General features: G+C 33.5%; 3 protein-coding genes across 4 annotated transcripts; all 3 read right to left on the bottom strand.

Annotated features, from left to right (window-relative positions):
- Positions 1-8,000: 8,000 nt before the first annotated feature.
- On the bottom strand, positions 8,001-11,617 carry LOC132041073 (trihelix transcription factor DF1-like). The gene is made up of 2 exons (XM_059431837.1): positions 10,964-11,617; positions 8,001-10,224 (listed from the first exon to the last, which is right to left on the bottom strand). Exons 1-2 carry the CDS (start codon positions 11,275-11,277, stop codon positions 8,514-8,516), a joined length of 2,025 nt encoding a protein of 674 aa, XP_059287820.1. The 5' UTR covers positions 11,278-11,617; the 3' UTR covers positions 8,001-8,513.
- A 26,138-nt stretch (positions 11,618-37,755) lies between these two features.
- On the bottom strand, positions 37,756-54,340 carry LOC132040462 (exocyst complex component SEC5A-like). 2 transcript variants are annotated; one of them, XM_059431102.1, is made up of 23 exons: positions 54,037-54,340; positions 53,385-53,635; positions 51,766-51,920; positions 51,587-51,681; positions 49,338-49,532; positions 49,116-49,243; positions 48,832-48,990; positions 47,925-48,029; positions 47,050-47,124; positions 45,895-46,032; positions 45,612-45,803; positions 44,668-44,811; positions 42,685-42,811; positions 42,399-42,609; positions 41,616-41,731; positions 41,307-41,535; positions 40,640-40,733; positions 39,910-39,987; positions 39,769-39,825; positions 39,420-39,569; positions 38,882-39,097; positions 38,486-38,705; positions 37,756-38,288 (listed from the first exon to the last, which is right to left on the bottom strand). In XM_059431102.1, the coding sequence occupies exons 1-22, from the start codon at positions 54,149-54,151 to the stop codon at positions 38,493-38,495; spliced, it is 3,243 nt and encodes a 1,080-aa protein (XP_059287085.1). In that variant the 5' UTR covers positions 54,152-54,340; the 3' UTR covers positions 37,756-38,288; positions 38,486-38,492. The 2 variants fall into 2 exon arrangements, with proteins under 2 accessions (XP_059287085.1, XP_059287084.1); XM_059431101.1 differs by having other exon boundaries at positions 37,756-38,705.
- A 5,794-nt stretch (positions 54,341-60,134) lies between these two features.
- On the bottom strand, positions 60,135-65,583 carry LOC132039396 (exocyst complex component SEC5A-like). Its single transcript, XM_059429882.1, has 4 exons — positions 65,258-65,583; positions 64,603-64,859; positions 60,286-60,351; positions 60,135-60,173 (listed from the first exon to the last, which is right to left on the bottom strand). The coding sequence occupies exons 1-4, from the start codon at positions 65,370-65,372 to the stop codon at positions 60,135-60,137; spliced, it is 477 nt and encodes a 158-aa protein (XP_059285865.1). The 5' UTR covers positions 65,373-65,583.
- Positions 65,584-72,089: the final 6,506 nt, after the last annotated feature.

Raw genomic sequence — 72,089 nt, 5'->3', positions numbered from 1 at the left:
AACCAATACGATATAGTACCGTAATATACATATATATTTAGCTAGAATCTATAATATCAACATATTTGTCCAAGTTATTAACACATATATTCATATATATAAGTCACTGTACACGAATCCACATATATATTCCCTCAAAAACCAAAATAGATTAAAGTTTGTCCACATATCCTATACCTCACTTACAAATTCAACTTATTATCCAATTTCGGGGTAAACAGTAGATATGAATATGTAGACAAAATTATACAAATAAAATAAAGGGTCAAAGTATGACTTCTCATATATAAATAATAATGCATTATCAAGTCCTTATCCTTGTTGCACTATTACCAACGGATACATGTAACTATCAGAATATAAAATTAGAGGAAAAACCGTTACGTAAGAGTTGATGGAGAATGTTAAATTGTTGTAGTTCATAAATTCAGTGAATTATTTAAAGGACACTGTCACACATAAATAATTGCATGAAAGTTGGTTGCAAGTCTGAAATACTATTATTAGTTGCTACCACTATTATGGTTCATGTTATCAATGTGGAGTGTGGACCAACAGCATATAATTTCCGTAATGTACATGATGTGTTTGTTAAACAAATCATGTTTTTCTCCCTTTCAAATGATTTGCGTATTTAAGATATAAGAGTGTTTGAGTAAGTTTATAAATTGCTTATAAGTATGTTTAATCGGACTTATTTATGCGTAAAATTAATCAGAAGTATTTAAAATTGAAATTAGCCAAAAGTTATAAATTGGTCACTCCATTTGGTAATTCCCAAAATAAAATGTCTACCTCCCTCTCCTTTTCCTTTCCTCAATTTTATCCTTTTTGACATAATGAAATTTACATATATTTTTGTATATAGAGTAAAGTTATTTTAACATATTATCACTTTTTCACTAAACACACTATTTGTTGGGAATAAAATAGACCCGCAAAAATAATATTCACAGTATTAGTGATAAACGCGGAACACTAAGTTATGAAAAATCAAAGAAGAATAATAAACGAAGCAATAATGACGCCAAGATTTTACGTTGGAACTCTTCTGAATAAGGAAAAAACCACGGCAAAGAGGAGCAATTGATATCACTATACCAAGGAATTTTACACTGTGTAGTCACGAGTATAAATACTCCAAAAGACCACTACACACTCAAAAGAAATAACACTCTTTTGGTTTTTCCACCTCACTACAATATCCGTCACACTCTATTTTTCTTCGTCGTACTATCATGTTACACAAATTTTATGATAACTCACTCCGCTCTCTAAATACTCAGATGTATTTGTCTGAGATCGGTGTGTCTTTAAACTGAAAGAGGGCTCCCTATTTATAGGGATGGAGTGTGCCATATTTATCTTAGCATTAATTGGCCTGTGCCAATTCAAAGATTATATCTCCTAAAGGAAATTGTTGCAGATCACATTCACACACTTTGTCAAAGGAAATAAACGTTTTCCTTAAATCATGGGTATGGGGCTGGACAACCCCACACTATTATCTTTCAACTTCAAAAATTAACTCATGAAGTGAGGATTAATATAAAAAATCATGTAAGAAAAACATTCATTTTTAATTTTTTTTACCAATGTAGGATTGTCTAAGGTTCATCTAATACGACCTGGTGCCATTTTCTATGATTTTAACATATTATCACTTTTTCACTAAACACGCTATTTGTTGGGAATAAAATAGACCCACAAAAATAATATTCACAGTATTAGTGATAAACGCGGAACACTAAGTTATGGTTAAATCAAAGAAGAATAAAAATGAAGCAATAATGACGCCAAGATTTTACGTTGGAACTCTTCTGAATAAGGAAAAAACCACGGCCAAGAGGAGCAATTGATATCACTATAGCAAGGAATTTCACACTATGTAGTCACGAGTATAAATACTCCAAAAGACCACTACACACTCAAAAGAAATAACACTCTTTTGGTTTTTCCACCTCACTACAATATCCCTCACACTCTATTTTTCTTCACAGACTATTTTCTTACACAGTCTATGATATAACTCACTCCGCTCTCTAAATACTCAGATGTATTTGTCTGAGATCGGTGTGTCTTTAAACTGAAAGAGGGCTCCCTATTTATAGGGATGGAGTGTGCCATATTTATCTTAGCATTAACTGGCCTGTGCCAATTCAAAGATTATATCTCCTAAAGGAAATTGTTGCAGATCACATTCACACACTTTGTCAAAGGAAATAAACATTTTCCATAAATCATGGGTATGGGGCTGGACAACCCCACACTATTATCTTTCAACTTCAAGAATTAACTCATGAAGTGAGGATTAATATAAAAAAATCATGTAAGAAAAACATTCATTTTTAATTTTTTTTACCAATGTAGGATTGTCTAAGGTTCATCTAATACGACCTGGTGCCATCTTCTATGCTGTCATGAAAACGTACAAAAGAACCTTGATTTTACTAGTTACTGAAAATTGAGTAAATCACTATTGTTTGTGGTGATAGATTGGATTTTGTCCTTCCTTATTTAGACGTTTGGAATTCGAGCTCGGAGAATGAAGAATTTGGTAGAATTCATTTTTTTCTAAATTTAATGGACCGAATTTGAATTAACAACTTTGTTGGTTTCTGAATATGCATGATTATGAAAAGGAAAAAAAGGAATTGAGTAAGGGTCTGTTTGATAAGGAGGAAAACATTTTTCATTCTAATTTTCTTATGTTAGGTTAGTCAAAAAGTTTTGAAAAATATTTTTTTAGAAAAATAAGTTCTTTAAAAATAAGGAAAATGACTTCCCTAATAAAAGTAGGAAAAACAAGTTTCGTAAGTAAAATTCCAAGTTCATTATCTCATCCAGCTTTACCCACCCGACACTCCCAATCCCCATCCTTCGCCACACCCGAACACCCACTACCTACCCCATTCCATCCCCATAATGTTTTACTAATTTACCTATCAATGTTCTTAGGATATTTAATAATTTTTACTTACTTACCAAACACTAGAAAATAAGTAAGAAATGCAACTTTTTTCCAAAAAAAAACATTTTGCTTCTTATCAAACACGCCCCATATTAAGTTAAGTTAAAAAGGAGAAGATAAGTTTAGAGTGGTGCAATTATGAGAGCAAACAGGAACTGGTGCACGCATGTGTGTCCACTGCCAGACACTCGTTCTATTCTTACTTCATTACCGTTACTGCTCAAAAGTATTACTAACTCACTAACTCATTATTAATTTTGTCCATGTGTATCCCTTATTTATCTTGAACACTCATTTTCTGGACCCCTATCTATACAATTAAATCCTCTTCACTTTCTGCCAAAAATAAGGTTCTCAGAGGGGAACGTGGGGTATTGAGAGACAGTCATGGTTAATTTTCATTTGTAATTTAAAGTTTATGAGTTGATTCAAATTAAAAAAGAAAACTTTAATATAAGTGTTTATTCAAACCCTCAATGAGGAGGGAAACAAAAGCTTAAGTAGGTTCCATTTCGGCCGCTTGACCAAGAGCTTACTTTGTCATAGGGTGCCCAACAAATATTATTTTATATATTTAATGGGTTTCTCAATATAAATATTGAACTTACGCAAAAGTAACTGGGTTTTTAGAAATCCGCTACCGATATCCTAGATCCGCCCACGATATATTGGAAGTCAACAAGTTGAGGTAAACAAATGCGTTCTTTTAGAATGAAAGCTACAAACATGAAGTGAAGTTTATTCTCCGGACATACTTAAATCATGTAATTTATAGAAGATTTTATGAAATTTATTTAGTCTTTTTTAGTGTAGCAAAAGACAGTTTCACTTTATAAGTTTGTTCGGAGTTATCTTTTTGTTCATTGTTTATTTTCACCCTTTAATCCCTAGAAGCCAAACTATTTGAAATAATGTATAGAACTTTGCATGTGGCAAGTAAATTTACAAACCAAGAGGGTGATCAAGAGAATTCCTTTGAATATGAAAATTTGTGTGTGTGTGTTTTTTTTTTTTTTTTTTTTTTTAAGAAAATTTGGATTGTTAATTAAATTCCAAGGAAAATTTTGAGTGACCCTTATTTTCTTCTCTTCCCTTTCATTTGAGGTAGCTTTACACTCTTTTTTTACACTACATGGTGCGTTTAACCATGGAAATAATACTAGTGGAATTGGTGGAGTCACTAGAGACTCCAACGGCAACTGGAAAGAAGGTTTTGTGGACTGTATAACCCCAATTTCCTCCCTTTTCGCTGAAACCTTGGCTCTATTAAAGGGACTAGAGCTAGCTTTGACCAAAAATCTAGTTCCTTTGATTTTTATAAACAGACACACAAGTACTAATCAGTATGCTCCAGAGAATAGCAATACCCCTCACTCGAGCTTAATTTATGACTGCAGGTTTCTCATGAAAGCGATGGGCCAACCAGAGATCAAGTATGTGTGCCGTGAAGGCAACCAGGTTGCACACCAAATGGCACAGCACATGGCAACAAGAAGGAACTCAAGAAATAGGCGTCTGGCTCAACTTACTTTTAGAATGCACCACCACTCGTTATTTCTTTTCATCTCTGCAAAGACTATTTAGGGAATGAGTCTTTTCGATCAATCCCATACTGTAATAACTTTTAAAATTCCTGTCTTTAATTTTAATGCACCTTTTAAAAAAAAAAAAAAAAAAAAAAAAAAAAAAAGATTATATACATTGATGTCTCAAATATTATTTGCATTAAAATACGTGAAGTTCTTTCTCTTTTTTAAATTTGATTATTCTACTGTGACATGTTAATGATTGTATACGTGCTATAAAAGTTTAGTTTCTTATTATAGCTAGTTCTGTTTTGTGAAAAAGTTATTGTTAAGTTGAAGTAACTTATCAATGTAGTCTACGAATAATTGAAGACGGAAAGAATCTTATGACGTGGTAATACTTGATTTATACGATATATATACACACAGATATATATGATTGAATAATTGATCCATATAAAATAGGCCTTCTTTTCTTCTTATGTTAGTAATAAGTTGAATACACGCCGTATAAGATCAATAAAGTGTGTCCAGTTATTTTTCGAACATTTGGTAAGGTACAAATGTCAGAAAAATATAAGCAAGAAGTAGGCCTCGCGGCATTAAAATGAAACGAAAAGTACAAATCACATAATAACAAATTAAAGAGAGGCCGTCTTTCCACTAATTTTACACCCTAAATCATACGAAGAAGAAAAAACAGCTAATTTCTTTGCCTCCCTTTGCTAAAATTTGTGTTGTGGTTGTTGAGGAATGATAAAAGTATCACATCGATGGTTAATGAGATGAGTAGTCTCTTTATATGGATTTGGGTAATCCTCCCCTCACGAGCTAGCTTTTGGGGGTTGAGTTAGAGCCTGGGCGTGAGGTGGGTCCATTCCTTTAGTAAAGAATAATAGAGAGTGAGGATTTGATTTTTAACATTTATTAGAATAAAATTTGATTCCACTAACTCACTCTCTAGAAAATTGAAAATTTCAGAAGAATTTTTGTATATTTAGTGTTTTGTCCGAGATTTTTTTTGCTACCTCTTGAAGACAAAAATGAAAGCTACAATTCTCTATCTATGTCAAACAAATCAAAGTTATCGAACTGAATGAACCGAAACCAAAAGGAGAAAACCGTATCATACATGTTGCATTTTTACTAGATTGAATATCGAAATTACAATGACCTCTAAATTGATGTAGGTATTTTCCTTTGGACTGGTTCAATCCATTTTTGGATTAACTACAAATCTATAGGAGATATACGATTTAGGAATGAGGATGTGCTCTCTAACAATTCACATACTTGTTTTCTTTCCTACTTCTTCGATGAATTTCGTATGAGCCACTACAAGAAAGTATAGAAATGACAACAAAAAATTTAATATTTGGCAACAACTTAGTTTTATTGTTGGCAAATGAACTTTTTTTTGTCAAACAATTCAATTTTGTTGCCATAGTATTGATTATTATTAAAAAAAGATCTTTTTTTAGCAACCAAAAAAAAAAAAAAAAAAAAGTTGTTGTACGCGGTTAATAACGGTAGTGAAAAAGTTTATGTAACAATTTTTTTTTGTGGCCAAAAGTACTTTTTGCAACAATAATCAATCTATGTCAACAAAAAAAAAATTTGTTGCCAAATATCTTTTTTCTTGTAGTGGAGCTAAAATAACATCATGAAAAAAGAAAATTATCCAAAATTAAGGTGCTATGATAAGAAACTATCTCACTTTTATCTGTTACAGCAAATAATTTATCTTATTTTTAAGAGGCGTTGATAGTAATTTTTGGTCCATCAGTTATTGATAAATTGTGATCTTAATTCCTATGATATCAGGCTAAGCACATTAAACCTTCAGTTAATTGAATTGTATATTTGTGATCATTTGCTTGCCAATATTCATAAATTTACTATAATTATTAATTGCTCTACCACTTAATTACTTATGTGTTATGTTAAGTTTGTATTGTTACTCTATACGTAATATAGTTATATATCTAGTCAAATAACTAGAACATATTTCCTATATGAAGGGATCAAAAATACACATTTCACTTAATTGATCAAACATACTTAAGAACCAAAAGTGCTTACACTTTTTTTTTTTTTAAACCCCAACATCTCATGTGGGAAGAGGAAGAAAAAGCATCACCATAAACTCGACAACTTATCAATAATTCTCTTCTTTTTCTCACCATCCATTATCATCATCATTATTCTATCTTTTTTCCCTTCTGTCTTTCTTCTAACAACATTTGTGGGCTACGTGAAAGTCAACAATTCAATGAAATTATGCTCATTTCACTACATTTAAAGTTTTTCGAATCCTTTATTGAGCTTGTATACGACCCCACCTTGCAAATAGCTATATACAATGTCTTATTGTTCTATTACCAACACCCCCCCACCCCCCCACCAATATTTTAATTTCAGAATAATGGAGTAGTCATATTATGCAATTTTTAAAACATAATTGTTGTTATCTCTTGTAAAATTAATGTTAAGTGGTCGTTAAAAGAAAGACAAACACAATATTCCCTAAAGATTATTGCTGATCATGCATGATCAAGGTTGATTCTAATAATTTTGGCTTGGCAATTTTTTTTTTTTTTTTGTATACTGGAAAATGATTCTTTTTCTTTTTTCTTTTTTTTTTTTTCTTTTCTTTTGGTGGATGGAGAAAGCTGGGTATATCTTTAAAACGGAGAGAAGGAAAGGATTGTAACATGTACGTACAACCACCAAGGTAAAGACTCTATTTATAAGTTACTCTATTCAAATCTCAATGATATATTATATATAAGATGATAAGAGATGCACAAAAGAAAAACAGAGAAATAAATATAAATAAGAATTAAGAAAATGACGATTTTAAGCTTATTTTTAGCCAATCGGCTAAAAGTTTCCCCGTCTAACGTAATAATTTGTAGCGGTTGCAAGTGTAAACACCGTATATAACAAGTGTATAAATCAGGGTTGCACACTGCTCATATACATATCATTTATTATACACTGCATACTGACTAAAAATTATAAAATCCAATGATTATGATTCTTTTTTTTTTTTTTGTAGGTTTTATTGGACTACTGTTATATGGTATAAAAATCCAAAAATAAATAATTAACGAATCAAGTGATAGAGTAGATCAAGTACCAAAAGTTACATGACAGTCACTAGCTATAATGAAGAACGATCCATTTGTTAAATTTTGTCCCCTCCGTCCTTTTAGTTTGAAAGAGGGAATCATATGCACAAAAATATACTATGAGCTGTTTTTGTAACTTGTTTGAGTAATATATCTCTAATGTTGCCTAACAATTTGTATGTGGGAAATGTTCTCTTTTGTCCTTGCTCTTTTTTATCCTGTTCCATTCAGTAAATTTAAGAAGGTACATGTATTTTTAATTATTCTAAACATTATCAATGTACACCACCTGAAATAACTAGTATCATTGCACAAAATAATTATAAAAAGAACTTTTAACATGATTAAAATCATTCAAATAAAAGGATAAAATCGAAGAAAAATGTAAATGCAGTAACCATTTTCTTACATGTACACCCCCATGAACAAAATAGAAGGAAAAAAAAAGTACAAATTACATTATCCCTGCATTTATTCTATTTGTCTCCCTTCCCATCCCTCAATAAACTTTATTTTTTTCAAAATAATAAATAAATAATGAAAGTGAAATTAAACTTGTACCAAAATGAAAAACTTGCCAAAATGAAAAACTTACACTATACCCTTACCAAACCAAAAGTAATTTTTTAAAAAAATTGAAATATGTAAAAAAGATCCACATGTGTAACTTGGCATTTCCAAATGGTATTTTTTTTTTTACTGCAGTCACCGCGTTCTCTCGCCAACAGGAATTTTTGAATACGACAAATCTCTGCAAAATCTGTTGACCCATTTGCCATTCCCAATGCACAGTCACTTCCCAAATCTTTTTTTGTTAGCTCTTTGATGCCACTGCTTCCTCATTTCTCTATTTGAGATTGCTGGTCTTATTTTCATGATTATTCAAACTGCACTAGTAGCAGCAGCAGTGGTGGTGACACTGGCAGCCGAAATTGATGATGGTTGCTTGTTTGTCACTATCTCATAACCATTTCCATCTTCATCTTCGTCATCTTCTTCCATATCATCATCGTCCTCATCCATGCTGTCACTTCCATTATCCTGATGATCTTGATTAATATCGCTGTGAGTTCCTTGAACGTGCTGTTGTTGGAGCTGCGGCTGAGGAAGTGGCCATTGTTGTTCTGGTTGAGCCATGATTGGAGCCATGGAGTTACTGTTTTCGGGTCTTAATCCGAAGCCAGCTGTATTTGGTACTACAACTTCGTTCTTGGCTTTTTCCTTGTACAATGCTTCAAGCTGGTGGAAATATGGGCAAGTCTTGGAATCTTCTGGTCTTTTCTTGTTGCTTTCTTTAACCTTCTTGAAGTACTTGTTGATGTTCTCCCATTTCTCTTTGCATCTCTTGGCATTTCTGTTGTACCCGAGTTTTCGCATTCCCGCTGAAATTTCCTCCCATAGTGGTCCTTTTGGTCCATTTTCTTGATACTTCAGATCTAAGCATGTTCGAAGACTAATCAACGCTTCAATTTCTTCTTTTGGCCATCTTGAAGAGCTTGGTGAAGAAAAATTCTCCCCACCATTATCGGTTTTTGGAGTTTCAAATGATTTCACCACCATGGGTAATGACAATGGTTGTGGGGGTTGTGGTGTTGGTACTGGGGCATGTATTGTCATTGGTAGTGATATCGCGACAGCTGTTGGTGCTGGTGTTGGTGCTGGTGCTGGTGTTGGTGGTTGTTGTGTTTGCTTTTGTGGCGCGCCCAGTGGCTTTTCGGGCAGTTTTAATTGCATTTGAGCTGGAGAAGTATTATTAGTACTGGTTGGGATCGGCGTGTTTTGCTGTTCGGTTATCTTTTGCAAGAATGCGATGATTGTTGCGTCTTTAGCTGCCGCCATTGATCTTTCTTGGACTAAAAGATCGTGTTCCCGATTCAATCGCGCCATCTCTTGTGCTTTCCATGTCTCCTCTCTCATCAGCCTATCCCTCTCGCGCTTCTCAAGCGTTTCCAGGAACTTCTTCTGCAACTCCTCCTGCTTTTCAATCACATCCTTCATCAACCTCTCAAAGAAGTCCTTCCATTTCCGCTTCTTCGTGTGCCGCCTTTGTATATCCTCATCTGATGAAGTCGAAGAAGATGAAGTTGAATTTGACAGAAAACTCGCGGTATTGGTATTACCTTGAGGCCGATTTATCTGGTTCAAGTTAGTTATCGGTTGTACTACTGGTGCTGGTGCTGGAGATGGTTGTGGTTGTGACAGTGGCAACGCGGGCGTAGTGATCATAGGATGACTAACAGCTGGCGCTGCTGCTGTCACGACAGTATTCTGAGTAACAGTAAAAGGCTGATTGTTTTGTGTTGATGAAGCATTATTTTGTGACGTGATTGGAACTGGAGGAGGATTAATTGAAGTGTTTCCCGATCGCATTGGCATTGCCATGGTTAGTGGTGTTGCTGCCAATGGAGGTGGCGGTAAAGAATGAGAAGCTGGATTGTTTTCCAGAGCCTGTAACTGATCAAAGAACCGATAGGTTTTGCCGTCTGCTTTAGAAGCACGACCATCTTTAGTTCTCCTGTGATACTTGTAAACGTTCTCAAATTTCTCTTTGCATTTCTTGGCACTCCTATGATAACCAAGGTCCGCCAATTTCCTGATAAGAATAGTTCACAATGGAACAATTGGAATAAAAAGAGAGACAAAAAGAAACATACAGAAACTAGCTCTTAATTAACACCTAGTCTTATCTGATCTCATATATTTATTAATAAAACAAAAACTAATCCTAATACTAGTATTTACCTACATAAAATCAAACTTAAGGTAATTAAGAAGATTTAACAATGATGAAGAAATGAAAGAGGCCTGTAAAACTGGGAAGTCGTGTCCAAAAAACACTGAAGCACATTTTTCCATGGAAATAAAAAAAGGAGAAGAAAAAAGAATTAATTATAGTCATGATTATGTAAGATCTACCGGGTTTTGTACTAGAATTTATGCTTATCTTTGCTAAATTTTCTAGAAATGAGGAAACACAAAAAGTGTTTGAAAAGGAGAATTGGATTTCCAGAAATTGGTGAAACTCATCCTAAATTTCTTGCTAGAATTAGCCAAAAATTTGCATAACAACAAAACTGAATAGCCAAAAAACTGGACACTGAATTCCTCAAAAACTGCTGAATTCTTGATAAATGAACTGAAACCAATGACACTTTTAATCCAAAAAAACTATTACTACTAACTTCAATGAAATTGTAATTCCACAGATCTTTTTAGGTTCTCAAAAACCAAATCTGTTTTTTTTTTTTCTTTTCAAAAAAGATTCTGTTACTGTGAATTATATGCATGATGATTACTAGTACGAGCTAAAGAACAAAAAATAATTGAGTTACCTGGAAACTTCTTCCCATAAGGGTCCTTTAAGACTTGAATCTTTAAAAACAACATCCATCTCCGATCTAATTCTCAGTAACGCTAAAGTTTCTTGTCTTGGCCACCTGTTTCCACCTGAATTCCTTTCTTCATTAAAACCACCACCGCCAACTGTCACATCTCCGCCACCGCCACCCTCACTGCTTCCACCACTTTCTGGATTAGCTTCTTGTGGCGGCGGTGGCTGTGATGGTGCTGCTGCCTGAATGGCAGCACCACCATCACCTGAAGTACTAGTAGTACTAGTAATTAAACCTGAGGAAACACCAAGCATCTTTTCTTGAAAGAACAACAAAAGAAAAAGAAAAGAAAAGAGGAGCTGAAATTATAAATAAAAATAAATCATCAAACAACAAAAAAGATTGGTGAATTCTATGGGTTTTTATGAAGATGGGGTGTGGGTGAATTTGTTAGTAATTTATTTCGGTGGGATCTGTCTGTCAATCTCACAGCTCTTTAAAATACAAAGAAAAAGTGTAGACAAAAAAGAAAGCAAATTTATTTTCTTTATTATCAAGATAACCAGAAGCGTGGTCACTTTAGCTCATCCAAGCTGTTATAAATATAAAATAATTGTTTTCAAAAACAAATATATACTGAATAATGTGTTATGTATAAAGGTTGGCGGTATATATATATATATATATATATATATATATAAGTGATATATGTATAAGTGTATTTTAGGAGAGGGATGAAAAAAGATAGAGGAAGAGGTGCAGAAAGAGACGATGAGGATAATAAGTTGGTTTTTGTCTGTCCAGCTAAGTATAGTTAAAAGCCGGCTCAAGTAGGTCATCTTAGCTTTTTGGGCATTTTGGATTTCAGTGACTGTTGGCTATACTTTGTAAAAAAGGCAAATAAAAAGGAGAAAGAAAGGGCTTTGTTTTCCCGGGGGGTGGGGGGAGTGGGGGGTGGTAGAGGGTGAAGTAACCAGGGTAGATAGACGAGGGAGTGGGGGATTATTATATATGAAAAGGCAAGCATCTCTAACATGAATCCCATTGACCTTTTAGATCATAGATGCTAATCTGACTAATTTTTTATTACTTCACCTGATGATGAATGATATGAGATCTCTCTTTCTTATAATCCGTGATTAGTTTAAGTATGGGTATTTCCCAAAATATCCTTGAAGGTTGTTTGAAGATGGAGATTTGATAGAAGTTCGCTATCCTTTGGATGCACTCTGAATAAATGCTCAATTGCAATAGCTCGCAAATCACATTAGAGAGGTAAACCGCACTAAGCACACTACATCAAAAAGAAGAACTTTTAATAATATATTTTCCTTTAGCGGAATAGAGTATTGCCACATAAAAACATTTACCAACAATTGTTAATGCCATTAGATCCGAAAGTCTGCTAAAACGCTTTAAGACATTTATTGTTAGGGCTAAAGTTTGGTATTGCCGGTAATAATTGATTCTATAATATAATTAGCGGAATTAAGTTATTGCCACATATTAATTGCCGCTAAAAGCATATTTTATTGTAGTGGCAACTCTCGAGCGACGAGCTCGACTAAGAAAGCATGTAAGGAGTATCGAATTGCGATCTCCCATTTGGAATATCTCCTGCTCAACCAACTCAGCGACCCTTACAGGTATAATGTTACCTATTATAGAAAGTTAATTATTAGTATTATTTTCAGGTTACCAATTAGTTGATCTGATTATTTATAGAAGTAAAGGAGGCCTTTGATAGTAAAAGAATATTAGTATTATTATTGTATTTTAACCTATTATAGTAAATTAATTATTATTATTTTCAGGTTACCAATTAGTGGAGACTAATCTATAATAACTGATCCGACTGTATATAGAAGTAAAGGAGGCCTTTGTTGAATGGGTTCAGATGAAAAAAAATACTAAATTAATATATATATATATAAAATTCTAAATTAATATATATATATATATATATATATATATATATATATATATATATAATTCTGAATTCATAATTTTAATGGCATAATGAATATTAATCAAATTCCTAAAAAAAAAAAAAAAGTTAACAAATTTAAATTAAGAATTCACCTTTTATTGAACAGATGTTTTTGTACTATCGAAGACTAAAACTTGAAGCCATGAACTTATTGCCAATTATTGGTTAATGTGGTTTCTTTCCAACTATAGCACTATTTAAAAATAAAAATAAAAAATACTTTTCCTGGAGCAAGTAAATTTGTGGGATTATGGTGCTTGGGTAGCCACGTAGGTGTAGGGGACCCTACAGCTGGAGGGTGACAATTTTGTAGTTTTTTTTTTTTTTTTTTGGTTATAATGATTTTTTCAAAAACCTAAGGGAAGAAAATAAAGCCTGAAGGGAACTTATGGACGGTCTTTTTAAAAAGTCGGGACATTGAAAATCATATTATTTCTTCAACTTTGCTTTAAAAATCAAACTCCTCCCTCAGTTTTGAACAATAACATTCTCTCCTCGTTATCCCAATTAACTTTTTTAAATACTCATTTTACCCTTATATTATCAACTTGTCTTCTTGTTTTACTTCTTTAAAATCATGATATTTTTATTTCTTTTAACATATGTAACAAATTTTCCATAGAAAAAATAGTAACTATTTTCGAGACAAAAAAAGAAAAGTGGGAAATACTAATTGAGTATATAAGTTAATGTCGTTCTAAAATGAAATAATGAGAATTAAAAAAATTACATTTTATTAATAATAATCAAAACTTTAATATCTATTTATACAAGTGAAAATATCAGGTAATAATAACTATATAAGTATATTTCAATGTAGTAATACAAAAATAATTAATAAAAATATAGGTAATCTTATAACAAATTCCTAAAAGAATATCTATTTATATTGTAAATAAATTTTCAATTATAATTTAGAAAAAATTCCATTAATAACAACCAAAACTCGTTTATCTACATAGACAATATTGTGTAATGGGGAAATGAAACTTAAATATACACATACACATGCATGTACATACATATTTATATACTTAATGCATGCAATATTAAAAGTAAAATAACAATCATAAAAAAATATCATTTATTTTATGACAAATTCATAAAAGGGTTATTCAATATATAATGTTACTAAACTTAAATAAAAATCTACAAAAACCTAAGTTAAAAAATAAATGTTACATAGCACATAAAATGATAATCCTATTAAATAGATGGAGACTTGAAAGTCAAGGGTAAAATAGACATTGTATAGGATAAGGGGGTGAGAATGTCTATTGTTTATAGTTGAGGGGGAGTTTGATTTTTAAAGTAAAATTGAGGGGTGAAAATCAATTAAATTAGTTAACTATTCTCCGTGCGATCCCTTTATTAATATATAAAATATATCGTTACTATAAAAAAAAAAAAAAAAAGGTTAACTATCAAATATATTGACAGGATGATAAATATTTTTTTAACCTTAGTATAGGTCTCCTATTTGAGCCTTCGAATAGAATTCCATTAATAGGAAATACTTTATCCTCCTAAGTAGGAATTCAATCACGAATTCGAATTAGTCGAGCCTGAAATAAATATTGAAGAACAATTTTTTTTTTTAAAAGAGAAATAAAATAGTCAGATGTAGGTCATTTTATTAGGCGTCTATTGGATGTCTAAGTAGCCGATTGGCCATAAAAATTATTCACTTTTTTCCGGAATTTTCACTTTTTTTACTTTTAGGCGTTTGGCCATAAATATTCGGAATACAACTCCGGAGTTGTATTCCGGAATACCAAAAACAAGAAAAACTTGTTTTTCAATTTTTTTACACTACATTTCACCAAAAATTTCAATTTCAAAAACTATGGTCAAACACAACTCCAACTCCAACTTCAAAAATTCCAAAAAAAGTGAATTTATTTTTTATATTTATGACCAAACGCCACCTAAATTAAGTAAATTCTGTTAGGCCTGCAACCTACCATAATAAATGGCAGAGTTTTCAAGAGCAAGTTCTTACCATTTATTCAGGGTTATTTTAAGAGTACAAGTGAAAAAATAAATTTCGGGACCATTTCTCCTAGCTACTTTTGTCCTTTTATACGTATGCAGCGTAGTTTTTTTCAAAAAAATCCCATCGAAATGAGTCAATTTTTCAAATGGTCATTAAACTTGTAGAAAAGTCTCAGTAACGGAACTTTTGAATTTTTTTGGACAATAAAGTCATCAAACTATGCTCATCTTTCCAAAAAAGTAAAAAAAACCCATTTTTGGACATAAGAACCCTTAACCCATTTTAAATTATAAAATTCATTATCTAGCCACAGTTTTTCGATACTCCAAAATTCTTGTTCAAATTAATATTTTTCATGTTTTAATAATAAAATAGGAATATCCAACGTAATATTTCAAGCGATAAGAATAAAACAATATAATCATTCAAACTTTAAGTATACTACAAGGTTTTCTTTGTTATATCAACTTCTTTTGAATTATTTTGATATTTTCTATTGCTCAAAGCCGGAAGTTAAACAATTTACTGAATGGAAGCGCATTGACATAATTAAAACACTTGAGACGTTTTATAGATGCATGATGCATGTAATTTACGTTATTGGTAGAATATTTAGATAAATTTTCTTAAGGAAAAGAATCGTGTTCGATAACTAGCTGTATATACGCTTTTTAAAAATATAAAACTAGCTATATATACGCTTTTTAAAATTAGCTGTATATACGCTTTTTAAAAATATAAAATGTTTATATTAATTGTAATCTACTTATTTATAAATTAAACTTAAACAAAATCAAAATATTACAAGTTCATCTCCAAGAAAATAAAAATAGTACCTATTTTTTTGATAATTGTAAATTTTATATATCAAGAAAAATTATTTACAATCAATTAAAAAATATAGTTAAGCATTGTGCTCATTTCTACTATCATTAAATTGTATCCGTTTATTGTCTGCTTAAACACAATTTTGCAATATTCTGAAATATTTTTCACATTTTGAAAATAAAATAGAAATATTCAAATGGATTTTATAATTTAAAATGGATTAAGGGGTCTTATGTCAAAAAATGGGTAGTTTTACTTTTTTGGAAAGATGAGCATAGTTTGATGACCTTGTTGTCCAAAAAAATTCAAAAGTTACTTTAGTGGAATTTTTTTACAAGTTCAATGACCATTTGAGGAATTAACTCCATAGAAATTGATAGAGTACATCTTACTAGTAGATAAATAGTTGCATACGTACAGCTTAGTAAGCAATTATGTGTTAGATAATTAATTTTGTTCTTTATTATTTTGTTTGGTTAAAGTATATGTTACATTTTCAACGATAAATTCTATTGATAATTCTGAAAATTCGTTATTAGTACTCCCTATCCATTTTTACTTGTTTTGTATTAAAAATATTTATCCATTTTAACTTGTTTGATTTAAAAAATCAAGAGATAATTTATCATTTCATCCTTATTTTAACCTTATAAATAATTATTAGGTTAAAAAGTTCAAAAAACTTTTAGTGACTGCACAGCTTTTAAAGTATATTTTATTAATTTCAATCATTGAATTATTTATCAATAATTAAAGATTAGTAAAATTATTATTATATTTTTGACTCTTTAATAGTCGTGTCAAATTAATATGATAAGTAAAAATTGACGGAAAAGGTAATTTATGTAACTTACGTGCTCACAGCCGGTGGGCCTAGTTTGCCTATGATTGTAATACACTCTCCTGTCAAACTATATTGCCAAAGGGATTGGAGTTACCAATAAACAATGCCAACTTGTGGACCCTACCAATCAAATCCATTTAATGCAACAAATGAACAATAATTACACATTTATAATCAAATATTACATACATATTCACATGTATCTAAATAAAATCTTTGAATTTGTGTTGCGTGAACAAGTGAAATAAGCAAAATATACAGTTTGTTGTGGGGCAGATGCTGGAAAGTGAATAATGCAACTATGTTACTTTTTGTCGTTTAACTAATTAGAAAGAGAATTATTACTCCTTCGTCCCAATTTATATGAGAGTCACAAGCACGAAATTTAAAAAAGATAAAAAGAATTTTGAATTTTATTATCTAAAACAAATTAAAGAAATTTTTGTGGTTCGAATTTTTTCATTAAGAGTAAAAATAAAACTTAGAAGTCAAATTGTTGCAAAATATAGAAATATATCATTTTTTTTCAAATTATCTAAAAAAGAAAGAATATCACCAAAATTAAGACGAAAGTAACATTAAAATGACAGATAAAAGGGCATAAAAGTGCAAAAAAAAAAAAAAAAAAGGTTGTTAAGCATGAGAAGCAAAATGGGGAACCCTTTTTTGTTGCGCATATTTTCACAGAGAGACACAAAAAAAAAAAAAGAAGAAGAGGTGAATGACACGTAATAGATGATGAGGAGACTAGCCGCATTTTTTTCTCTGTACAGGTACTTTCACCATTTACATTTAGTATAAGAATAAGAATATTTCTTTTTAATGGAAGCTTGAAATACTACAATTTAATTTATCTATTGTATCATCGATAGTAAAAAAGATTACTAAGGTAGCAGTTGAAAAGATAACTGATAAATAAAAATAATTACATCTAATTTTAGAATTTTTAATCTTAAATAAGTTTGAATTTGAAAACTGTATAACATAATACCGTTAGCACTAGCAGAATGATGCTAAATAATTTAGAACGCCAAAATGATGACGTACAAGTTGGAACTAAAGGAATCCTATTATACTAATTTTCTTGCTCAACACAGTAGACACACAGAGAGAGTATGTATGTTGTGTGTGTTTGTGTGATTATGTATGTATTGATGGGAAACTTACATAAATGACTATATAATTAGAGCTATTAATAACTCGTAGCTATGTTTTGTGTTACATTTCGTAGCTGATTTTTAGTTGTATTCGCGTGTATTGAGTGTATTTGAATACACTGATCAGTCATATACATATGTATATACATGAAACAAACAACATATAAAATAAAAAATTCAATTCATTTGGCAAACATACAGTCAAAATATGTATTCAGCCATATACATATGTATATAAATACACATACAATTGTATTCAGCTTTTGCAGTACGTAACCCAAATAGCTACGAAATGAAAATTGTAGCTACTAAAGGTAATTAACTTAAATAGTAATTCTTAACCATAAATACCTATTAGAGTTAGGGCATGCGCATGTAAATTTTTCTATATTTATATGGATGGAGAGCGAGGGCGGACCTACCCTATAAGGAGAGGGGACACGTGCCCCCGTTAACTTCGAAAAAACTTAGTATGTATGTATATATATATATATATATATATATATATATATATATATATATATATATATATATATATATATATATATATATATATATATATATATATATATATATATATATATATGTGTGTGTGTGTGTGTGTGTGTGTGTGTGTGTGTATATACCTTTTGATATATGTCACATATTTAAAAGGAAACCACCCCCCCCCCCCCGCCCCCCAACAACAACAAAAAAAAAAAGTCACGCCGGGACTGGGTCATTTGGTCTGTGTGCCCTTAGGCCCTTGATTTCGGTCGAGCAACCCGAGTTAGAATCCATGTTGCAGCATACTGTTTTTTGCATTTTCATTTTTAATTGATAATTGAAAAAAATACATAAAAAAGGTGCTGGTGGCGAGTTTCGAACAGGCGACTGCATGAGAAAGGGTGCCCAGACCACCGGTCTGCCGAACAAGTTTCAACCTATTGTGGCATTTAAATTTATTTATACGTTAGTGCATCGGTTCTATGGGTGTCAATAAAAATTTGGCGGTGTTACTAAACATCTCTTCGACTAACGTGCATATTCTTTTGATGGTGCCTCCGTAGTCTTCTAATCCTAGCTCTGCATCTAGATGGAAGCAATGTTTTAAAGGCGGAGGCGTGAGGCAAGACGTTTTACTTAGCATGGGGCGAGGCGTAAGCTCGAGGCATGGGCCGTAAGCCCCATGAATCTTTAACTATTTAATTTATAATATAGTCAAATACTATAATAACACAAAAATATATTAAAAAAATACATTAATAGTTTTAAAAAATTTAAAACATTAAAGAAACTCACAGAAAATAATTTTTTTAACATGATTTACAAGTATAAATAATGCAATGATATAAAAGCTATTATGAAATGCAAATCAATTCTAACATTTTACTTTCAAACAATAAAAGAATCACAATTTCTTAAAATACATGATTATCATACTATGCAATTTACCTCTATGAAAGAAATTATCAATAAACTTTATTTGTATTATAATAAAAACATCACTCCTTCTTGTTACTTTCAAAGAGGGAAATGATAAAACATGATAATTTTGAGACATAGGAAAAAAACATGAAGACCAATGATAAGTGAAGATGTAAAACTCATTTATCTATTTTAAAAATAAATGTTAATTGCTATTCACACTCACGGTGTTCTCAATTAGTAAGTACGCAATATTAGGGCTTGTTATTTGACTTACTCTCAATCTTCTAATTTCTATAGATGAAAAAACTAGTAAACATCATTTTATTAAAGAATTATGAGGGTCAACAATGTTAGACTAAGGAATTTGACACATAATTTGTGTAAGAACTGTCAGGCGAGCCCTAAGCGTTGGGCGCTAGGAGGGTTTAGGGCGTACAGTCGGCGCTTAGGGCGTAAGCCTCACAGAACTAAGCCCTGAGGCGTTTTGCCAGTGCTCCACCCCGGGGCAAGTCCTAAGACGAGTCTCAAAACTGCTTTTTAAAACACTGGATGGAAGTGTATGTAATTATTTCTTTTTGTTGCTTATCTGAGCTTACTTTCTTATAATTACTTTATTTTTGCTAGTTTGTTGCAGTTTTTCATTGGATCCGAGGTGCTTACCTAACTATCTACCCTCTGTCCATATATAATTTTATTTTACACATCTATAATTTTATACTGTTATGTCCTATTGCACAAATTTTATTTGGATGTCAATACAGTTCGTTACTATATATTGCACTCTTGATGTACTGTAGCTTCATCACAGATGTGTAATGCTTGGGAAAATTTAGGGTATGCATACGTCTTTGCTTGGATTTTAAGTTGGGCATAAGGGTGTTAGAAAAGTCGTGAAGGTGTATAATACCTAATATTAAGAGTGTACGAACATATAGAAGAAAGAAAAAGTAATTTGTAACAAGTTAAAATTGTTTAAGGGAAGAAGACGACTTTAATCAAACATGTCTTAAATTCAAACTATCACAACTTATAATGTATAAGCATAAGTAGTTTAGGTATGAAATAAGATATCAAATTAAAGCCGCCATTGAAGTCTAGTTCTCAATCATTCACATTGTTCATCATTCGGACATTCTTACAAAACATTATGAGTATTTAACTGAAGGCTCTCAAATTAAAGAGCTCGTTTGAGCACTAGAGCACCGCGTCGCGGTGGGCAAAGCGTGTTGGGATTGAAATAATCAGGCGTCATGAGGAAGCTTACAATTATAAAACCTTGAACAACGATAAATCAGACAAGAAAGAAAAGCATACTAAAAGAGGCATAATATTCTAATGATATGATTTGATCAATTGATCTACATATGAAAACTAATATAAAAGCATAAAAACTATTGGGAGAAAAATCTCTCCCTAAACAAAACTCTCTAAGTGACTACACTGTGGATGTTATTGTGTTATTGTATGAGAAGAAAGATCTCCTATTTATAGAAGTCTAAAACCCGTTTTGATATAAACCACAATTATGTAGAATCCAAATAAAGTAGGAAATTCAGGGCAAACCCTAACAAATCTCCCCTTGGCCTGAATTTTCTGGCAAAATAATCTTGATTGTCCTTCACATAATCTTCATCACTGCTGCTTGACATGGTTAAAAGAAAATATGGTTGAAAATTTGAGCCTTGTGCGTTATTAGTGGGGCAATTCGCAAGAATGCCCTTATTTTGGGGTGGCCTTTAATTTTTGTCCTTCGCTAGAACCCCTTTGTTTCGGGTTCGAACTCCCGCGCAGTCAACAATTTAAAAAAAAAAAAATCGCAAGGTAGAGTTTGGATTCTTAAGGCAGTGCAAAACTCTGCCTGCAGGCGGAGTTTCAAACTCTACCTTAAGGTAGAGTTTTGCCTTCAGGCATGCCAAAACTCTGCCTTAAGGCCTAACTTTGGCCCAAACAGGCCTAACTTTGCTACAAAATTCTGCCTTGCGAAATTATCTTCTCTGTTTTTTTTTTTACTGAGCCGGGGTTCAAACCCCAAACCTCATGATATTAGGAAAAATGGGCAAAAATTAAAGACCGCCATTTTGAGGGGCAAAAATTAAAGATCAGTGCATTTGAAGGGCACTCCGCACAAAAAATTGTTAAAAGTGAGCATAGGTTGAAAGTGGAGCCCATGTGTTAAAAGTGAACATGGGTTGAAATTGGCCCAAACGTTTAAAATAAGCAAGGGTTGAAAATTTGAGCTCATACGTTAAAAGTAAGCATGAGTTGAAAATTGAAGCTCATGCTTAAAGTAAGCATGAATTAAAACTTATTTTTGTTTTAAAAATATGCAGCAGCAGAATTATTGGAAATATGATTGAAAATTGTCTCCACGTGATCGTTGAGTTGGTTGCAACTTGAACTGATCCACCTTGAACCGGCGTTCAACCTCGTTGAACCATTGGCTCGGATACCACTTGTTGGGATCGAAATAATCAGGCGTCATGAGGAAGCTTATAATTGCAAAACCTTGAATAACGATAAATCAGACGACAAAGAAAAACATACTAAAACAGGCATAATATTCTAATGATATGATTTGATCAATTGATCTACATATGGAAACTAATATAAAAGCATAAAAACTATTGGGAGGAAGATCTCCCCCTAAACAAAACTCTCTAAAGGACTACATTGTGGATGCTATTGTGTTATTGTATGAGAAGAAAGATCTTTCATTTATAGAAGTCTAAGACTTCTCCTTCAAGAAAAGGATAGATATAGAAGAGTCCTTTTCTAAAAAGAAAACCTGTTCCATCAAGAAAACCTTTTTGAGGTAAAACACAATTATATAGATGTAGACATTGAAATTTTAGCAGATTTAAAATTGGATTCTACAAGAAATGTCCAGTTCATCTTCAAGCTCTGGTCCGTTAGGGTTTCTTGGAGGATACTCTACCCTTAAATCCTAACTCACACCTATATAAAGGGACACACATTCCCTTGAAAGAAAATCTCAAAAAATCCCATATACTTCCCGAGATATTGATAAAGAGATCAATATGTGGCCGGACTCTTCTTGACAATCAAATATTTCAAGAAGATCTGCAAAATTCTTTCAAGGAGATCAAATAAATCCCTAGAAAGTCCAAAATCCCTAGAAAGTCCACATATAGCCAAATCCAAATCATCCTACGTTCAAGAAATAAGCAACTAACAGCCCTTGAATTATAGAGAAAATTAAGAGAGAAGAATCAAGGGAGTAAACAGATCTTGTACCCGCAATATTCATTAATAAAATCTTTGTTTCTTCATATTTTGTTTGTGGTTGTAATTTATTTCCGCATATTAAAATTTGTTGCAAACAAATTGGCATGCCCAGTGAGACCAAATCGGCCCTTCATCTCTTCTCTTATAAATCAAATCTGCAAATTCTGGAGTCACAAAACCACCAGGATGGAGGCTCCATAATATGGATACTTCAAGTCTTGTCTTTGAGTTTCGACAAACCTACTCCAACAAACCTTGAAGTAGGGGGCATTTGTAGACATTAAAATTTTTACGGGACTCTACAAGATGGGCCAATATACGGGTTTCTTGGAGGCTACTCTACCTTAAACCAGCACCACATTGCCTATATAAGGGGGCACATATTCACTTTAAAATGCATCTCAAATATCCCATAAACTCTTGGGTATTTACAAAGAGATCAAGATCTCAAATATCCCATAAACTCTTGGGTATTTACAAAGAGATCAAGATCTCAAATATCCCATAAACTCATGGGTATTCAAAAAGAGGTCAATATGTTTCCGGATATTTCTTGACAACTAAATACTTCAAGAAGATCCACAATATCCTTTCATGGAGATCAAATACATCCGTAGAAAGTCCACATATATCCAAATCCAAATCATCCTAAATTCGAGAAATATGCTACTAACGGCCCTCGAATCACAGAGAAAATAGGAGAGAAGAATCAAGGAAGTAAACAGATCTTGTACCCGCAATATTCATTAATAAAATCTATGCTTCATATTTTGTCTGTGGTTGTAATTTATTTCCGCATATTAAAATTTGTTGCAAACAATAGAATCCAAATAAAGTAGGAAATTTAGCGCAAACCCTAGCAAAGCGGTGAGTTCAGAGAGCCCCATTGGTTCATTTGAGTGCATTTTGACTGTGAAGCAGTGATTATAACACCGAGAAAAATACTATAAATGCAAGTCATGTCGAGGAGAGAAAAAAATCATCTATTTCGCACATCTTTGAGAGCTTTTGAGGAGAAAACAAGCTAGGTTTCTATATTACTCCCCAAAATAAGATCTTTACCCTAAAATCGCGTTAAGAACAATATATTAATATTATTTAATGCTTTCAAATTCCCAAATCTTATGTCTCCACCAAAGAATCAAAGGGATTGCTCATACCTAACACCAAGGTTTTGTGAGAACTTCGTTCGAGATAATTTCGTTATTCCCTATCACTAAAATTGGAACGTTTTAGTTATATTACGGTCGTAGAATGTAAGGTTTGCAGAGTTTGAGGGTGAAATTAACTATAAGTCCTTAATGTCTATATAAGACCTTGATGGAGGAATTTGGTTGGATGAAATTGGAATTTCGAAGAGTTGACTATATGATGTTATTGAGAGAAGACATGGATAGTTGATTTGAGGTAATTTGAGGTTACTTTCCTAAGTTTAAGGAGTTGATTAGCATGTGCAACTTTAGTGTCAGATTGTTTAAGCATAAAATTGAAGCCTATATGTTTAATAACTCAACCCCTCATTTTGAGTTTTCGTACCCCGTTTCTCGATCTGAGACTTCTCGTAGTGTCATTTGATGTTTGAGACTTGTTGGTATGGTCTAGTCGGTATCCGAAGGGCTCGGGTGAGTTTCAGACAAGAAAATTATATTTCAGTTGTTGCAATTTTTTTTCTGTTGGTGCATTGCAGCGCTTTGCGATCGTAGAGCACTGGTCGCAATCACACAGGCTTAGCCTACTATTCTCTGCAGTCGCATGAGCTCGTGTTCGCGACGGATTCCATTTGGTTGCTCTTCATGATCATGTGGGACTTTTCCGCGGTCATGGTGAAGGCCTGTAAAAGTTATAAATGGCTAATTTGAGGATTTTATATTTATTTACCATTTTGGATCTTGGGAGCTCGGTTTAAGATGATTCTTGAAAAGAATTTCACCTACAAAGTTGGTGTAAGATCTAAGCTTGGTTTTGATTATATATCATGATTAATATCCTTTAAATTTAACACCTAGAACATGAAATTTAAGAAGTAAAATTGGGTACTATTCATGACCTAGGTTTAGAATCATGTAATATGGAAATTTGAATATCGAAATTGACTCGAATTGGAAACCTAATTTTTGACTTGGACTCGAGAGTCGAGAGGTTATGGGTAACTTGAAATGTAGTTTTTGACTCGAAAGGTTATGGTTAACTTGAATGTAGTTTATCTCGAGGTTTGACCATGTAGGTTCAGGATTGACTTTGACTTTGACCCATTCTAGAAATATAAATTCGGGTTCAATAGATTCAGTTAACCTCGTTGAGTAATCTTGTGTAAAGATGGAGCCATTAATGTAAATTTTATATTTTTAGTCTCTGACAAAGTCAAAATCAACCCCGATCCCCATGGTCAAACCGCAACATAAATCACATTTCCAAATTTTCCATAACCCTATGAATCCTAAGCTAAAATCAAATCTCTAATCTAAGTTCAATTTGGTGTTCAATTCTCAAATTACACTATCTTCAATTTTATCTTAAATATACATTTTGTTACGTAATAATCCAAGAAAATTAATGATATATATCAAAATAGGTGATTAAAATACTTACCCAACGTTTGCAAGTGAAAACCCCCCTTCTGGATTGTCTCTCTCGAGCTCTCAAACTCAAAAATGGTGTAATAGACCCTAAATCCTAATTCTGAAATTTTATATACCTAGACTGCATTTTGAGCAATTACGGTTACGGTCCATCGTGGTCAATTGGGACCAACATCGCCATCGTGCTGCCTTGTGGGTTCAAGCCCAAATCCTTTTGGCAATCGCGTAATCGCTGCAGTATTAGAAAAAATAAATTTTACACACTTCAAATTTGATTTTCTTGCGTAAAACTAACTCGAATTCCTTCAATCTGAACCATTTCAACAAGTTCTAAAACTCTTGGAAAATAAATTGCAATTTGATTAAAGGCAGATTGAAGATTTGAATATAATAGTTCGAGGTCGAGATTTTACTACTGAACATTTAATTTATTGGGTTCAAATTCTAATATTTATGGTTATTTGGTAGTTCTTCAATAAATATACAAGATTTGAGTAAAAAATATCGAGTTAGGATAAACCTTTATAAGTAACTTTCTGTATCCGTCCGAAAGAAGACAATGATATGTTTCATGATCAGTGGCGGAGGCGGGATTTTTAAATCTAAAAAAAATAAAAATTAAAAGGTAAATACACGAAGAAGAAGTCAGGGGGTTCAACATCTACTATATATACATAATAAAATAATTTTAACTTTGAAAATACACTGTAATTTTTTACCGAGGGGGTTCGTATGAACCGCCTGGAGCCAATGTGGCTCCGCCTCTGTTCATGATAATGTAGATAAACGTGTAAGGTAGCTAGACAGGCATAATTGATGCCAAGCACAACTTACTGTCAATTTGTTGGTGAGTAAGAAAGATTCTTCTAGGTGACATTATTTAACTAATTTAATTAAAGTGATTTAATCTGAATTTGAATCCTTGATGACAATGTGAAAATGGCTCATGTTGGCATAATGAGTTTACTTTTGGAAAATACAGAATGAGATAGGTGATGTGTTCATGTTAGTGAGTTACATATATGAGATTGTAATCATTGTAAATTAAATATATATATATATATATATATATACACACTACTCCAAGCTCCATATACTATTGAAGAAGTAAATGCTATGAGTTGGATGAAGATGATGTACCAACATCCATATTTTAAATTATTAAAAAGACACTTGATATACCTCTTTTGTACAGTTGTAACTCAATTTAATTTGTTTTAATTTTTAACCGAATCACTCATTGTTGATTGCATTATTTTCAAACCCTAGTTTAAATTTATTAATTAATACCCCCACGATAACCTTGCAACATTTTTTTTTTTTGTGTCAATTTTCTTTGGGTCAATTTTTCAGTTTTACTAATACTCTGATTAATAAGGCGCAGTAGTGGTTACCTACCATGTATAATTGGTGTGATGTTTTTTTTTTTCATCCGGTGTTCGATTCATTCGAATTCATGTTGAGAAGTTCAATTTTAGAGAATAAAATGTTTTTGTAAGACTATTTCATTTTCAACTTTTCGGAATTCGATGTATCTAATTAAGAATAAATAAATATTTACCATTTAACCACAATATTTGATGGTTAACTAGTAATATTTAGTTATTGATTCACACAACCGCTTATTTTGAACTTTGAAAACTCAAACTTCTCTAGTAAATAATTTAGAAGAATTATTCCAGTTTCACGCTACCGGAGGTCCGGAATCATACCAGCGGTGGGATACTTTGTTAATTTCATTATCTAACTTTATTCTTCAAAATTTTAAGAGGAAATGTTAGGAACCAAAGTTAAATAATTGAATATAATTAGTAGGTGCTTAATAATATTATATTATATTAATGTCGAATAATGAGTATTTGAAGTTGAAATCGAAATAAAATATTTAGATGTTGAATTACTTCTTCTGTACCAAAAAGTTAATGACATTGTTGTTACTCGCAAAATCAAAACAATCTTTCTTTCATATTGATAACACTTTTAATTTTGTAATACTTTTATGTATCCGATCTCTAAATATTTATAAGTTTTTTCTACGTAGTAAGTAAGAAAGAGAACATCAAATTCCATATAGATCACTACGAGGAAAAATGATATTTGTGACGGAGAACTTCTTACAATTTCAGTAGAAATTCGAACATTGAAAGATTGAGATGAAAGAATAAAATTGTCACAAATCGATCACAATTTTTTAACAAGTTTGTCCGTCATAAATGTTTCGCCACAAATCTACATTTTTTTTTTTGGTAGCATGTATTAGCTGTATTTACTTTCATATTCCAAATTTCTCTCTTTATTTAGATGATAACCGTTTTTTTATTTTATTTCAACATAAGGGTAATAATTTTGCAAATAACTTTTACATATGAACCCATACACGGATTCACATGGACATTTTCTTTTTGAACGTGGCGAGAACTATTTTGCAAAAACTCCATACTATACAGCACCGCATTGTGGTAGGGTCCTTCAACTTTCTAAGTTGTAACAACCAATTTTCCTAGTTTTGATGTAGAGACGGAGCCAGCATTTGAAGCTTATGAGTCCAGAATTTGAGATTTTAGTGAATTTAAATTATTGGGTCTTTAAATTAATAATTTGTACATTTTAAATGAATTTGTTAAGACAAATATAAAATTTAAACAAAAGCTATTTGATTCGACCGACCCCGTTAACTATACTCTAGCTCCGCCCCTGTTTCGATGCAATATGTACACACAAATGAATGGCCCAAGCTGCAAGGGGAATTTGGCAAGTGCTGTTATCCCCTTTTATTGACATCACAAGGAGTCATTATTTTCAATATATTGCATGATTTTGTCTTTTTATTGCAAAATCCTTGAGATCTATTGCATTTCTAGTAAAAGGGGACACCTCTCGGAAGGGACGAATGTACCATTTATGATATAAGTTCAGCAGAATTCTGTAATTTTAGCTCAAATTTCATATTTATCTTAAAATAGATATATAATACTCCCTTCGTTTCAATTTATGCGGATCTATTTCTTTATTAGTCCGTGTAAAATAAAAGAATGTCTCCTTTCTAAAAATTCAGAAACAATTTACCTTTATGCAATGATTTATAACCACATAAAATATATGTGACTCATTTAACACCACAAGTTTAAAAGTCTTCTTTTTTTCTTAAACTCCATGCCCAATCAAATGAATTCACATAAATTGAAACGGAGAAACTATGTACACATTATATATTTAAAACTCAATAACTTTATAGGTTGACTAAAATCAAGAACTCATAAACTTGAGAACTCAGCCAACTCTCTTTATTAATCACCAATATATAAAGTCTATAAATAACTCATAGATCCTTAAAACAAGACCTCATGATTGTGGACCTGTGTTTAATATGAATTTTCCCTCTCTTTTTCTCTTTCGGTTCTGTTATTCTCTATTTTTTTCTTTAAAATTTAGCTCTTTTTTTACAACTTTAGTTGCTGTAAGTATCTGTTAATTCTCTTTCATCCAGCAAGAAAATGGAAAAGACAAACAACAATAATTACAATAAACATAGTTGAGAAATCATCTTCTCTTATTTTTTGGTTCTTTAATTATCTTTAACTTATGATATTCGATCTTCAAAATTTTGTTTATCAGCCTAATTCTTGATTGATGTAGCAAGCACTAATTTAAAGTTCTATTTTACCAAAAGGTTTAATGTTGATTTTAAACTTTTGGGGGTTTTTTCTTTTGTTTTGAACTTATATATCATCCAATGGAAGAGATCAGCAACCCAAAAATTAAAGAAAGTAAGAAAGGGCAAAAGAAAAAAAAAGAAAAAAAAACCCTATTTGAGTCTATTTTACTTGTTATGGTTGCTAAAAATAATGAAAATTACTTGTTATAAAAATTACTTATTTTCTTTACCTTTACCTTTGCTCTAATAAATATGAAGAGATATTAATGTAGTGAAAGGAAGAGTAGTATTAAAATGTGATCGAAGAATAAATAACGGTAATAAATTTGTCAACTTATCCTTTTAGCTAATAATTTTTTAAGGGGCGTACAAAAAATGAACATATCAATTAAAATGAATTGGAGACAGTGGCGGAGCCAGGATTTTCGCCTAGGGGGTTCAAATATATAAAGAAGTAAGTACACGAAGAAACCAAAGGGATTCAACATCTACTATATATACATAAAAAATAATTTTAACCTTATAAATATAATGTAATTTTTCTGCCGAGATGAACCCCCTCGAGACTACTTAGCTCTGCCACTGATTCGAGAGAATAATAACTAGTGAGACTGGAAAATAATTAATGTGAGTTACAACAAGAAGTAAATTATTAATAACTACTATAATAAAGAGTTTGTGACATGGACCAAAGTGAGCTGTATGATTCAAAACAATTAGGTGGTCCCATATGGAAAAGTTACAATGTACACAAAGGTTTAATTGAACATGGTAGGCATGTGAATTTATGGACATAAACCATGTGGTCGTCCATCTGTTTTTAACCCTTTCAGTTTATCTGGCATTAGCTAGCAAAGCCACCCTAGTGGATTTTTGCTTTTCACCCTTCTCCCAAAAAAATTTTTTTTTTTTTTAGTAAAATATAATTATTGATTTTGATATAGTAAACTGATTAAAAAGATAGAGTAATTTGCAGTCCACAATTCTTCAGGTAGGCTATAATATGGAGATTTTTTTTTCATAACGGTGATGTCTGAGCTTGTTTGTGCACAAGTCGACTAGTCCACCAATTGTACGTTTCTTTTCACCAGTACACGTATTAAATAAGCTCACCAAAATGTGGATCAACAAAAACAATTGATCTTACATTTTTTTTTTTTTTTTTTGTTTCTGCGTGGATTTACTACCCTAGTTTCCCATGTTTCACCAATTTTATTTATGGAGAATTTGTAACTACACTTTTAAAATTTTTACTTTACTTTTCACATGGTATTGGTACCCATAACGGGATTCCAATTAATTCGAATTCACATCATATAAGGTCCAATTAAGAGGAAAGTGTTCCAACCAAGACTTCTGTTTATAATCAGAGGTCAAACCCATAGCTGTTGACGGTCATGACAACAATTTTGAGTGAACATAACTATGTATACAGATTTCAAAAAAGAAAATAGAATTCGGAGTGGGACAGATCGTGAATAGGGGAGGCTGGAGAAAGGATACAACTATACAACTAACAGTGCAAACTGCAAATCAAATTTTATTTTTCTACGTATAAGAATTAATGGAGGAGAACTGTCAGAGGATTTTTTTTTTTTTTGCACCTTGTTTGAAAGTTTTAGGATCCCTTTGAATTAGGGTGTCCATAATATATTATGTGGCTCTAACAAAAATCAAAGGCTTGTTACTAACATTATCTTTAGTGTGCTGTTATTGCTAATCATAACTAAGCTGTTTGCCTTTAAAAGAGAATGTAATTTCACTTCCTCACATTACCAAAAAGGCATAGACTGGAGTTACAAACGATTAACCAACGAGTATGAGTTGCAGTCTACTTAAAACTTGTGGACATTTAATTCTTGTTACTATAACCAACAAGTATAGAGCTAACTTTTAGAGTTGAATTAGTTAAGCTAAGATTTATTTTCTTAACATAATATTCGCGTCAAATTCATCTTTGATTTTGAGATATCTGATGTTCTGTCACTTATGTTATCTTACTCACACCCTTGATATCTAGTTCCGGACATCTTGAGAGTGTTACAATCTCACATCATGTTATTTTATTCCACGCTCCATATATTTAGTTCCCAGTGTGTCGGGATTGTTACAATTTCATCATATCCTTTTACACCAGGCTCCAATATCTAGTTCGACTTAGGCACGTCGAGAGTGTTACAATCTGACGGTAGTTAATTACGCGTACATATCCCATGTCTTATTTAATCTTTGATTATCTTCACGCTTCAACTGATTGATTTCTTTTCAATACATTCGTCCAACTATTTCAATTAGTTACATAATTATGGTTTTGTATAGTTCATAAGGTAGAAGATTTGCCAATCTAAGATTTGCCAATCTCAATTTTTAAAATACACCAAGTTATACAACAAACTCAACAATATTAAATCAGTTTTCTCACATGGAAGAATATCGGCTTCTGGATTCAGTTATTTTAGAAAATTAAAATATGAAAATGTTTTTAGAAGATAAGTTTGCGAAAATTTGTGTGTTTGGATTAGTTTTCAAGAAATTAGCTTCAAGGAATTCTCGTATAATTTTTTTAGAATATTTGTATATATTTTCTAAACCCTAGATTTTGATTGTTCTTGCTTCTTAGTCTCCAAAGAATATTTTGTTCTGATCATTTTCCTAAAACCAACAATAAACTTTTTAAAACCAAATGACCTTTTTTGCCTTAGAAAAACTCTTCTAAGCCAAACACTGAAAAGTATACAACCTAATATCTAATTAAAGGACTATGCTGGAGATGGGCTGGAGGTATAATCAGATAGATCATAGATGAATAAATAATTAAAGTGTGATTAAGAAGTTAGACAAGCATGTGAAGAGATTTAATTGCAATCTAATATAGCTCTTTGAGACAACGCTTTAATAACACACATGAAAAGATGTTTAATTATCAAATCATCAAATTATTAAACTTACAAAAGTCATAATGTAATCCACATGCCTCTGTTTACTAACTATACATGTTGCATCTACACATGCCTCCGACTAAAGAGAATATACTGTCAAATGGTTAAATAAGGACTTAAGGAAAATGTATTAAATGAATTTCATTAAAATTTACTCCCCTTTTTTCCATTTTACATGTATGTATGTTTAGTTTTTAGTTTCTTTAATTTCTAATCAGGAGTTTATTTTTTGTTTTACAATTTCTCTACTTGTAAGAGTGTGTTCAACCTTATCTAAGGAGGTAGAAATTTTGGACGCAAATTATAATGGATTTGTATACAAATATTTTTTTTCCCAATATTACCATTTTCTTTTAAAAAAATCAACAACTTATATAGAATGAAAATAAAGCATTCAGTTGACGATCCCAAGAACATATGAAAAAGCGATGAATATTGAATTCCATCAGAGTACATGTGTAAGGCAATGCATCAGTTTTTTTTTTTTTTTTTTTTTTTTTTTTTAATAAATATAATAGTACTTCAATTAAGCTCAAGTACAATGATTTAGGGTTTTATTTAATATTTTCTCACATATTGAGAACACTCCACTGCATTAGGCACTATTTGAAATTCAATCTCCACTGCATAAGGCACTATATAAATATCAGAATTTCATATTGGTGACAAATTGAAAAATGTTAATTATCTGAACCCCCTCCCCACCAAAAAAGGCACAAGTAAATTAATGTAATTAATTTGAGCACTACCTTGATGGATCATATTATTTCCAAGGTTTAAGGAAGTCTAAAAGACATATTTCCACGGGAAAATAATCATAAAACGCTTTTTCCCATATTAAAAAAAAAAAAAACCCATCGAACTCGTTTATATACTTCTATGGTATAAGAGGTGCAAAACTAGAAATTCTGAAAATAATTAATAATAAAAACAGGATTATCTATGATTTTATCTGTAGTGTGTCGCTGAATAATTCATAGTTAACAATTTTTTTTTGATAATTCATTATTAAAAAGATTACAACAACTACTCAGTGTGATCCATCATTAAATAAGATTAAAGACAAATTTTTGTTACGGCATAATAGAATTCCCATGTGTTCACAACATATTTCCTTTACCAAGAACCTAGAATCATAATTTATTTTAAAGAAAATTCTCCCTCAAACTTTCTCTTCATCTTTTTCCTTTTTTTTTTTTTTAGTTTTTTTTTTTTTTACGTTTATTTGAGGGTGGCAGCGTAAATGGAAAAGGTGTTTGGCTGCTACCAATAAGGCATGGGATGGGGAGACGGACCAAAACTTTCCTAGAAAAGTTCTTTTTTCATTTATCTTTAATAAATAGAATTATTAAAAATGAACCTTAAGCTGCAGGCCAGCCATTAGAGGAATAGATCCTAAAAAGTATATTCAAGGCTGCAAAAAAAAAAAAAAAACAACAACAACAACACTAATTCATCAGCATGTCACTAGAAAAATTTAAAATGCCAATTTCGTCTTGGGCAGAGAAAATCAGAAATTTTTACCTGTTATCCTTTTTGGTATAGCTATTTAATAAGTGACCTTGTTTTTAATTTTACTGCAATTATGGACTTTTTTTTTACCAAGGTTTAAAGATTTCTTTTGAGCAAATTGAAAATCGAATGAGAAAATGTTAGAGTTTTGTCTAAAATTTTGTAAGTTATTGCAAATGTTAGACGACAGTCTAATATTTGTCTCTAAGGTTGAGAAATATATGAGTAACATTAGACCCAAATCTAACATAATTTAGAAGGATAATTTTATAAGTCCTATATTTTTACAACTATATAAGGATAACATCTAAATAACACTCTAAAAATGGATACTTGCGTAACTCAACCAAAGAAAACAAAAGAAAGAATTAAAGAAGGGAATCAATCGCCATTGCCCAAAAAAGAAAGGGAGCAAAAAGGTGAAAAGCATAATTTTACAAGTGGATGATAAGTTGAAAAGTAAGACCCATGAAAATGAAGGTGCATGTTAAATGTCACTATTACTGGGCTCATAATAAATGGACCAAAAGAAAAGCGGGGAAAAAACGTAAGTAAACATAAATATAAAAATATTTACATAGTGTTAACAGGTAAATGCAGTAAACATTTAGTAGCAATTTAATGAAGAGTTCTACAGTAAATCAACTTCCTATTTATAAGGAACCCTCCGTACGTGAAGCGGCGTTGATAATTCCACGATTATCTACCTATTATTTCGTGGTACTGTAACTGCCTTCTCATTATTCTATATATTTTATACTCACAATGTGAAGATATCTTATAAGCAGTCTACTTTTTTTTTTTTTTTTTTTTTACCTTTCTTATACTTCTTCCTTATTCTAGTCTTTATTCATTGTTCATCCATGGAATTATATTTGATTCAATATGGTGGATAATAAATTGATTATACTTTGTATAATAAATATTATATACATGGTATAATTTTATTACACCCTTTGTTATAAAGTATATATACCTTTCATAAATTGATTATACCTTGTGTAATAAATATTGTATACGTTGAGTAATTTTATTATTAGTTGTATAATAAAATATACTCTGTATAATCTTATTATTAGTTGTATAATAAAATATACTCTGTATATTCCAGGTATTATATTGCTTGGACCTGATTTTGTTTCCCCATTGTTGTCGATGCTGAACCTGAAAACGTAAGGAAAAATCTACTAGAAATAAAATTGCATGTCAACCCTTACTTCAAATTTGTTAAGAAAAGTTTCTTTTTGAATTACAGATACAAAATATTCTTTTGACATTATATATGAAAAAAAAAAAAAAAAAAAAAAAACCAAAGACCCTTTACTAATTAGACACACAGCGTGAGAGGCTCATTTTTTTTTCTAACCTTAAAACTTGCGTGAATCCTCTGTAACTCTATCAACCAAAAAGGGAAAAATGAAAGAATATAGGGATGAGTAATAGGAGATGGACGATATATTTGTTGAAGAAGATTGATGCGTTGGTAGATGTTTATCTTAAATCAGAGAGATAAATGATGTATTTATCTCTTAAATGATGAATAAATATCCTGATTTTGGGGATATTCCCATTCGTCACATACTTCTTTTAATGTGTTATATATGTAATGAATAGTGTTGTTTTTGAAGAATATGAAAAATTCGGCTATTTATGTTCTTAATTTTTGTATACTGACTTATCACGTAATTTTCTCAAGAAAAGCACATGAAAAAGCCCACATTCAGCAGCTGTGTGTAAAAGGGACGTTTGCAAAAGTTCATGTTGTTGCCTTCAAAAGACAAATTGCAATTCTAAAAAAAGGGACTTTTACAGGATTATCCTAGCTGGATAAAAAAATTATCCGTCTATATTCATTTACAAAATTCAGCTTATTATATTAAAGATTAAATATTTGTTCAGTCATATAAGGCTTCAACTTAAGACTTTGAAATTATACCAAATCATACTCGATAACTGAAGCACGGAGGAAAAGAGCCGGAAAGGGTGAAGCCTCTCTTTCAGAAAAGGTAGCCGTAATGATTCCCGTATCCAATTTTTCACGGTTGAGTAAAGTGGCCCGTTTCCTTTAAACACCAAAAATCTATTCACTTTCGGCAGACACTTTTTACCGCGTTATGGAAACCAACACCAAAGGGGGCGCTACCTCAAAAGACATCCAACTTTACCAAAAGCCCCGATTTTTAATGGTCAAACTCCACCAATTTACAAATTAGTGAATTTAAAATTAAAATGAGTTGGCACAATTTAATTGAGTTGGCATAATTTAAATGGTGAACAATTTAATTGGCCACTTAATCCACGTGGGAGGCGGCCCGTTGGTTTTACTCTGCGATAATGGTGCAAAAGTGTCTAAGTGGAATAGGAATAGGCGCACTTGAAGTGTGCCTAATACAAAAATGGAGCAAAGGCTTTAGGTCTTCGTCGTGAAAGAAGTGGATGACCACAGGTGTTTGTCGATGGGTTTGGCCTTCAGAAAAAGCCATCATTAAAAAAATTGCATAACATGTCATAAGAATAGTAGGACTATAGTGTTATATATATACACACTATTAAGGGTATATAACTTGTTAATTGTATCCCCTGAAGGCATACAACGTACATATTTGTTTAAATACTCACTCAGGTTCAAATTAAATGTTTATTTAGCCTTTTTATTTTGGTTCAAAATAGTTTTCACTTACATAATCAAGAAGGAATAACTTTATTTTTTCAAATTTTCTCTTTTTAAGCGCTAAGTGACCAAATTCCTATGTGACAAGTTAATAGCAATATGCGAATTTTAATTAAAGGTAGTTTAGTCAAAATACATATTTTTTTTTTAGAAATTAGTATTTTTTTAAGGGGCGTGTTAAAGGTGAAGTGAACACTTATTTTGAACCGGAGGGAGTATTTTATAATTTGTGTTCATCTAGGTATGAAATAAAATATTTTTTAAAATAATATTTTTGCAACATGATCATTCTCGTTAATTTCCCAACAAAGAAATACTTTGTGGGCATATGAGTAATGTTACTTTCAGTCTCTTAAGTCCACTTCCTCTTATATTATCTTTGATTTTACTCATGTCCACTTCAATGTGATGTAACAAGAGAGGATAAAGCCACAATTGGATTAGTTTTTTGTTTCCAAGCTACATTATTTTATTGCTTTTCTTTGGTCCTTTTGGTTTGATATGCTTTTCTTTGGTTCTTTTGGTTTGCTCATAAATATCAAACTATTTGTCCTTCAAATGACAATCCAATGGTCAAGATGGTACCATCCAAATTATAGTGCACTTGAGGCCACCACTGCCCAGTTAGTACCTCCAGATTTTGATGCACTTGTTGTCCAATTGCATCTGGTTGTTCCTTTTTTAATCATAGTAGTGCTTTCTATTTTTATTTTTTGTGACATGGAATTAATTTGTAGTAAGCAAAAGGATGGAGAACTACTTTGAAGGATCAAAGTACAAAATATTGAGGACACACTTCAACTAAATCATGTCAACTGCTACCTGATTATCACATTCTACAAGTAAGCGCTTAATACCTATAGACAAAGCCAAAACAACACAAACCAAATTTCAGCATGAAGAATACAACCACCCCAATATCAACAATAAACATGAGGTGATATGCATTCAGGTACTTACCCTTGATTTATGTAAAGGATCTAGTCGATTGGATAACTTTTACTATTCTTCTCCATTTGAATTATTATGCTCCAAATGTTTTGAAGAAAGTTGGTATTCTTTTTCCATTTGAATTATTGTGCTCCACACGTTATTTATCAAATCCATTCAGAACAAACTCACAACATATTATGAATATATAATTAAAGAGCAAATCGATTTCTTTGAGAACCAAGAGAAGTTAAATTAAAGTTCGATTCAAGTTGAAATTTCGCACTCGAGTTGAGGATTAAAACTCAAAAGAGTAACCATAACCATAGTTCTTATAATTCGCTCATCCAGATTGGCCATTAAAAAAGAAATTGAAAAGTTAATAACAGCCTGACTGTTGGATGATGTACTAGCTAGTCTGTATTTTGTAAATTAACACGAATGTGGCAACAGAAACTTTACTCTTTCAATGGTTAATCTGGATATGCATATAAAAAAAAATTCAAGATATTCCTATATAATCTACCCCACAGGTTAATTTCTCCTTAGTTCAAGGAAAAAAGTATCAAAGCTAGCAGAGCAGAACCAAAGGGCCAAATCCTTAATTTAGCAGGAACAAGCAAGAACTATCTATTTAATATTTTTCTATCCTTCATTTCATCTCACTCAGGCTCAGGAGATACTTTCCGGGTGCTGGTAAGTTTGCTTCGACTCAGTGACATTTATCTAACATCCGGTGTGTACACCAAACCAAACAATTTAACCTTAAGAGTCAGTTTAATAGTTAGAAATTAAAGTAAGAATACATATCACCTGCCATGGTTAAATTGGTTAATGATGACAGTTAATATACACAACATATATCTTGTATTATTTTGGTGTCAACACCGAGTTTGGATAATTTTTTTCTCCCCCCTCGGTATCTGGAAGAGGGTAGGAAGTATGAGCTAAAAGATCTACAAGATCCTCATGTGCTATGTAAAAACTGCCAACTTTTCACCCAAAAGCAAAGGGAAAAAAAAATTAGAGGATAAATAAAACAAGAAGTAGCTTCATAAAACTTTAACGCCCTTCCTACCGAGTATATACTATGTAGGAACATTTCCTTCATTACAAATGCTTAGTGAATCTGAAAAATGAAAAATGAAACCCAAAATTGTGCAATATCAAAAGTATTTTCTGCTCACATATTGCATGAACGATGGCAACTTTCAATACCATCACTAAGTTTAAGAAGGATGTACCATTGCATGAACTGGATGATGAAACAAGAGAAACTGCAAGTAACTCTCCAGTTTCACCTCGACTTTCTGGCAAGAAAATGCAGAAACTGAATGGGCTTTTGAGAATAACATATTTCCAAGGAGCAATTCCTAGTTTTCCCATCATTATTATGCTGATTTAATGAAGACCAATCCTTTCTCCAAGAAGATTATGTGTTTCACAGCTAAATGAAGCGCCCCACTGTGCAGCTTGAAATATGGAACGAAAACCGGAACACATTATACATAGGACATGACTGTCATCCAACTGCTAATCATCCTTGATACTGTTAAAATCAACTCAACCTGGAAAAGCCAACTAATTTATAATGAGGACTGTGATTATGGTTTCATTATCAGCAACGCTGAAATTAAAATGAAGCTGTGATTATAGTTAAATTATTAGCAAAATGTCCCTCCCATCCGATAAAAGAATGTAAATTTACTATAAATCAACTGCACAAGCATTATTGGAGTAGACTTCGAGAAAAGAAAATGGATACTTCTGATCTATCTGCGTCTTTGCTTGGAGTAGCTCGCGGGTCCAACATTTTGAGATCCTCTACCGGGAGAATCTGTTGATCCTCTAAAAGAAGCATAAGCTGCTTTTGCTGAATCTGGGACAGAATCCAGAGGAATTGACTCCACAAAGCATGCTGTATTGATTCGAGTCCTCTCAAGTTCAGATTGAAGTAGGTCAGAACTATACTGCTGCGCAAGAGCCTGTCAAGGCATGCAAAAAAAGGTGGCGAAACACTTTAATAACAGAAATACCTTGTGATAGTAAACAATATTCTAAAAGAAAATTTATGTCTTAACAACGTCCAAAGCAGATTGCATAGAAAAAATAAATGACCAGAAATCTGGAAAAAAGTCGATAGAGAGGAAGTATTTCATACAATCAGGTCATCCGGTGATATAGTCCCCCCTTGCTGCATTTCATCCTGAAGTACATCATCATTTCCACGTGTTGGCCGGCGACTATGACTTGGAGTCTCAATAGTGTCTGGGACACTCTCAGTTGCTTTCTCTAAGAGGACCCCTTGTAAATTTTTTAGAGACTCCCTTGCTTCATGTGTGAAATAAGGGTTCAATATGGTCTCAAAATAATCAAGCTGCATGATTAAGCCACACAGACTATCAGTGTCAGTGCCAGACACTTAGTCAGTTCCCTGTTTTATTCTACCAACCTTTGGTACTCCATAAAAATATTTAGAGAAACAAAATGCAAGAACATGGAATCTAAATCCCCTCTCTCCACATTTTATTTTAAGTATTTATCTGCTTATACTTGTCGCATACAGAATAAAAGCTTAAGCAATACAAAATCAATCAAAGAAACAAAAGCAAAAAAACCAACTTGTATTTGCACCATCCAAACGTAAGCTCTCCAACGGAAAAAAGTTGATTCCTGGAAGCACTAGAAATTTAACTGACCTCAAGCATAAGCTGACAAAAGCCATTCACGTCTAATACTGCAAAATCTGTATCTTGGTTTTCATGAAAAAGGCTTAAGAAAGTGTCTATTAGGCCTTCAACAAGAATACCAAGTGTCTTATCCAGCAGAGGCTTACAACCAGCAAATACCTGTAAGAGAAAAAACAAATTTAGAAAGTTAGACTAACCAATCCGGAGAGAATGGTATAAGAAAACCATCATGTTAAAGATAGAGATTTGAGATTTAAAACTTTTTAAACTCTGCACCAGATAAATCAATTAAAATCTCCCTCTACCAAAAATAAATGAATGAGCAAAAATATCCACCGAAAAGCGTTGAAGAATTTACCTCTGCATGTACAGCAACTAAAGTGTGTAGCAAATCCACTGCAGCATCTCGTACCCCCTGCAACGCATAGATAATCGTGCTATCATTCCAAGTGGAAAACATTTTCTGTTATCGAAACCAAAAATGAGAAATATTTATTACCTTAACTGCTGGTGCAGCACCCCATTGTACACCACCCTCCAATAAATAGTTTACAGCAGCTGTTCTAAACAAATTTGTCTGACAAAATATTTCCAAAAATAGAATATTTAGGGATCCTCCAATCAGGGATAAGGTGAAGTTTAAGAGGCAATCCGCTATTCTTTTAGAAAAATCTTCCTCACCAATATAAAGCACAAAGTATCAATATCTTATTATCATCTTTTGTGTTTTTCAGGTTTCACCTCCCTTGATGGGGTAAACACATATCAGCTAACTCGTCCGTCTCCCGGGATCAAGTCATCAGGGTCTGGGGTTAATATAGACAGAGAGGCTATCTGGTCATGGATGTTCCTTGAGGATACTGCTAGAGTTAACATTTTAAAAACCACATTGTTTAGGAAAAAGAAAAAGTAAAAGGACACCATGATAATTAAGGAAAATACTGAAAGGGGAATAGGAACCTTTTTAAGCGACGACAGGGAGCATAAACCTTGTATAGTTATGAAAGTAAGAATGTTCTTAAGTGATTTATTTCAAAAGGCATAAGTATCTCTGATTACATCACTACCATTTTGTGAATCTAGCAGAGTGCTTTGTGCACCATTGCTCACTTGGAATTCCTACAGATATGTACCTAAAATTTACTTCGGAAAATTTCTTGAGGAGTTCTCCATGACAATAACAAGTTGAAACAATAATGAAACAAAACAGATCTATTACAGATGGATACCTTTGCCAAAGTATACTGCTCAAGAACATTTTCTTCAAGCCCAGAGAAAGACTCAATTAGATCTTGCATATCACTGTCCTCTTCATCCTTGCCCCTGCAGTAGCACGGCACTTTAGTATCAGCGTTAGCAAAGGCCTTTAACGACACTAGATAGTAGATAGTATGATGTTAATTTAATGTTAGGTAGCTCGGCAAATATTATTCTGTCAAAGTTTTTAAAGATGAGATGACTGCCGAAAAGAACTACTCAAGTGAACATTTTAGGTCCTAATAACACATCGCTACTTCTTTGTTCAGAGACAGCTTTCAGATTCCTGGGGAGAAAAAAGCTTCTTCATTTAAAAAGTTAAGAGAGATAGGCCCTTAAAACTAGTCATCTTATAGAAAGTATGGAACAGAAGTGGTTCGGAAAACATACAAACTCCTATTGCCCATCAAAATGCAACTCTTTACACAATCAATCTGGGAAGTGGTTCTGCAACATATTGATATAAAAAAGTACCCCTAACCCTGTCCACCCCTATTAAGTGGATTGTATCCAATGTTTCTGACATTATATTCGACGAAACAAATCATACAAAATAGATAAGCAATACAGTACTAGAAAGCTACTTGTACTGTTTAACTTGATTTACAAGCTATAAAGTACTCAATGCTATTTTTGTACCTCGACTGCAGCCAAGTTCGTCTGTACTTGCTGCACAATTCATGAGCAAGTTCATCTTTGAAAAATCCAATATTACTTACGACCATCAGCAATTGCCGTTGTGGATCAACTATACTTCCTGGAAGAGGATCCGATGATTTTTCTTCTGGTTCAGCATGTCCGTTTTGAAAATGTAAACTTTCTCTGTCATATTCGTTCAGAAGCTGATTGCCAGTGTGGCCCAGCTGGCCTAATTAGAGTGCAAAATTTGTATTATATTCCAAAGTTTATCAGCTACTGAAATACTGAGGTATCAGCTGCGTTACATACCGGCAAAATTAAGCAAACAGTTCAAAAAGGCAAGTCTAACAGATTCCTGAATTTCTTGAAGCTGCAAGAATATGTCCTCTGACTTCATAGCCTCATTCCTCAAAGACTGAATCATTCTGGAAAGAACAAACATGCAGAAATTAGGGTGCAATAACCATTAACTATTCGGACATTTTGCAAAATTCACCCCAATTAGCAATTTCAGCTCCTTCTCCTGAAGGCCTATATTACACTGCCCACACAACTTAAGAAGACAAGAGGCACTACATCTTTGCTAACAAGAAATTATATATCTGCTCAATCAATTATCTGTCACTTATAAAACATTCAAAGATGAGTTGTCATAATAGTTTATGGTGTCAATAAGCATAACTTGTTACAGAAGTATCACCGGACCACAGTACAATGGAAATCAAATAAATTACCCCTTCGTATGAATATGAACACGATTGTGTGTCAATAGAAGTGAGGGAACACAAAACTATTTTTAACACATTTTTCTGTGCGAGCCAATGCATATTTGAATTTCTCTTGATAGTTTCACAAACACATACATTTGGATGCACGCATTCTACTTTTAAATTAATTGATGCTAGATTAAATTACTTCCTGACAAACATAAAAGGCAATTTAACAAGTGTTTTGCATATTGAAAAGAAACAAGCTAGGGAAACAAGCTAGGGAAAATCCTTCAGCTTACCGCAGTATGTACCGGGAGGATTAGATCACATTTGGAGTTATATTTAAATGTGCATACAACATTTTGTGATATATTTAACTTACGAATTGATCTGATCCATTGCAAATGTGATAATTGAACGGAAAGCCAGAGGCAAGGAAGAAATTGTATATGGAGATCTGTTCCTTTCTAAAATAGATACTGGGATCCAGGTCTCATCTTTTGATATCTTCTCAGTTGTAGTACGCATCCAAGAACAGAGCCTCAATATATAAATTTTTGTGACCTCAGACTGAAGTGTGCGCAATGCCGTAACTGTTAATCACCGGAGACATCACTCGGAAACATTTCACAGACAATAGCATGCGTCAACTTGGAAAGTTTACATACCAGCAACTGGAGGTGCTGATTCTTTGGCTTCAAAAGCATGACATGCTTTAGATATCTCTTTTATGGAATCACTCATGTACGGGCAAAGAATATTTGATTCTTCAAGATCCCGAAATGTGTTCTGAACCTGTGAGTAATTTCAATATTCTATGATATGCATTAGGAATAAGCATGAATACATATTAAAATCACAAAAACTACTATCCGATCTCCTAGAAAAAGCTCCAAATCGATTTTAAATCCAGTGTCAGCTAAAACAGACTAAATACACCAAAAGAACTATACAAGGTGGAATGGTAATTACCAAATGTGACTGAGGTTGGTACAACGTAAGAGTTTCAACTAGCAACGTGTATGACAAAAATTGAAAACATAAGATATATAAGCTAGGACCACTGAGATAGAAGAGAGGTAGAACCCAAACCATGAATGTCATATTTCCTAACAAGTTTTGACATAAGATTAGTGAGATCAAAGAGAGATGAAGAGTTTATTTCACTCAATTTCTCACTACAAGACACGAGGATAACTTTACAAATTTTTATACAACCAAAACAGACAGAAGCCTTAGCTACATTCATATGATTGGGTCTACTGGAAAAGAAGGATGTCATGAAGAAAGTGAGAGTTAAAAGATCGTACCGTCAAGATGGTATTCCCTGTAGAAGTACGGAATGACTAGGGGAAACCACAGTAGCATGCCTAACCAAGCTATTCAATGTTATATCATGGAGAGAGAAAATGTCAATGAAGAGAGTGCATCTTGGTTTTAGTTTATAAGAACAAAGGAGATATTCAAAATTGTGCATACTACTGAGGTGTTAGACTTAGGAGCCATAGGTTGAAATTCGGAAAAGAACTACAGGGCATAGATTTAAGGACATTATAAGGATGATAGAGACAAGTCTAGCTTGTGCCTAGTAAATCTACAGTAGAGATTATACTTTTCCCAAGAAGAATTTATAAGAAGAGGAAGAAGGATATTCACATAGAAAGCATACAATAGAGTGCCAAGAAAGTTCTTCAATAGGTGCTTTCCATTGAAGGAATCCATATCAAATATATAAATTCCATAAAAGATAAATATGAATGAAAAGTCACAAATTTGAGAACGCTGAGAGAGGGATAGGTTCTTGATATTAAAGGAACCCCTATCAAATACATAAATTCCATCAAAGATTAATATGAATGGAAGGTCCCAATTATGAGAATAATGAGAGAGGAGATAGAAAGATCGTGGATGTAAACCAAGTATTTGCCTTGAGACATTGCTTGTTTATCCTAGATGAGCTAATTAATAGTTTTGGAATGAGGTTCTATGGTGCATGCTTTTGCAAATGATATTTTAATTGCCGAAACTAGTAAGGGAGTCAAACAAAAGCAGTCTACAGATTAAGGGTTTTAGAATAGTAGAAGCAAGACATAATATATGGATTGCAAGTTTTATCTCCATAACAACGAAGATGAAGTAAGATCAAATGGAATTATTGGAGCCCAAACACACACAATTCAGATATCTAGACTCAATCTTCTAGAGAATGGAAATGATAGATTAAAAAAGAAAGGAGCTTAAGTTGTCTATTAACTTGCGGCATTAATATAAGGATCTTTTATTTCTGGAATCATCATGAGATTTCATATTTTGCAGGAAATTCATTTCTAACTACGTGATTGTTTATCTTTAAATGAGGTCTAAGCTAGTCCCTTTTAATCTGGATTGTGATATCAGGATTCTGTTCCGAATTAGGCAGATTTGGCAATAATGGTGCAGTTGTCTCAAAAGAAAGTAATGCAAAATGTAAAAGATAAAGACCAATTTTAGCTGGCCTAAAAATTGAAAAATAAAGTCCCAAAGTGGCAGTGTCAGAAACAACAAATTACTCTATCAACAGCCAGAAAAGGGAAACAACTAGGCGCACAAACGTCTCAAAGTAAACTAACCCACTGCAGCTTACTCTCCTGCCATCAAGAGGAAGCATTTACCTCGGATCCATAAGCTGATAAAGTACTCTGCAACATCCCAGCAACTTCATCAAGAGAATGACTTGAATACTTTCCATCTCCCACTTTTTCTTCAGTTTTCTTTGCAGAGACATTGACATTTGAATCAGAAGACACTTGGGAACCCTATATACAAGAAAAGAACTATTAACTTCAAAGAGCTATCAAATGGAAGCAAATAATAAGTCTTAATAGAAAAGACTTCAAAATTAATGCACATCCCCAAAAAATTGGAGAAGCAACAAATTCCTCTAGTGAACGAGAAAAAGTTAGTAATTACAAAATCTATTCCCAGAAATATACCATTTGAAGTTACAAACATTACAAAAAGAATGACAGAGAAACTATAATCAAAAGGAATACATAGATGGCCGTCTCAAATGGACACAACCAAAAAGAATGGTATTTCACAGTACTACTAACATAAAATGTGCCAGGAAATACACTACTTTTGGAGGATCCGACACGCGCAACATGTGTAGTAATGGATTCTGAAAAAACAAATTTAAGGGGAAATAAAACAACATCGACTACCGAAGGCAAGTACTAATTTAGCAATTTTATTCCAAAAGCGCATCAGTGCCTCAAATTTACTCCGCTAAAGCTATCTGGTCCTCACTGACTTGGTAGAATGGTAGATGACAGAGGATATCTTAATCTTATCATAGAATATATGCACCGATAGTGGCGGATCTAGCATGCTGGGTGGGGGTTCCATTGAACCCCCAACTTTCGACGCGGAGCATAAATTTTGTGTAAAAATTTATTAAAACTGCAATAAATACTAGACATGAACCCATGACTTTTAAAATATGACGGGTTTACACTAAGAATCTTAAAGTTGAACCCATAAAGTTTAAATCTTGGATACGCCTCTGTGCACCGACCTGATGAATAATGTGAAAGGGGTAAGAGAGTCTCACTACCTTTGCAAATTTCCCACTGAAAACCGAAACAGAAACTTTCCAGAAGGCAGGCACATGATGGATAACAACAGCAGTCAACCTACGTATATATTTTCCTCTAAGAGCATCACCTTGTTCACCGGCCATCTCTAATGGTTCCGAATCACCAGGAAGATGTGTACTTCCAAGAGATGCAGAGTAATCAATGTCTGACTGACCATCATTCATAACATTTAATGAGAATCATTGATTAGTAGTTGAATTAATAATAAGTGGTTTTCTGATAACAGGTAGCCATGCTTACGGAATGGTTCAGATCTTGCTGAATTTGCCTCCATTTTGCATCAGATAAAGCTCTTTCTCTCATCTTATTCTGTAAATTCTCCATCCTTGCTTCGTGATCTAAAGAGCATTTCTCAAGCAAGCCTCGAATTCTGTGGTTCTGAAAAATGGCACAATTATGTCCAAACTTTTTTCGTATTGTGGAAAAGTCAGAATGAAGTGCCATCCATAAAGCTAGCTAACATTTACCACATCCATAAGGGGAGATACTATAACATTGTGTTATAGGAGGAAAGAAAATGCCAATCCTTCTTAATTAGGAAGAGAAGAGGTTTTTTACGACATACCCTGAATTTTCCACTTCTATGAGAATTAAGCAATGAAAAGCCAGATTTCTCAAACATGACAAGCATTGAAGTTCAGAGGAGATAGATAGAGACAAAGCTATAAGCACTAATGTTACTATATGATCTATTATTAATCAGTTAGAGCAATGAAAACCTTGAAACAGTATAAGATCAGTTTGTGAATATTAAAAGGTCTCACTATATTCTTTACTAATCCCAATAGCTAATTCTTAATCATCATTAAAGACAGCATTAAACTGCTTAAATGTTTTTTATTGGCATATAATAGCTTAAATAACTGATCAAAATGAATATTCTTCTTTAAAATCTAATTAAAATATAATCGGTCTTTTGTAGAACTTAAGTTCACAACAACTGCCTTAAATTATATGACTAGTTTTTAAACTTTCTTAAATGCAAATGGTGGGATTGATATGATAATATCTGTAAAACTAATGCTGATCTGAAAACACCTTAAGCAAGCTTTTCTTTTATATTTCTTTTCCTTGAACCTTTTGTATGGGAAGAAGATCTCAATGCCACATGGAAATGGGAGAGACAAATTAAGGAAGAACAAGATTTCTCTCTGTCCTCAATGTAGGTCCCCGAGCACCATGAACATTTGATTTTTGCGTTGTTAGCATCAACTAAAGTTTGGCTTCTAAAAGCCAACAACTAAACAGCATTTTAGAAGGGTGGGGGGGGGGGGGGGGGGGTGATGAGGGGTCCGAACCACCTTCCAGCAAGCACCCCGTCCCGCCTCTGGTCCCCACCCTAAGCATAGCGCTAATATGTAATAAAAAGGATGATATTGGATATAGATGCTTCACCTGTATATTTAAGTAGTGCCATACAGGATCTGATTCAGGTTCCAACTCCAACAAGAGCCTCACTATATTTTCAAGCTACAAGAAACATTAAGAAATCGCACATAAGTAAGAAGTGGAGTTTGAGAAAACTCAGAACTTTTTAAAAAACTAATACATAAGTAAAACTGTCAGCATTTAAAAGGTTGCACCCAATGCCAAGGTATGAAAGTCAAGTCCAAATGGAGATGAAGACTGCAACCGAATCAATTTTATAGGAAAATCAATCATTTGCAAGAACAACGGTAATATCAAGTGTTTGGTGTACCAAAAACTTGAATGAATTCCGAGATATGACTCGCCTAACACAATCAAGACAATGAATACAGAATAACTAAATCTTCCATCAGGTATAAGTAGAACATACAACAATTTTTATTGGCTTCCCACATGTACTACATAGATAGATTTATAGTCCAGAAAATGTTTTACTCTTCCCAATACCCACGTGCTCCAATATATCAGTAGATCATGTTACTCTCAAATGAATAAGAAACAAAGTTATGGAACAGGATGGTCAAAACTGATCACTGGCTATCAAAACAGCTTTGGATGTGTATAGGAAGGGAGGGGGAGCAAAACCAGTTGTAAGTATCGAGTATTCGTAAATGCCTACTGAAAACCCAGGCCTAAATTTTAATGTTTTAAATCCAGAAAGACGATGGACCTGAGATCTTCAGTCTCTCAACTATTTCAGATAATACTGTAATATTCATGCAGCTCTTTACGGAGACTTTAGAGAACCAACATTCCACCGTGACACCATCCTACACTTTCCATATATTCTACCTCTCAAAAAGATAAACTGAAGTTGGTAAAATAACTAAAGGATGACTTACATTTGTCAGCTCAATATGTGGATCTTCCAGAGACTTGTAAAGCATGCCTTTAAACTCTTGCATAACTTTTTCAACCTCCCCAACGACACGCTTCAAAATTCCTACCTGAAGAGAACACATAAAATAAACTGTGACTAAAACAAAAGCAAAACCTTTGAATAATGATGACAAAAATAACAAAGAAGGCAGAATCTATATGCAAAGAAGTAGAAAACCTAACAAAGAAACTTATGTAATAATCAGAAAGATAAGCTCAAGGTGTCAAGCATCATATAGAAGTTAAGCGCACATTTTTACTACTAAATCAAACTAAAGATAACAACAGCATGAAACTCAATCAAGTGCCATTTTCCCAAGTTGATGCCTACACGAAGAATTTACCTGCACTAGTCAGAAATAAGCCTTAAAGCATTTCTTTTAAATAAGCATGGACTCATTAAACAAGGCAATCAGGAAGTTTCTATTCATGTACATTGAGGTGAACACAAATGGGTTAAGCAAACAAAAGACGTTAATTTCTAGCATAGAACATCCGCATTTGCCAAAATGTATGTCGTAGGAAGGGCCTCGCTGAAATTTACTTAGAAACTCCAAAATAATTCTTATAGATAAGCTTTTTCTACCCAAATTACTAGAGTTGAGCATTGCCAACAGCCATGTACTAGCCTGGAGTATGCTATCATATTATGACCACAGGGTATCTTGGATTAATTGATTACTAAGACTGGGAAAAATTGGGCGTCACACACAGAGAGACGTGTACATGTATAGCTGCAATTAACTTCTGCATATTCTTGTGTAAGTATATTTATTTGCAGGATCTAGATCAATTTCAACAGTTTCAAACAAAAAGCAAAATCTGCTACTGGCAAATGTTGAAGTCATAGAATAATTAAGTCTTCCATACATGAGAAGGCAGCACAATTGACTTCGCTTTCCTGTACTCCCTCACTGCCAGGTCATATTCACCCTTACTAATGCTTTCACGAATGGTACTTGGCAAGTTAAACAATGTTCGGAACCTCTGAAGCATTCCTTGAACAGATCTTATCTTCTCAGCTTGAGCCTACAGGGAAATGTTTCTATTTGTTACTTACTAACAACAAAAGAAGAGGCAATAAATCCACGGTTACAATAATCAACTTCACTAAATGGATTGAACTAAAAAATACAGCATCACATCCTACCAACCTGTCTTTCAAATAGTGACTCAAAAGCACGGTTAGCAACTGAATTGATTCCTTGCATACAATCATATAAGTGTTTAGTTCCAGAACCTTCAGGATCTTCCTCAATGCGTCTCAACTTTGATTCAATATCTATAGCAAAAGCATCACACCCAGAATTAGATCTTCCAATGATAAAATCAAAGTAAGACGAAAACTTCATCCCAAAACAAGTTGTGAAGCTAACCATCAATCGTCGTTTTGCAAGATACGAAGCAATCAAAATTCTCTTTGACCAATTGTTTTTTCTGTTGCATACGTGCTTTAAGATCAGTTTTCAAAGAAATAGCACCTGCCTCTAACTCTGCTGCACTAGTATCTTGGTGGATTCGGGATAGAAACAACTTTGAGTCAAACTTCTCAGAGAAATAATTCAACCTCTCTGCAAAATTGATGCAATATGTTGTAAAAAATCAGTTGATTAGAATCAAACTGAGATTGAACTATAGAAGGAAATCATAGTAGAAAGTGAAAATAGGAAACAAGTAGTTCATCAAAAAGATCTTGTAAATTCTCGGGCATTAAGCAAAAAGAGATAACCGACACGCATGATTTACAGAAATTACCAAAATCACTTAACATATATAAATTTAGTATTTATAACATCAAACTGCAATTAAAACTACTAATTTCAGCACCCAATATACAATAATGCCTACATTAACACAACTCAAATTTAAACATCATCTTAAGATGTAATTCTGACAAGGCCAGCCCTTAGTTTTCAATAGTCAAACCGTTAAAAGAACTAATGTGCAGTATTTAATTGCAATAGTAAATGTACTAAGGGAACATAGAAAAGAAGCGTAGAATCAGCAGAAGAAGGACGAGTCATTTTCTGAAGAAGAAAAAGAGGACCAAAGAAGTAAATCAAAAGTGAAGCAACCTCTTCCCTTTCTCTTCTTTTTTGTCCTCATTTGAAGTCAGATCCTAAAGAAATGGTAGCTTCCCGCTTAAATCACTTGGCACTTTACTGTCTGAAGCACATCGCTTTGCTCATGAAGCGATAACCTGGCTTCACATCACTCTATCGGTTTAAGTGACAAAGACATGGCATTTGACAGTGCTGAATATCCCTCAAGTGACACAACAGGACAAACCGTTGCTTGGTTTGTGGATTACTGGTGGGATAAGGAGAACAAAATTAGAATGCCTAGAACTTGTACATTACAAATCTTATAATTTTGGTAATCTACAAATTCTAGGCATAATCACATCTCCTGACATAACCATCAAACTAAACAAATCAAATACATTCAGATTGGGTACTACTCTAGAATAATTTAGACCAATCTTCAATTTCACTAAGTCCGTTCAATAGATTTAAAAATTTGTTTTTTTCGCTAAATCAATTACAGAATATTTCATGACAAGCGATCTCTAATTGTTGTGTTTCAACCATCAACCCAAGTAATCAATACAAAACTCATTACAAGGTAAGGGTATAAGATGGAGATTCATATGACTACAACATCTTAACAGTCCAGAACTATCTCCATTAAGATGCCCCTTCCCACATAGGATCTATAGAAGAAACTCTACTGTGTTTGCAAAAGGTAGAGGAACATAGATTTAGCACTTATCTACCAAGAATTTGCTTCTTTTGTTTTGTGTGTGTGTGTGTGTTTTTTTTTTTTTTTTTTGGGGGGGGGGGGGGGGGGGAGGGGACCGGACCTCTAAGTAATAGCTTCGGCATCTTTTATTTTAAAATATGTGTCAATGTCAAAGGGTAGTTCCAGTGCACGTCCTGCGTTTCTGTCCACCACCAAAGATATTCTCAAGAAATGCACGCATCACCGAGGGATTGCCACAAGTAAAACTTGAGGAAATAGTATAATCAGGGAATCATCCCGCTGTGGTCACCAGTTGTTAGGCTAGTCTAGTAATCTAATGCCTATTCCATACACATACAAAGTGCACTACAACAGCATCCCCATGCTTTTTCCTCAACCACAAAATGGTCTTTCCTAGTAGGATAGTACTACATCATTCCCAAATGATCCAGCACATAAGGAACGAAATGCCTTTGTCTTAAATCTGCTTAGGAGCCTAAATATTCACATGCCTTACCATATGAAACTTGAGATCCTGCAATGTCTAGCTACAAAAATTACAGAGGGAGCACAGCTACAGGTCTAAAGGATAAAGCAATAAAACAAGTTCACTCAACTGTACTAAGAGTAAGTGCCCACACTTGAATCCAGAAACATCCAATAGCTGCAGTCACATAAAGTGCTATATCATCCACTGTACAAAGTGTATTATGAACAAAATTGTCGTCATGCAGATTCATCCCAATATTTCCATTGCGTAGCACGTTCAGTTCGGAATGTTAATTGAAAGAGGCTGATGAGAAGGTATTTTCTGGGGAATTGAAATAAGAAGAGGCAAGGAAGCCCTAATAAAATAAAGTAGCTTGGCGAGAGAATTAAGTACCGCGTGTTTTGGGGTCTACATGATCCTTATCACCTACAGATGGGGAACTTGATGAGTGCTCACTGATCATCCTTAATGTTCTATTGTCAACTATCCTGTCAGTACAAAGCAGCCTCCCAGTTAGCACAAGACATTACCAGTGAACGAAATGCATAAATAAGCAAGATCATAATAAGTACCCCAATCTTAGAGGATCTATGCATTCCATTCCACGAGGGAAAGACTGCAAACTCTGAAGTGCCTTCTTTGCCAATGCCATCTTCTCCTCCTCAGCCTTAATTTGAGTGGCTGGAATTGCTCTAGTCTCCCTCATCTCCCGAACATGACGTCTTAGCTGAAAAAATTTTGATCTTTAAGTTCAGCATTCATTCGAGAATGCTTCAAACACTACTGGCCACACAAGCACACATTCTGATTCACAATGATAAAGAAGACTATTTATCTACTTCCACATGGAATGTAACTTGAAATTTATATAAAGGAACTCACAAATAAAACTGGCCCCCTTTAGATGAACAACCCCCAAATGTATGCAGTACAAAGAATAATCTCTCATAAGTAAATAAGCAACTATAGTGCTAGCAAGTACATACCAATAAAGCAAAGTCCCTTTTGGCATGGAAAATAATCTTTCAGGAAAATATTTTCTGCGAAACTCATTTTCTTTACAAATATATTCCAATACATACTCCACACCACTTGCTTCAACTAGTTAATACTTAGAAAATGCTGTTAATCTTTAATATGCAAAAATACTACCAAAACTACATCATCATACCATATCCTGCATCTTGACTTAATTATCATTAATTCCTACTTCACATTGAAGAAAAAAAAAAAAGCGAAATAATCCAGAAATGATTTTTCCAGTTTAAAATGTTTTCTCCCAAACCAAACAGACAAGAGACGGAGCAATGATGAAATTACCAATAAAAAAGAATCAAAGAACACTATGGAAAACCTCAAGAATTACCCACATAAGGACCAAAAAAAAAAAATTAAACTATCCACAGCTTTTTACCGCTTTGACAAAACATCATTGCCATCAAAACAGAATTACACCATATGCTTATTAAGCTACTACATACAGATATATCAAAAACAACAACTCCACAAAGCATATACACGCAGAGGGTGATGTTGTCCTTCAATAGACACCACTATTTTCGGGTCGAATCAAGTATATGTGTGAAAAAATGGTAAAATGTACTCTGTCAGTCCTAATTTACGTGACACTCTTTTTTTTTGTTTGTTGTCAATTAAAAATATGTATGACTTATTTTAGAACACAAGTTTCAAAAGTATTCATTTCATATTTAAACCCAAAGATCCAGTCAAACAAATTACATAAATCGGGGAGGAGGGAGTAATAATTATACATATTGTCAAATATGCTAAGGGGTCATTTGGTATGCTGGACAAGCATAAGTGGTCCTGGGATAAGCATTTAGTACTGCTTTATCCTTTGTTTTCTTACTAATCCTGGGATTAGAAATAGTACCGGAACAAGTTATCACAGTCAGATGGTGGAATAATTGTACCACGATTAGTTATCCCTAGATAAAACAATGAAAATGATAAAAATTACCCCTGTGGTCTCTCAAGCCCTTTTTCTACTAAATAAGGCGGAAGGTATTTTTGTAAACAAATGACTTCTTCCAAGAAATTGTACAATGCATGTTATTTTTAATACACAAACCAAACAGTCAATAAGAAATAATACCAGGTAACTAATCTCGGCATAACTTGTCTTCAAGGGACCCCTAAATGTACTAGGCAATTAAGAAAAATGAGATACCTCGTCTTCATCAACGCGCTTCCAGCAATCAGGTTCACCACCTTGCCACAATTCATCATCATCCTTCCCTCCTCTACTTGCTGCCCTTCTTTTCGACACTCCTTTACTACGTTCCTTAGACGACGATTGTTCCTGATCATCCCCAGATGAAATGCTGAGTATCTCCAAGTCCGAATCATCTTCATCCTCTTCCACTCCTTTCCTCTGCTTCTGCTGCACTTTTCTATTCCGCGTTGCACCACCAGTACTTCCTGTAGTAATATTTTAAAGAATTGTTGACACATGGCAATTTGACCAAGTGTCTTAAATATATAAACTGTTGGCATAGGCTATAATTCATCCTTCAGCACATATCAATTAGAAATCTTCCAATTACTTTCTCAGTCCGACGATTCTCTCCTGCCATTTGCTTTCTTTCTTTTATATTTCTATTGTCCTTTTCTTGTTATCTTTTAATTTTACCCCTTAAAACTTACTGGTATTATTTAATTTTGCTGATTCTTGTATCCTCTAATTAAAGTTAAAGATGGGCTTGTTTAATCCTGAGAAAACATTTCTAGTTTCTGGTGACAGTCATTTCTAGCATTTAATCGGTCAATTGCATTTTACTCTAAAAATATTACCGTTGTAATATTGTAAGTACTGGTTTTACCTCTGCTGGTGCTCTTCGGGTTCGGCATTGGCGGTTGCTCTGGTGGTTTTTTGCCTGTTGCTTGCTCTTGTAATGCCATTTGTAAGAGCTCATCTTCATCACTGTCACTTGACATTTTTTATGATCAGTTCGTATGTATGTTTTGTACGTTGAGAATTTTGTTTGATGTTTGGAGATGGTAAATGATTGTCCCATTAGATATGCCATGTTGAGAAGTATGGAAAAGCGCAACTATTTTCGTTGATCTTGTGTTTTGGAGGAAAGGTGTCACCGTAAATAAAGGAATTGAAAGACCATTTCTATATTTGAATGTGTACAATCATATTTCCCGAAATGGGAAAAAACAAATCATACTCTACTAGTCTACTGTATTAAAGGATCGGAAACGGGTTAAAAAATAACCCTAATATATGGCTTAAGAATATCCTTAATTTTTTATTTTTGGATTAAGAATATTCCTCCTTTCCGGTGTTTGGTCTAAAAATAGCTTCAACTTTTTGTTTTGACTCAACAATATTTCAAGGGTTTGAACCTAGAATTTTAAGGTATTTTTGGCCACTTCTTTAGTAAGGCAAAAAATTAAAGTTAAAAGAATTTTAAAAAATTAAGACCACCTGAAAATGAGGGCATATCCTCAGCCTTTTGTTTTGACTCAACAATATTTCTCCTTCCAGCTTTTGGTCTAAAAATAAAAATAAAAAAGATTGCGTGGATTGTCTTGATATGATCTGGCCTTTAATTTTCGCCCCCCAGATCGGTGGTCTTTAATTTTCGCCCCCCCAAATCGGTGGTCTTTAATTTTGCCCCCACTTCTCATTTAATGAAATTTTGTGGGCTTACCCTTATTCGCGAGTCTACGAGACCAGAGATTCGGGTTCGAACCGCAATAGAGTTAAAAAAAAAAAATTACAAGGCAGGATTTTCATAGAAACTATGCCTATTCGGGGGTAAGGTTATGCCTTAATTTCTGTAGTATCCTACAGAACTATGTCTTAAGGCATAACTTTATCCCGAATAGGCATAGTTTGATATGAAACGCTGTCTTGTCATTTTTTTTTTTTTTTACTCTGCTGGAATACTATAGAAGTTATGTCTGGCATAACTTTAACCTGAATAGGCATAGTTTGCTACGAATCTTGTCTTGCGTTTTTTTTTTTTTTTTTTTTTGACTCTGCTAGGTTTCGAACCTAGAATTTCAAGATATTTTTGGTCACTTTTTTAGTCGTAGGGCAAAAATTAAAGACCAGCAATTTTATGGACAAAATTAAAGACCACCCCAAAATGAGGGCATATCCTCAGCCTTTTGTTTTGGCTCAAGAATACCCTTAAAATAAAGCCTAAATTTTGGGTTAAATTTGGCTCTTTAGAAATAGTCACGTCGTCATTATGATTTGCCACGTTTTAAATTCAGACTTACATTAAGACACTCCAATTTTTTAAAATCCATGCCGCTCCTGACCCATTTCTTTTAACCCTTAATCCCTGATCCTTCATCCATATTGAAACAAAACACTCGACCCTTTAGTCTACAATCTTGTTGTTTAAGTCCTTCCTTAAAGGCATTCTTTAATAGCGATTTGAAAGATTATTTAATGAGCGGAAACTACTATTCGAACATGCTATGGCGCCATAATCCGACCTAGAGCAACGAATAAGAAACTTGATGAAATTTTCAGGGCCAATGGAATCATGAATAAGCGAGCTTGAATCAGAATTATCCCCAGCATGACGTTGATTGCCACCTTGTGATTCCGAAGAATCGCCCACGGATAAGACAACTCCCACTCAGTTAAAATCATCGGACTGCTTTTGCAACTTGCATTGTACGTTTTCATTCTCCTGGTCATTTTCGATGGCCTTCTGCCATGCTGGAGTTCAATCCTATCAAGGCGATAACTCATGCAAGCTGCCTAGTTACTTTCTTTCCGACAATCCCTTGAAACCAAACAAGACCGGTCTTCTAACATATCTTCCATAGTATTTGTGGTAGTGGCTCTTGTACGGCCTTAGACCAGATTCCTTGGGATTGTTGTATTATTTCTGCACTTATTCATTATCCTTATTATTATCTATGTTTGAGACTTATACTCGTTGCCTTGATTAATTTATTGTGGTTGAATGAATGATTTCGAAAAAGAGTTCGCCTACCGAGGTAGGAAATGGTAGGTGCCCGCACGATTCCCCTAGTTGGTGTGTGACAAAATCGATAGAGAAATTCCAGACAGATATAATGATTTTTAAAATCAAGATAAAAGCTAGGGTAATAATAATTTAGGTATATAACGTTTTTATCGTTAAAAGATATTTGTATTAAAAGGTCTACAACCAGAAGGTGTTTCAAAGATATTTATAGGGCAACATCATTATTGATGAATGTGCAATGAACTCAAGAATATAGACCGGTACTTTTAACATGTACTGCACGACTCGGTATACACGTGCAACGCACGTGCCAGAAAACTAGTATAGAAAAAGGTACGTATCGTTTTAAGTAAGCATATAAAATACAAGATAATTAAGAGAAAATTATTATATTTTAGGTTCATTTTATCTTTTTGTTGAATCGACTTGAGAAATATCATGGCATTCATTGAAAATTCATATTAAGTAGATTATCTTCTCGAGTTAATTTCTTTATTTTTTATTTTTTATTTTTGTTTGATTTCCCTCATTTTTAATGATAAAGGAAAATTATTTGGAGAGGGAGGGGTTGTAGAGGTGATTGGTGACCAATACCGGGGGAATAACGGTGGAGATACGTGTTTGTGCTCGAGAAAGGAATTTGAGGCTTTGAATAAATGGGTCTACGTTCTCTTTATGTTTTCAGTCCTTTCGTCCTTTACTTACTTTTAACAAAATGAAAATCTCGCTAGTTGGTAGCGGCCAATCGAAGAAATCAGAAAAATTCTTTTCGGTTTTAATTCCATGCGGTGCTTACAAATTTGGTAAAAGATTTGAATTATTAAAAGCCAACTAATTCAATTCGACATGTAATGCTTATTTATGAAAAAAGTATTCCCTCCTAATATTTCTCATTTTTCATGCTTGAACCTGATATCTCTAATTAATTATAACAATTAAAGCTGAAATTACCTAGTAACGTACTTAATGTAAATAAAGTACTCTTTTGAACAAATCGTGTACATACAGAATGATCAACAATAATAGTATGGATATCAACAATAATAGTATGGATATAAACAAAGTATCAATATAACTTGTGTACAACAGATGCACACACAAATAACATGACAATATATATGTACAATTGTTCAACTTTTAATAGTATTCAAATAAGAAAGGCAGAATGGTCTAGATCCCCCCTGAACTTGTCGATTTTTATTCAGTGTACACCTAAACTTTACGTTGGCCTAATTACCCCCCTCAACTTGAAAATATGATAGCCTGGACCCCCCTAGACGCTGATGTGGCGAAGAGCGTAGATACACTCTCTTTTAGGCACGTGGAAGGGTGAAAAATTAAAAAATCAGCTTCCAAATGGGGTATTTTTCAACTATTAATTGTCACATAATCAATATAATGATTTTATTTGATCCAATTGTATTTCTTATTGGTTTTTCTTAATATCCATTGCATATTTTATCCCAATTGTGTTTTTTTCTTTTTCGATATGATGATTATTTATTTCAGCTATATATATTTTTTTTTCTTTTTTCGGATCCAAATCTAAATAACTTAGTTGAAAGTTTCAACTTGAAATTCTATTTATTTTATTCAAATAAAAATAAGGTTTAGCAAAAGTAATGAAGTTTAGACGGTGTATTTTTTACAAAAATATTGTGTATTTTCTTTTCATGCAAGTACTATTTATTTCAACTGTGCATTATTTTTTTCGGGTCAAATTCGTAAAATATTTGGTTAATATTTTATTTGATTTCTTTTTTAGATTCAATGATTATTTGTTCTTACTATGTATTTCTTCTTTTCCTGGCCAAATATATAAAAATAACTTGATTAGAATATCATTATCTTTAGGCAAATAAAAAAATTATAGTCAAAATATTTTCAAGTTCTTTTTTTACAGATTTGGCCCGAAAAAGATGATTCAAATAATTGTTGAACTTAAAAAGTAAAAAATATATATTTTATCCTTTAAAAAATGCCACATGCACAAAAAAATCCATGTGGCGGCGCGTGCGACCACCTCCATGGGTTGTTAGCGTCCAGAGGGGTCGTGCCTACCATATTTTCAAGTTTAGGGGGGTTAATTAGGCCAACGTAAAGTTTAGATGTATACTAATAAAAATCGACAAGTTCAGGGGGGTCCCGATCTATTCTGCCAATAAGAAAACATATGACAATATGCACAATAAGATCGCGACTTTACCAATAATGACATGCCCAATAAATCGCGCGTACGTTGTCATGCTGCTCACCAAGACTAATAACTCATGAGGGAGAATTTATTACATATACAATTCAGGATATGCATGAGTCCACCTATACGAAAATAGATATAACCTGAACATGAATCACCATATTCGTCACTGATAACCGACGTGAATGCACATGCCTGTGACATAATCTCATATGCTCAATGTGTACCGTATTATAAATAAAGAGTTTAATAGGTACACATTTTAGTGACCGTAATTGTTCAATCGGGACAAGCCTAAGTTGAGGTGTCTTAAGTGGAATCTGTGGACAGCTTTAAGGGACCGCGGATGACTTAAGACAAAGATAGTTATATTAAAAGGTCAGCATCCAGAAGGTATTTTAAATATATTTACAAGGCAACATCATTGATGAATGTGCAATGAACTCAAGAAGATAGACTTGTACTTTTAACATGTACTACACGACTCGTGGCTCAAAAAGATAGACTGGTACTTTTCACATGTGCTACACGACTCGGTATTCACATGCAACGCACGTGCTGAGAAACTTGTATAGAAAAACGTATGTATCTTTTTTAGTAAATATATAAAGTACAAGATAATAAAGAGAAAATTATCACATTTTAGGTTCATTTTGTCTTTTTGTTGAATCGATATTGAAAAATATCGTGGCGTTCATTGAAAGTTCATATTAAGTTGATTATCTTCTTGAGTTAATTTTCTCTATTTTTTTCTTTTTTGTTTTGTTTGATTTCCTAGGTTTTAATAATAATGGAAAATTATTGGGGGAGGCAGGGGTTGAAGAGGTGATTGGTGAATGATAACGGGGAAAACGGTGGAGATACGTGTTTATACCCGAGAAAGGAATTTGAGGCTTTGAATAAATGGGTCTACGTCCTTTCACGTTTTCGGTTTTTAGTCCTTCTCGACTTTTAACAAAATGAAAATCTCGCAGATTGGTAGCAGCCAACCAAATAAAAAAAATTATTTTTTGTTTTGATTGCATGGCGTTAAGATACGTTGACTCTTCACTTTTGATGCCGTACCTATGCCCACACGATGGGGATGTGGATATGGTATGAAATCTGTACTGGATATAATTAAATGATTTTGGGTACTTTCACCAAAATCAATAGAGAAATTCCAGACAGATATAATGATTTCATAAATCAAGACAAAAGCTAGGGTAATAATAATTTAGGCATTTAACTTTTTTATCGTTAAAAGATATTTGTATTAAAAGGTCTGCAACCAGAAGGTGATTTAAAGATATTTACAGGGCAACATCATTGATGAATGTGCAATGAACTCAAGAAGATAGACCGATACTTTTAACATGTACTGCACGACTCGATATACACGTGCAACGCACATGCCGAGAAACTAGTATAGAAAAAGATACGTATCATTTTTAGTAAGCATATAAAATACAACATAATAATGAGGAAATTATTATATTTTAGGTTCATTTTATCTTTTTGTTGAATCGATCTTGAAAAATATCGTGACATTCATTGAAAATTCATATTGAGTTGATTATCTTCTTGAGTTAATTTCTTTATATTTTTTTTTGTCATGCCCAATTCGTGAAACGTGATGGCACTTACACTGTCCCCCCAGGTAGGCGAACCATTCCCAAATCATTTATAAGAATTAGGCGGAAATAAACAATAACTAAGCTAACAGATTCAAATTATATCAATGATAAGTGTAGAAGTATTAATAATCCCAAAATCTGGTCTAGACTAGTACAAGAGCCACTATTACATAGATGCAAGTCTGATAGAAAGTAAATACAAATCTCAAATATCAATACTATCTCAGGAATGCAAAGAAGACAGTTAATTACAAGGAAGAGTCTCAGGGTTGCAGATCTAATCCAAAAGCTTACCCTGGAATCTCTGTCGCGTGGACTCGGATCACCCTCGACGACAGGAACTGGAACTAGTAAAAAACTCTGCACTCAGAAAAAGAGTACAACAAGAGTAGCATCAGTACAAACAACACGTACCGAGTAAGCATCATAGGCCGACTAAGATTAGTTCACGCATACAAGCATAAAATCAGCAAGATAAGCAGATAGTCACATAATACTCAATCCAAGGTCACAAAATATCCCATAACTGAATCACAACCTAAAAGAAAACTTCTAAGCCACAAGTTTGCCTTACCACAATAATCTCAATCGATAATCACAACCCAAGTTCTTACGTAGGCAGCGTCATTACCCGGCGATCTAGCCCAATCCATAATCCGATCCATGCCACCATAATAATACAAACTGAAAATACCAAATCAGAAATATAATAAAGAGTCGTATGATGATGCATGATAATATGTAATGATGTGCAACGCAATGCACTGGCCAAATACCAACACATGCTAATGGTATTGTTTGCCCAATAGTCATGATCTGCAGGGGACCCATAGTGTCCATGTATCATTCGCTCAGGAACTGACCTCGGAGCCCATAACTAGGCCCCATCATATATATATATATATATATATATATATATATCACAAGAAGTAGATATAAATAGAAAAATTAAGTTTTTAAACAATAAGTTCAACTTAGAAAAAATGCCCACAAAAAACGAAATAGAAAGACTAATCAAAACTATTACAGAAAAACCAAAAGAATTAGAAATAAAGACAACCCAATTGGTAGCTCAGATAACACAACAAGTAGAAGTTATATATGTATTGACATATTGTCACGTCCCTGGATTACGGGTCGTGTGGGCACCTACCTTATCCCACCTGGTAGGTGAACCCTTACCCCATCCTTCCTTCACAAAATCGTTTACCATTTAGGGCCAACAATATTGAATAAAATAAGTACATAAAATATCTTTCTAGTAAAATCCACACCTTACAGTTTTTAACAATACAAATTTTCCGGACCTAGTCTATGTACAAGAGCTTCTATTACATAAAAGAATGGGCAAGTAAAAATAAAATAATGACACAGCTTCTGTCTGGGAAGAGATACACAAAAGCTGCCAGAGGATATCTACCGCTGCAACAAAATGAAACATCCAAGCAATTACCTAAAAACACATCTACACTCCGAAAGGAATGTAGCAAGAGTAGTATACGTACACCACACGTACTGGTAAGCATCATAGGCCGACTCAGATTAGTTCATGCAAGATAATATAAAATTAAACAGAATAAACATATATGTTAATTAACGATTACACTTATTAATCATTCCCACTAAGTAATAAAGTATCATGAAATTATTCGGAAGCCCTCTATTACTATCACTTACATAATCACGTATAAAGGACTAACATAACCCAACAGCCTCATCTACTTCACAGACTCTCAGACATTCATAACTCGAAATTATGAAATCGGGATAGCTCTTCATACCGCTTCGCCCTATTGGAACTGGCTAACATTCCCGTTATCCCCCATAATATAGACAACTTACTAATTAACGGGCAGACATATGGTATAATGACTCTAGACAATCCTCAACTGCTATCTACTTATTAATTATTCCTTACGGAAAAGGGCCAAATATACCCCTGTACTATTAGAAATGGGCTAACTATACCCCTCGTTATACTTTAGGTCCAAATATATCCTTACCGTTAAAGTTGTCCACCTTAGACATCCTATGCTACATGGCAATGATATTTGATGAGGTGAATGCCACTTGGCATTGTCAACCTCATCACCCCTAACCGATTTTATTCCTCTCATCTTCCACCACTAAAATTTCCACACTCCATCACCATTTCCACCGTGTCAAAATCAGAATCTTGAGCTAAAGCGGTTTTAAATGCAAAAACTGAAAATTTCTCAGACACCAAACAAAAGGCAAGAGAGACAAGTGAAGCACCACAAAACAATACTAATAAAACTAGGATATGAAAGGTCCCAGTTGCACTGAAACAAGATCTAACCCTGAGGAAAATACATAGTCTTTTACTATGTTTGCTACTGTCAGTGAATTATTTCCAACAAAACAAGCAAAGTTTCCCAAATCATATACTCCGCCACGGCTTGAATACGCAGGGCAACTTTACCACTTCTTTTTTTAATTGATTGTGCTTGCCAGTTTTGTTGGATTATTTTTTGCTTACTTCATGGTGAAAATGGTGGTGAAGGGAGGAAATTTTAGTGGTGGAAGATGTGAGGAATAAAATGGGTTAGGGGTGATGAGGTGGCAATGCCAAGTGGCATCCACCTCATCAAATATCATTGCCATGTAGCATAGGATGTCCAAGGTGGACAACTTTAACGGTGGAGGGGTATATTTGTGCCCAAAATATAACGAGGGGTATATTTGGCCCGTTTCCAATAGTACAGGGGTATATTTGGCCCTTTTCCATATTCCTTATTACAAATATAGACAAGCCCATGAACAACCGAACACCTAATTTACGTATTTCATTCTTGGCCTTTCTTGACGTAGACATTAAATGCATGAAAAATCACAACTGCTCTACTACGAAAGGATTCAACCCTTGAAATGTCGAAAGTGAGTCACACCTTGATATAGTGCCATAAGGCTCGCGAACACCATCAAACAGAATATATATATATATATATACACACACACACAAAAAGGAAATCACTACGGAAGTACAATGAAATAAATGTAATCTCTCAACAACCATGTACACACATGCTAAATGGTAATGTTTTCCCCAAATAGCCATGACCTGCAGGGGATCCATGGTGTCCGTGTACCACTCGTTCCGGAATGAACCTCGGACCACGAGTTCAGAACAAGGCTACATCGTCACCCCCTGTCAAATGTGCCTTACGTAGATGTATATATTCCATTTTCAATTATTATCAGTAATTTCCATCGCAACTCCATAATGCCTTAGTCGAACATAATCAAATCATAAACACGAAGTGATGCCAGAATTAGTGATGTACCAATCGATTTGCCACAAGACATACTAGAACCAGATCTTAATCATGCATACCCACAACGGAAACTACTATAGTAAAGTACGCGCCACCAAGCACACATTCTGATTCACAATGAAAAAGAAGACTATTTATCTACTTCCACATGGAATGTAACTTGAAATTTATATAAAGGACCTCACAAATAAAACTGGCCTCTTTAAATGAACCCCCAAATGTATGCAGTACAAAGAATAATCTCTCATAAGTAAATAAGCAACTATAGTGCTAGCCAGTACATACCAATAAAGCAAAGTCCCTTTTGGTATGGAAAATAATCTTTCAGGAAAATATTTTCTGCGAAACTCATTTTCTTTACAAATATATTCCAATACATACTCCACACCACTTGCTTCAACTAGTTAATACTTAGAAAGTGCTGTTAATCTTTAATATGCAAAAATACTACCAAAACACAACATCATCATACCATATCCTACACCTTGACTTAACTATCATTAATTCCTACTTCACATTGAAAAAAAAATACGGGAAATAATCCAGAAATGATTTTCCAATTTAAAATGTTTTCTCCCAAACCAAACAGACAAGAGACGGAGCAATGATGAAATTATCAATAAAAAGGAAGACTCCACAAAGCATATACACGCTGAGGCTGATGTTGTCCTTCAATAGACCCTACTATTTTCGGGCCGAATCAAGTATGTGTGTAAAAATAGTAAAATGTATTCTGTCAGTCCTAATTTATGTGACACACTTTTTTTTTTCGATTGTCAATTAAAAATATGCATGACTTATTTTAGACCATAAGTTTCAAAAGTATTCATTTCATAATTAAACCCAGTGTCCAGTCAAACAAATCACAAAAATCGGGGAGGAGGGAGTAATAATTATACATATTGTCACATACGCTAAGGGGTTATTTGGTATGCTGGACAAGCATAAGTAGTCCTGGGATAAGCATTTAGTACTGCTTTATCCTTTGTTGTTACTAATCCTGGGATTAGAAATAGTACCGGAGCAAGTTATCATAGTCAGATGGTGGAATAATAGTACCAGAATTAATTATCCCTAGATAAAACAATGAAAATGACAAAAATACCCCTGAGGTCTCTCAAACCCTTTTTCTACTAAATAAAGTGGAAGGTATTTTTGTAAACAAACGACTTCTTCCTAGAAATTATACAATTCATGTTATTTTTAATATACAAACCAAACAGTCAATTAGAAATAACACCAAGTAACTAATCCCGGCATAACTTGTCTTCAAGCGACCCCTAAATGTACTAGGCAATTAAGAAAAATGAGATACCTTGTCTTCATCAACGCGTTTCCAGCAATCAGGTTCACCACCTTGCCACAATTCATCATCATCCTTCCCTCCTCTACTTGCTGCCCTTCTTTTTGACGCTCCCTTACTACGATGATCCTTAGATGATTGTTCCTGATCATCCCCAGATGAAATGCTGAGTATCTCCAAATCCGAATCATCTTCATCTTCATCCTCTTCCACTCCTTTCCTCTGCTTCTGCTGCACTTTTCTATTCGGCGTTGCACCACCAGTACTTCCTGTATTAATATTTTAAAGAATTGTTGACACATGGCAATTTGACCAGTGTCTTAAATGTATAAAATGTTGGCATAGGCTATAATTCATCCTTCAGCACATACCAATTAGAAATCTTCCAATTCCTTTCTCAACCCCACCATTCTCTCCTGCCATTTGCTTTCTTTCTTTTATATTTTTATTGTCCTTTTCTTGTTATCTTTTAATTTGACCCTTTAAAACTTACTGGTATTATTTAATTTTGCTGATTGTTGTATCCTCTAATTAAAGTTAAAGATGGGCATGTTTAAACCTGGGAAACATTTCTAGTTTTTTAGGACAGTGTCTAGCATGACTCAAGTCAATTCGTGTATTTACTCTAAAAATATTACCGTAGTAATATTGTAAGAACTGGTTTTACCTCTGCTGGCGCTCTTCGGGTTCGGCTTTGGCGGTTGCTCTGGTGGTTTTTTGCCTGTTGCTTGCTCTTGTAATGCCATTTGTAAGAGCTCATCTTCATCACTGTCACTTGACATTTTTTATGATCAGTTCGTATGAATGTTCTGTACGTTGAGAATTTTGTTTGAAGTTTGGAGATGATAAATGATTGTCCCATTAGATAGAAGTATGGAAAAGCGCAACTATTTTCGTTGATCTTGTTTTTTGGTGGAAAGGTGTCACCGTAAATAAAGGAAAGGAAAGACCATTTCTATATTTGAATGTGTACAATCATACTCCCCGAAATGGAAATAACCCTATCGTTTGGTTTAAGAATATCCTCAATTTTTTATTTTTGGATTAAGATTATTCCTCCTTTCCGGTGTTTGGCCTAAAAATATCTTCAACTTTTTGTTTTGACTCAACTAAATACCCCCTCCGTTTCAATTTATGTGAACCTATTTTTTTATTAGTCCGTACCAGAAAGAATGACTTCTTTCTATATTTGGAATCCTTGTAAGTTTCTTTTCCTCCGCTTATTGATATGCTTAAACTCAGCGGGTAATCCCGCCTAACCTGGGGTCGCGGTCAGTACGAATGCGAACCGTGAAAGCGTGGCCTAATGATCCTTTAGACCTTCGGAATTCGAAGCTAGAGGTGTCAGAAAAGTTACCACAGGGATACAAAACTCGTACAACCCCAATGTGCACATTCTAGTGTACAACTCATCTAATGCATTCACAAATGACTTATAAGCATTGTAAATAATAATTTACCTTTATGGAATGATTTATAGCCACACAAAATTTATGTGACTCATTTAACGCCACAAGTTTAAAAGTCTTCTTTTCTTTCTTAAACTCCGTGTCCAATCAAATGGGTTCACATAAATTGAAATGGAGGGAGTATCTCCTTTTAGCTTTTGGTCTAAAAATAAAAAATAAAAATTGTGCGGATTGCCTTCATATGGACTGGTATTTAATTCTCGCCCCTCAAATCGGTGGTCTTTAATTTTTCCCCTACTTCTCATTTAATGAAAATTTGTGGGCCGAAGTACTCTTATTCGCGTGTCTATGAAACCAGAAATTCAGGTTCAAATCATAGCAGAGTAAAAAAAAAAAAAAAAAAAAAATTCAAAAGGCAGGATTTTCATAGACACTATGCCTATTCGGGATAAAGATATGCCTTAACTTCTGTAGTATCTCGAACTATTTCTTAAGGCATGACTTTATCCCGAATATGCATAGTTTGATATGAAACCTTGTCTTGCGATTTTTTTTTTTAACTCTGCTGGGATACTACAGAAGTTATGTCTGGCATAACTTTAACCCGACTAGGCATAGTTTGCATGAGATCTTGTCTTGCGATTTTTTATGTATTTTTTTACTCTGCTAGGGTTCCAACCAAGAATTTCAAGGTATTTTCGGCCACTTTTTTAGTCGAAGGGCAAAAATTAAAGATCAGCAATTTTAGGGACAAAATTAAAGACCACCCCGAAATGAGGGCATATCCTCAGCCTTTTGTTTTGGCTCAAGAATACCCTTAAAATAACGGCCTAAATTTTGGGTTAAATTTGGCTCTTTAAAAATAGTCACGTCTTCATTATGATTTGCCACGTTTTAAATTCAGAATTAAATTAAGACACTCCAATTTTTTAAAATCCATGCCACTCCTGACCCATTTCTTTTAACCCTTAATCCCTGATCCTTTATCTATATTGAAACAAAACATTCGACCCTTTAGTCTACAATCTTGTTGTTTAAGTCCTTCCTTAAAGGCATTCTTTAATAGCGATTTGGAAAGATTATTTAATTTGGCAGTCTCGGATAGTGCATAAGAAATGTAATACTACAAATCAACCAAAACTTTGCCTGCTAATTCTTAACAAGCATACCATTCGAGCAGCTGGCAAGAGAACTCAACCACCCTATTTTGGCGCCACAATCTATAAAGTTCTTTGTGATACAGCTCCAGTATTTATGAACAAAAATAGAAGAAATTGAGCTTGGCTAAAGAACAAATATGGAGAATTGCTCTTGAACAGCTTACTGGAGTAACAGTTTTAGAAGGAGAAAAGAAGAGTTTATTGATCTTAGTATTCAACTTGGATGATTACAATCAATAGAATAACAACTACTTATGTATTGGGGAATTTGGGATTTTGGTGGGGTGGGGGTGGGATCAGGTTCCAAAAGTTAGTTATCAACTAACTTGACAGGCTGGTCTAACTAATTCCTCAGTCACGTGCCTGGCATGTGACTACTAACTAATTGCTTATTAACTGGAATTAACTAGAAAATGGAAATGTAACTAAAAAATGGAAATGCATTACAATAGGGTCGTATCAATCTGCCCTAATTAATGAGGGGAAACTACTATTTGAACATGCTATGGCGCCATAGTCCGACCTAGAGCAATGAATAAGAAACTTGATGGAATTTTCAGGGCCAATGGAATCATGAATAAGCGAGCTCGAATCAGAATTATCCCTAGCATGACACTGATTGCCACCTTTCGATTCCAAAGAATCGCCCATGGATAAGACAACTCCCACTCGGTTAAAATCATCGGACTGCTTTTGCAACTTGCATTGCACATTTTCATTCTCCTGGTCATTTTTCGATGGCCTTCCGCCATGCTAGACTTCAATCCTATCAAGGCGATAACTCATGCAAGCCGCCTAGTTACTTTCTTTCCGACAATCCCTTGAAACCAAATAGGACCGGTCTTCTAACATATCTTCCATAGTATTTATAGTAGTGGCTCTTGTACGGCCTTAGATCAGATTTCTTGGGATTGTTGTATTATTTTCACACTTATTCATTAGCCTTATTATTATCTATGTTTGAGACTTATACTCGTTGTCTTGATTAATTTATTGTGGTTGAATGAATGATTTGAGAAAAGGGTTCACCTACCGAGGTGGAAAATGGTAGGTGCCCGCACGATTCCTCTAGTTGGTGCGTGACAAAATCGATAGAGAAATTCTAGAAGGATATAATGATTTTTAAAATCAAGATATAAGTTAGGGTAATAATAATTTAGGGATATAACTTTTTTATCGGTAAAATATATTTATATTAAAAGGATTGCAACCAGAAGGTGCTTTAAAGATATTTATATGGCGACATCATTGATGAATGTGCAACGAACTCAAGAATATAGACCGGTACTTTTAACATGTACTGCACGACTCGGTATACACGTGTAACACATGTGCTGAGAAACTAGTATAAAAAAAGATACGTATCATTTTTAGTAAGCATATAAAATACAAGATAATAAAGAGAAAATTATTATATTTTAGGTTCATTTTATCTTTTTGTTGAATCGATCTTGAAAAATATCGTGGCATTCATTGAAAATTCATATTAAGTAGATTATCTTATTGAGTGAATTTCATTATTTTTTATTTTTTTTGTTTGATTTCCCAGGTTTTTAATGATAATGGAAAATTATTGGGAGAGGGAGGGGTTGTAGAGGTGATTGGTGACCAATAATGGGGGAATAACAATGGAGATACGTGTTTGTTCTCGAGAAAGAAATTTGAGCCTTTGAATAAATGGGTCTACGTTCTCTTTACTTTTTCAGTCCTTTCGTCCTTTACTTACTTTTAACAAAATGAAAATCTTGCAGGTTGCTAGCGGCCAATCAAAGAAATCAGAAAAATTCTTTTCGGTTTTGATTCCATGCTGCGCTTACAAATTTGATAAAAGATTTAAAATATAAAAAGCCAACTGACTCAATTCGACATGTCATGCTTATTTATGGAAAAAGTATTCCCTCCTAATATTTCTCATTTTTCATGCTTGAACCTGATATCTCTAATTAATTATAAAAATTAAAGCTGAAATTACCTAGTAACGTACTTAATGTAAATAAGGTACTCTTTTGAACAAAACGTGTACATATAGTATGATAAACAATAATAATATGGATATAAACAAAGTATCAATATAACCTGTGTACAACAGATGCACACACAAATAACATGACAATATATATGTACAATTGTTCAACTTTTAATAGTATTCAAATAAGAAAACATATGACAATATGCACAATAAGATCGCGACTTTACCAATAACGACGTGCCCAATAAATCGCGCGTACGTTGTCATGCTGCCCACCAAGACTAATAACTCATGAGGGAGAATTTATTACATGTACAATTCAGGATATGCATGAGTCCAGCTGTACGAAAATAGATATAACCTGAACATGAATTAACATATTCGTCACTGATAACCGACGTTAATGCACATGCCTGTGACATAATCTCATATACTCTAAGTTGAGGTGTGTAAGTGGAATTTGTGGACAACTTTAAGGGGTTGCGGATGATTTAAGCCAAAGATATTTGTATTGAAAGGTCAGCATCCAGAAGGTATTTTAAATATATTTACAGGGCAACATCATTGATGAATGTGCAATGAACTTAAGAAGATAGACTGGTACTTTTAACAGTACTACACGACTAGGTATTCACGTGCAATGCACGTGCCGAGAAACTAGTATAGAAAAACGTATGTATCTTTTTAGCAAGTATATAAAGTACAAGATAATAAAGAGAAAATTATCATATTTTAGGTTCATTTTGTCTTTTTGTTGAATCGATGTTGAAAAATATCATGGCATTCATTGAAAATTCATATTAAGTTGATTATCTTCTTGAGTTAATTTTCTCTATTTTTTCTTTTTTGTTTTGTTTGACTTCCTAGGTTTTAATAATAATGGAAAATTATTGGGGGAGGCAGGGGTTGAAGGGGTGATAGGTGAACGTAACAGGGGAAAATGGTGGAGATACGTGTTTATGCTCGAGAAAGGAATTTGACGCTTTGAATAAATAGATCTATGTTCCTTTCACGTTTTCAGCCCTTTTGTCTTTTACTGACTTTTAACAAAATGAAAATTTCGCAGGTTGGTAGCGGCCAACCGAATAAAAAAAATTATTTTTTTGTTTTGATTGCATGGCACTAAGTTACATTGACTCTTCACTTTTGGTGTCGTACCTATGCCCACACGATGGGGATGTGGATATGGGTATGAAAGTTCATACTGGATATAGTTAAACGATTTTGGGTACTTTCACCAAAACCAATAGAGAAATTCCAGACAGATATAATGATTTCATAAATCAAGATAAAAGCTAGGGTAATAATAATTTAGGCAACCAGAAGGTGATTTAAAGATATTTACAGGGCAACATCATTGATGAATATGCAATGAACTCAAGAAGATAGACTGATACTTTTAACATGTACTGCACGACTCAGTATACACGTGCAATGCACGTGCCGAGAAACTAGTATAGAAAAAGATAAGTATCATTTTTAGTAAGCATATAAAATACTAGATAATAAAGAGGAAATTATTATATTTTAGGTTCATTTTATCTTTTTGTTGAATCGATCTTGAAAAATATCGTGGCATTCATTGAAAATTCGTATTGAGTTGATTATCTTCTTGAGTAATTTTTTTTTTTTTTTTGTCAGGACCAATTCGTGAATCGTGATGGCACCTACATTGTTCCCCCAGGTAGGTGAACCATTCCCAAAACATTTGTAAGAATTATGCAGAAATAAACAATAATTAAGCTAACAAATTCAAATTATAGCAATGATAAGTGCGGAAGTATTAATAACCCCAAAATCTAGGTCTGGACTAGGACAAGAGCCACTATTACATAGTTGCAAGTTTGATAGAAAGTAAATACAAATCTCAAATATCAATATTGTCTCAAGAATGCAAAGAAGGCAGTTAATTACAAGGAAGAGTCTCCGGGTTGCGAATCTAATCCAAAAGCTCACCCTGGAATCTCTGTCACGTAGACTGGGATCACCCTCGACGACAGGAACTGGAACTAGTAACAAACTCTGCACTCAAAAGAAGAGTACAACAAGAATAGCCTCAGTACAAACAACACGTACCGAGTAAGCATCATAGGCCGACTAAGATTAGTTCACGCATATAAGCATAAAATCAACAAGATAAGCAGATAGGCACATAATACTCAATCCAAGGTCACAAAATATCCCATAACTGAATCACAACCTAAGAGAAAGCTTCTAAACCACAAGTCTGTCTTATCATAATAATCTCAATCGATAATCACAACCCAATTTCTAACCTAGGCAGCGTCATTACTCAGCGAACTAGCCCAGTCCATAATCCGATTCATGACACCATAATAATACGAACTGAAAATACCAAATCAGAAATAAAGAGTCGTATGATGATGCATGATAATATGTAATGACAATGCACTGGCCAAATACCTCAAACTTGTACACATATGCTAATGGTATTGTTGTCCCAATAGTCATGACCTGCAGGGGACCCATGGTGTCCATACACCATTCGTTCCGGAAATGACCTCGGATCACGAGCCCATAATATATATATATATATATATATATATCAAGATAGGCCACATCCTCACCTCCTGTCAGATGTGCCTTTTAAACATATACTGTATGTAAGAATGAGTATTCAAATATGGTTCAAGTCTAGAACCCCGAGATGAAACATCAACTCAAAAGTAAGCATGATCAATCAATGAAATCAAATGCCAATGAAAATGCAGGTCACAATGCCATAAGCCATATCAGGACTTAGATAAATCCGCTCAACTATGGAATGAATCATACAAACCATCTCAGTCAACATAAAGAGTCTATGTCACCTCTTTCTTCCAAGTATCACAAACACACCTCATAACAAAGCCTTGTGTCACCAAAGTGTTCCATGTCCTTTCATAGTTTCCATAAATCTTCCATCAATCATTTCCGAACCATTTCCATCATGTATGAATG

Source organism: Lycium ferocissimum, chromosome 12 (genome assembly GCF_029784015.1).
Source record: "Lycium ferocissimum isolate CSIRO_LF1 chromosome 12, AGI_CSIRO_Lferr_CH_V1, whole genome shotgun sequence".
NCBI classification, from domain to species: Eukaryota; Viridiplantae; Streptophyta; class Magnoliopsida; order Solanales; family Solanaceae; genus Lycium; species Lycium ferocissimum.
This window is presented reverse-complemented; position numbering and strand designations above follow the sequence as displayed.

What these genes read in the sequence shown, in the direction of transcription:
- LOC132041073 (XM_059431837.1), bottom strand. Translation starts at nt 11,277, where the DNA reads ATGCTTGGTGTTTCCTCAGGTTTAATTACTAGTACTACTAGTACTTCA. An exon ending in TTATGGGAAGAAGTTTCCAG is followed by an intron (nt 10,225 to 10,963) that starts GTAACTCAATTA and finishes TATTCTTATCAG; the next exon opens with GAAATTGGCGGACCTTGGTT.
- LOC132040462 (XM_059431101.1), bottom strand. Translation starts at nt 54,151, where the DNA reads ATGTCAAGTGACAGTGATGAAGATGAGCTCTTACAAATGGCATTACAA. An exon ending in GGCACTACTTAAATATACAG is followed by an intron (nt 46,033 to 47,049) that starts GTGAAGCATCTA and finishes GCCATTTTTCAG; the next exon opens with AACCACAGAATTCGAGGCTT. An exon ending in TATCACCGGATGACCTGATT is followed by an intron (nt 38,706 to 38,881) that starts GTATGAAATACT and finishes ATGCCTTGACAG; the next exon opens with GCTCTTGCGCAGCAGTATAG.
- LOC132039396 (XM_059429882.1), bottom strand. Translation starts at nt 65,372, where the DNA reads ATGTCAAGTGACAGTGATGAAGATGAGCTCTTACAAATGGCATTACAA. An exon ending in CCCGAAGAGCGCCAGCAGAG is followed by an intron (nt 64,860 to 65,257) that starts GTAAAACCAGTT and finishes ATATTAATACAG; the next exon opens with GAAGTACTGGTGGTGCAACG. An exon ending in AACGCGTTGATGAAGACAAG is followed by an intron (nt 60,352 to 64,602) that starts GTATCTCATTTT and finishes TTCTGAGTGCAG; the next exon opens with AGTTTTTTACTAGTTCCAGT.